Here is a 72089-nt window from a genome sequence, read left to right as displayed (position 1 = left end):
GAGAAAAGCAGCCAATGTTTTTGGACCTTGTCTTCAAAGATCATCCCGGACTTAGGGAATGATGGAGTCTCACTAAGGGCCCTAAAATTCTGGTGAGTTACCTGATATTCATTAAAAATACACAATTTGCACTCCTTGTTATATATGCAACATACATTTTTTTTCTATTACCTTTCAGGCAGGCAGTATGGAGACCATGTTTTCTCAGGGAGTTTTCCTGAGGATCCTTATTGGAATAAGCAAGAAACACTGGTGCGTTCCTTATTATGACTTTCCCCCATGCAATTTCTCTTTCTTGCTTACAGTGTAACTTTCAATGCAGGATAAAATATGTTTGGGGTAGAGACCGTGCTACTTTGTTTCTCTGCATATTCAGCACTTTCCTGTGGTACATGCTATTCACTGTTCAATATTTGTTCAGAAATTATGCATATTTTCTTATGTGTTGAATAGTGAAGATCTTCATTTAACTGACCCTATCCTCAAAAGTCCCTCAAAAGTCCCCTTCTGTAACAGAAATAAAATTCACATAATTATGATGGCATATGCATGCAAGAATTTCAATTTATAGGTCTCTTTGGTTCATTTCCTATAATTCTGTCACCATGAGTGAATCATTCTGAGTGAGGAAGACAGAATCATTCTTGGTGAAAATGCAAGGACAACAGAACCAACTGAATGAAACAGGTTTACCTTAGGCAGAGGTTTGGCTGGTCTGCAGTGGATTCCTCCAACAAAATCGATATTTGGTAGGGTTGGGCTGGGCGAGGAAATTCCAAATCCTAATAGGTGCAAATAAGCCAGATATCTGCTTTGGCCATTGTCTCTGACAATGTAGTGGGTTGTTCTGAGCAAGAAAAAAGATTAAAGCTATAGGGCAATGGCAAGTTTTCAGGCACATGCAAATATGACTGGTGTCAGAAAGAACTTTTAGTAATAAAGAGAGTAGTTTGATAAAGCTACTATTTATGCATGGAAAATATGTACATATAAATCTATTATATATAATATACACAATTCTTATATTTAAACACACACACACTCACACACATATGAAATTTTGGAGCAGACACGATCTGTAATCTTTTCCCATTTATAAGCTTAAATATCATCAGAATCAGCTATCCAGTATAGAGGTAAATATGTATTTTTAAAATCTAAATTTGAAAAAGTAAGAAACACATATGTAGAGAAATATTTGAGTTGTATAATCCATTAAACATACCATATCAATAAAAGAACTACCCTGCATTCTTCCATCTTGTTTTTACAATTCATAGGAAACAACCTGTTTACTTTTTTTCTGTTAGTGAACTAAAAGGAGTTTGATTATGGTTCTATTCTTTGTATCTACTACTGCTTTGGGTTCATGTTAGGAGATTGCAAATATTTATTATAAAAATATATTTTGAAAGAAGTTCAGGAAACAGTTAAGATTAGGAAATAAAATTTTTGTTTACTCTTAATTTTTATTTATTTATTTTTTTAATTGAAAAATTGTCTAAAATACAAGAATAATTTGCATTTCTGTGCTTTACATTATAGGCCTTAAAGAGAATGAATTGTAAATTCTTAGTGAAGGAATGTGGAAGTGCTAAAAGCCACAATTATAATCCTCCTGATCTGAGATGGAAACATTGTCTCCCAACTGAAAAGGAGTTCTTTAGGTAAAATGACAAAATAGTTTCTAAAAGAAGAATCAATTAAAGAAAAACAATTTTCTCAGTGCTACATGGATAGTTGTACTAGTACATGTGTAACTTCTTAATCTTTGTTTCTATGCTCATGAAGACATTTAGTGAAGTTTAAAGATAATTAAATTGAATAGTGCAATGGTAAAATGTATACCATTGCCTAAAGGAATTCTCAGAGCTCTATGTGGTGGGTGTAATTGCCAATGTTTTCTGACCTTTTATTGTACATTTTTCTATAATACTTTGATTTTAACAGATAATTTTTTTTATTTTATGACACTCCTAAAAATGTCCTCAGTCTTTATATTCTTGTAATGTCACCTTCAAAAAGCCCTAGGAAAGTTAGAATTTTATAGTACAAGTGATTCACCTACTATCTCACTGTAAAACTGATTCCATCTCTTCTCATTAAATGATTCAAACCAAAAATCAAAATAAAGTATGTATAGCATATTTTTTACCCACTCAATGAATGTCATTTAATCTCTTAATCCTGAAATATAACAGGCACATAGGAAGGAGGAAAGAGAATTCCCCCTCTATATTTTTCCAATGTGTGACCAGGAGAAGCGGAGGGAGAGTATACACAAATGGTTTGTGATGAATTTCAGCCAGCAGCTCACCACAGGGACAAATGGCATCTGAAAGAATGACATCAAACTTTGATTCTTATAATTTTTCCATAAGTTTCTTGTTCAAAACTGCATCTCTACATATAGTCTCTACATAATCAGAAAATTGACTCATAACTTCTTGAAATATTGAATGTTTCCAAAATGTCACTTTTGGCATCTCATAAACCATTACACTGATTGATATAGTATTAAGATTTTGTAAATCTTCTCTTGACAATGATGCAGGATAGCTCCCAAATTTAATTGAAGATGATTTGTCTCCATCCACAAAAATGGAAATGGAAGGTCTCAAAACAGTCACCTCATGCCCCCTCTGTGTGAGCTCCTCCAGTATTGTCTTTATATTGATTCAATGGCTGTATTCCATTGCCCACACCAGCACCTTTCCACAACTTCCAGAACCAAAGTGACTACTCCGCTATAGCAGCAGCAGAACCGCAGTCATTTTCATAGACATCCTGGTGAAATGCAAGGCTTCCTTTCACAATTAATTCCTTCTGTTCTTGCTAATATCAAGAAAAAAATCATTAGTTGGTTAAAATGCAACTTATACACATCAAAGTAAATACATGAGTGACATTTGGGAATATCTGGATGCCAAGTAGAGAAATTAAAGGTTAGGTATCTTCATGTTTGGGTATGTGTAATGATTTTTTCTTGATTATAAATTCTTTCCTGAAGTTATGAATTGATGATACTGTATTTTCAATATACCTATCTTATGTTAAAGAATTTTAGAATAGTGTGAAGAATTGTTGCAAGTGAGGCACTTGTTTATTTGGATTGTTTTGCTGGAACTAAAGTAAATATATAGTGTTATCAATATTTTTAGGTATCATAATTTGACATTTTTTTCCCAAGTAAAATATTTGATTGCATATAACTCACATAGTATAAAACTCACCGTTTTTTTTTTTTTTAGAACTTGGAACTACTTTATTGTGCCATTTTCTTTTCTTTTTTTTTATTGTTGGTCGTTCAAAACATTACATAGTTCTTAATACATCATATTTCACAGTTTGATTCAAGTGGGTTATGAACTCCCAATTTTACCCCGTATACAGATTGCTGTATCACATCAGTTACCCTTCCATTGATTGACAAATTGCCTTTCTAGTGTCTGATGCATTCTGCTGTCTGTCCTATTCTCTACTATCCCCCCTCCCCTCCCCTCCCCTCCCCTTTTCTCTCTCTACCCCTTCTACTGTAAATCATTTCTTCTATTTGTATTATCTTGTCTTACCCCTCCTTTCCTCTTATATGTCATTTTGTATAACCCTGAGGATCTCCTTCCATTTCCATGCGGTTTCCCTTCTCACTCCCTTTCCCTCCCACCTCTCATCCCTGTTTAATGTAAATCTTCTTCTCAAACTTTCGTCCCTACCCTGTCCTTGTTTACTCCCCTTATATCAAAGGGGTCATTTGGTATTTATTTTTTAAAGATTGACTAGCTTCGCTTAGCATAATCTGCTCTAATGCCATCCATTTCCCTCCAAATTCTATGATTTTGTCATTTCTTAATGCAGAGTAATACTCCATTGTGTATAAATGCCACATTTTTTTTATCCATTCATCTATTGAAGGGCATCTAGGCTGATTCCACAATCTTGCTATCGTGAATTGTGCTGCTATGAACATCGATGTAGCAGTGTCCCTGTAGCATGCTCTAATTAGGTCTTTGGGGAATAGACCGAGAAGGGGAATAGCTGGGTCAAATGGTGGTTCCATTCCCAGCTTTCCAAGAAATCTCCATACTGCTTTCCAAATTGGCTGCACCAATTTGCAGTCCCACCAGCAATGAACAAGAGTGCCCTTTTCCCCACATCCTCTTCAGCACTTATTGTTGTTTGACTTTCTAATGGCTGCCAATCTTACTGGGGTGAGATGGTATCTTAGGGTAGTTTTGATTTGCATTTCTCTGACTGCTAGCGATGGTGAGCATTTTTTCATGTACTTATTGATTGATTGTATGTCCTCCTCTGAGAAGTGTCTGTTCAGGTCCTTGGCCCATTTATTGATTGGGTTATTTGTTATCTTATTGTCTAATTTTTTGAGTTCTTTGTATATTCTGGTTATTAGGGCTCTATCTGAAGTGTGTGGAGTAAAGATTTGTTCCCAGGATGTAGGCTCCCTGTTTATCTCTCTTATTGTTTCTTTTGCTGAGAAAAAACTTTTTAGTTTGAGTAAGTCCCATTTGTTGATTCTAGTTGTTAACTTTTGCGCTATGGGTGTCCTATTGAGGAATTTGGAGCCCGATCCCACAGTATGTACATCATACCCTACTTTTTCTTCTATCAGATGCCGTGTCTCTGGTTTAATGTCAAGCTCCTTGATCCATTTTGAGTTAACTTTTGTGCATGGCGAGAGATAGGGATTCAGCTTCATTTTGATGCAAATGGATTTCCAGTTTTCCCAGCACCATTTGTTGAAGATGCTATCCTTCCTCCATTGCATGCTTTTAGACCCTTTATCAAATATAAGATAGTTGTAGTTTTGTGGGTTGGTTACTGTGTCCTCTATTCTGTACCATTGGTCCACCCACCTGTTTTGGTACCAGTACCATGCTGTTTTAGTTACTATTGCTCTGTAGTATAGTTTGAAGTCTGGTATCGCTATACCGCCTGATTCACACTTCCTGCTTAGCATTGTTTTTGCTATTCTGGGTCTTTTATTATTCCATATGAATTTCATGATTCTTTTATCTATTTCTACAAGAAATGCTGCTGGGATTTTGATTGGCATTGCATTAAACTTATAGAGAACTTTTGGTAATATCGCCATCTTGATGATGTTGGTTCTGCCTATCCATGAGCAGGGTATATTTTTCCATCTTCTAAGATCTTCTTCTATATCTTTCTTTAGGGTTCTGTAATTTTCCTTGTATAAATCTTTCACCTCTTTTGTTAGGTTGATTCCCAAGTATTTTATTTTTTGGGGGGATATTGTGAATGGAGTAGTTGTCCTCATTTCTGTTTCAGAGGATTTGTCGCTGATATACAGGAATGCCTTTGATTTATGCGTGTTGATCTTATATCCTGCCACTTTGCTGAATTCATTTATGAGTTCTAATAGCTTCTTTGTAGACCCTTTTGGGTCTGCTAGGTATAGAATCATATCATCTGCAAATAGTGATAATTTAAGTTCTTCTTTTCCTATTTTTATGCCTTTAATTTCTTTCGTCTGTCTAATTGCTCTGGCCAGTGTTTCGAGGACTATGTTGAACAGAAGTGGTGAGAGAGGGCATCCCTGTCTTGTACCAGATCTTAGAGGGAATGCCTTCAATTTTTCTCCATTCAGAATGATGCTGGCCTGTGGCTTATCATAGATTGCTTTTACAATGTTGAGGTATGATCCAGTTATCCCTAATTTTTCTAGAGTTTTGAACATAAAGGGATGTTGTACTTTGTCAAATGCTTTTTCTGCATCTATCGAGATGATCATATGGTACTTATTTTTAAGTCTATTGATGTCTATTGTTTTGCTCTTCTTTTTCTAGGATTTTGAGATCAAGTATGAGATCATTTATTTGTTGGTTTTTTCTTTTTTTGAGGAATGAACTCCAAGCAATGAATTTTCCTCTTAGAACTGCTTTCAATGTGTCCCATAGATTCCGGTGTGTCTGTGTATTCATTTAACTCTAGGAATTTTTTTAATTTCCTCCTTGATGTCTTCTAAAACCCATTGATCATTCAGCAACCTATTGTTCATTCTCCAGGTGATGCTTGATTTTTCCATCCTTCTTTTATCATTGATTTTCAGTTTCATTCCATTATGATCAGATAAGATGCATGGTATTATCTCTACCTCTTTGTATTGTCTAAGAGTTGCCCTGTGACATAATATATGGTCTATTTTTGAGAAGGTTCCATGTGCTGCTGAGAAAAAAGTGTAGCTACTTGATGTTGGGTGGTATAGTCTATATATGTCAATTAAGTCTAGGTTGTTAATTGTGTTATTGAGTTCTATAGTTTCCTTATTTAACTTTTGTTTGGAAGATCTGTCCAGTGGTGAGAGAGGTGAGTTGAAGTCTCCCATGATTATTGTATGGTGGTCTATTAGACTCTTGAACTTGAGAAGAGTTTGCTTGATGAACACAGCTGCATCATTATTTGGGGCATATATATTTATGATTGTTATCTCTTGTTGGTGTATGGTTCCCTTGAGCAGTATGAAGTGTCCTTCTATATCCCTTTTGATTAGCTTTGGCTTGAAATCTATTTTATTAGATATGAGTATGGACACTCCTGCTTGTTTCCGAGGTCCATATGAGTGATATGATTTTTCCCAACCTTTCACCTTCAGTCTATGAATATCTTTTCCTATCAAATGCGTCTCCTGTAGACAGCATATTGTTGGGTCTTGTTTTGTGATCCATTCTACTAGCCTGTGTCTCTTAATTGGTGAGTTTAAGCCATTAACATTTAGGGTTATTATTGAGATATGGTTTGTTCTTCTATCCATATTTGTTTATTGATGTTACTAAACCTGATTTGTTATCCTCTTTTACCACTTTCCCCCCTTTACTGTCCTACCTCCCATTGTTGGTTTTCAATGTTATTTTCCATTTCCTCTTCCTGTAATATTTTGCCAAGGATTTTTTGAAGAGATGGTTTTCTAGCTGCGAATTCTTTTAACTTTTGTTTATCGTGGAAGGTTTTAATTTCATCTTCTAACCTGAAGCTTAATTTCACCGGATACAAGATTCTTGGTTGGAGCCCATTGTCTTTCAGTGTTTGAAATATGTTATTCCAGGATCTTCTAGCTTTCAGAGTCTGTGTTGAGAGATCAGCTGTTATCCTGATTGGTTTACCCCTAAATGTAATCTGCTTTCTTTCTCTTGCAGCTTTTAAAATTCTCTCCTTATTCTGTATGTTGGACATCTTCATTATAATGTGTCTAGGTGTGGATCTCTTATGATTTTGCACATTCGGCGTCCTGTAGGCTTCTAGGATTTGGGATTCTGTCTCATTCTTCAAGTCTGGGAAGTTTTCTCCTATTATTTCACTGAATAGACTGTTTATTCCTTTGGAATGGAGCTCTGTGCCTTCCTGTATCCCAATGACTCTTAAATTTGGTCTTTTGATATTGTCCCATAATTCTTGGATGTTCTGCTCATGGTTTCTTAGCAGACTTGCTGAGCTGTCTATGTTCTTTTCCAGTTGAAATACTTTGTCTTCATTGTCTGATGTTCTATCTTCTAAGTGATCTACTCTGCTGGTAGTATTCTCAATTGAGTTTTTAAGTTGGTTTATTGTTTCCTGCATTTCTAGAATTTCTATTTGTTTGTTTTTTATTACCTCTATCTCCCTGTGAAATTGATCTTTTACTTCCTGGATTTGTTTGTCAATGTGATCTTTCATTGTCTGATTTTGCTGTCTCATGTCTTCCTTGAGACTCCAGATCATCTGAAGCATATATATCCTGAACTCTTTATCTGATATTCCATCTGTTGCAGCTATTACCTCTTCTAAAGTTGAGTTGACCTGCATTGCTTGTGGTCCTTTCTTTCCTTGTCTTTTCATACTGCTCGCATTTCTTTCTGCTTGGTGCAACTGTTGTGTTTTTGAAATTTACCCCCTATTTATTTATGTTGCTCTTGTATAGTTGAAAAGTCTCCCTTGCAGGTGCGGGCGGCGGCTATGCCCCTAATCCAATTGGGGTGACGTGTCTACCACGCTGGCGTCTCTCTGGGCGTGTTCCGGGAGTGGAAGGCGGCTCTGCTCTGTCCCTATTCCAATTGGGGTGTCGTGACTACCATGCTGGCAGGTTGCTGGGCCTGTTCCGGGCGTGGGCGGTGGGCTTGGCTGGCGGGATTCCACCTAATGGCAGTCCCTAACTTCCCTGCTTGCTAATTAATGGCTTCTCTGAGGCGCCACGCCTTCTGTAGCTTCAGGGCAGGTCGCGCGAATCAGTTGGCCTGGATCTCCGGGGTCCTGCTGCTGGCTGTTTTGATGTTGCAAGCTGTTGGAGAGTGCTGGTGTATCCTTCAGCTTTCCCAGATGGTGGCCGCTGACTGCCTGGATGGAGTGTCCGCTGTGGGGGATGGGATGGGAGTGTACCGCTTCCTTCCCCTTCTGAGATCCCAGCTCGGCCCAAGGGTCCGTGTGGGCTTGGCTGGCGGGATTCCACCTAATGGCAGTCCCTAACCTCCCTGCTTGCTAATTAATGGCTTCACTGAGGCGCCACGCCTTCTGTAGCCGCAGTGCAGGCCGCGCGAATCAGTTGGCCTGGATCTCCCGGGTCCTGCTGCAGGCTGTTGGGATCCCTGGCACTCTATCACTTTGATTTTTTCTGCTTGCCCCTCCCCCAGTGCTGGCTAGCCAGGTTTCGTTTTGGCCGCTTCTGGGAGTAGGGGTTGGAGGTCAGGTGTCTCTAGTTTCCCCCTAGTCTTTATGGAGGCTCAGCTTGATACTCCCTCTCCCGGCAAGCCTAGGAGAGATTTTATGCGAATTCCCGCTGTCTGGGGGGTGAGCTGAATGACACCAACCTGTTTTGATGTTGCACTCTGAAGGAGAGTGGCTGTGTATCCTTCAGCTTTACCGGATGTTGGCCGCTGACTGCCTCGGTGGAGTGTCCGCTGTGGGGGATGGGACTGTACCGCTTCCTTCCTCTTCTGAGATCCCAGCTCGGCCCAAGGGTCCGTGTGGGCTTGGCTGGTGGGATTCCACCTAATGGCAGTCCCTAACCTCCCTGCTTGCTAATTAATGGCTTCACTGAGGCGCCACGCCTTCTGTAGCCGCAGTGCAGGCCGCGCGAATCAGTTGGCCTGGATCTCCCGGGTCCTGCTGCAGGCTGTTGGGATCCCTGGCACTCTATCACTTTGATTTTTTTCTGCTTGCCCCTCCCCCAGCGCTGCCTAGCCAGGTTTCCTTTTGGCTGCTACTGGGAGGAGGGGTTGGAGGTCAGGTGTCTCTAGTTTCCCCCTAGTCTTTATGGAGGCTCAGCTTGATACTCCCTCTCCCGGCAAGCCTAGGAGAGATTTTATGCGAATTCCCGCTGTCTGGGGGGTGAGCTGAATGACACCAACCTGTTTTGATGTTGCACTCTGAAGGAGAGTGGCTGTGTATCCTTCAGCTTTACCGGATGGTGGCCGCTGACTGCCTCGGTGGAGTGTCCGCTCAAAACTCACCGTTTTTAAGTATACATTTCACCTTTTCATTCTCAGGGTAGAATCTCAGAATTGTAAACCTCAGTTAACATTCAATGTTGAAGAATTTTAGCAATTCAAACCCTCCCAGTACTTCTAACCTTTTCATATCCCTCATTCCTAGGTAATCCCTAATCAATTTCCTCTCTTTATAAATATGTTTATTCAGGGGGCATTTCAAATAATTGTTATATAACGTATGGATTTTAGTGATTGATTTCAACATTGTCAGATAGTTGTCATGAATTTTGGTGATTAATTTCAATACTTACAATGGTGTCTTCAAGGTAGATCAATCCATGTTCCAACATGTGTCAGGACTTCATTCCTTTTCCTGTTGTGACAGGGCATGAGCTATGGCACTGAGCTGAGGCAACCATGGAAGTCCTGATTTTTGTGATTATGCCAGAAAGATTTTATACATGTCTCTTAGAGAAGCAGACACAAGTTTATGAAAGTGACAGGAAAAGTGAAATGGGGACACTCTCAAGGGAGTGAGTCATCCTCTCAGGAGAAGGACATCATGCTCTTCCTGCCCTCCAGTTTTTTCAAGGTTCCGAGCTAATTTTTCTGAAGGGCCTTCCCAGGTCTGCCTTTGATTTTTGAAGTACAGCTGGATGACATCAGACTTTAAACTTTCTACTCTGCATGGTAAATTCCAGGGCAATTCTAGGTAATATTGAACCATGCTGACCTGTTTAATTGCAGCCTTTTCATAAATAGATATTAAGGTTTTAGGTAATTATCCTTATCTCCCTAAGTTTTATAACCAAGTCTTTGTAGAGGTCATAAAATTTCACCTCTCCAGGGTAAATTGTATTCTTATTTGCATTTGGGGCTTGCATTTCTCTGGCAGATACCAGCTTTTTTTGTTGAGGAATATAACAAACTCTATGGATTTAAACTAGGCATGGTTGCATTTAATTATTTTTTTAATAAAAAAGAAAACATGTTCGAGTCAGCTCAGTTGTCTCACTTTATAAAATTATTACCTTAACTTCATGTGCCTGGTGTTAACATTTGTGTGTTTTCTATCAAAGGCAAATCACAATTTATGGTGTAAAATATATCACATTTGTTTGTTCATTCCTAAGTTTTTGCACACTAGTTTTTTCCCAAACTTTGGCTATTGCAAATGATCTTATTGATTAATGTTTATAATAGTTTTGTTTGGATATGTTTTCATTTCTATTTGGTATGTAAGTTTAAGTAAAATTTCTGCATCTTATGAAATTTCTGATTATACTTTGAGGATCTGGATGACATTTAACATTAGTGACTAAAGCAATTTCCACTCTAATCAGCATTGTGAGACTATTTTAATATTTCACATCATTCCCATCACTTTATTACTATTTTTATTATAACTACGTTATTGATGTTATAGTGAGATATCTCAATACAGTTTTCTTTGGAATTTCCTTTTAATACTTGTAATATTATTTTTCCAGGTGTCCATTGGACATTTGCATGTTTTTCTTGGAGTTATGTCGATTAAGTCCATTTTTTATCTAATGTTTTGTACATTTGTATTACACCTAAGAACCTATTACCATATTCAAGGTCATAAATATTTAAATAATTGTGCTATTCAGCTTATATACTGCAAGTCCTTTTGTGTAAATTTCTGAACTATTATAGTTAATATTTATACATGGTATAGGATGAGGGAGCGATTCTTTTTTTTTCATGTATGGATCATCAGTTTTCCCAGGTATATTTATTTCATAAGAAGACTATTTTTTTTTCTATTGCTTGTTTTGTCAATCTTACAAAAAAAATCAGTGAATTGTTTAACATTCAGGGTTATTATTGACTAAAAAGAGACCTTGTGAACACAATGCTAAATCATCTTTCTCCAAGCCAAAGGGAAATCTCAGAAGAAATCAAATCTGCCCACACCATGATCTTGGATTTAGCCTCCAAAAATATCCAAGATAGTGAACTAGAGGGAGTCTGCATTCTTTGTCACTTACTAAGTCAGGATTCAAGCAGAAGAAATACTATTTCTCAGAAAGAAAGCTATTGCTGCTCACCAATCCACTGCTGTTTATGCCCCATTCATCCACCGTAATTGCCTGGGACCTACCAGCATATTGACTGCCTCTTGAGCATAGATTGCTCACTAACTATTGCCTATCATTCACCATTTGTCTATTTGCCTGCCTCTTGCCTGCCAATCATCTGCTGCCTCACATTTACCTTCCAATTGTCCACCATTAGACTTCAGACTGCCCACAGACTGCAGGTGGATGGCCAGGTACCTGTAGCCCACTGCTGTCTGGAAATCCATTGCCACAGTACTCACAGGATTGGTTACTTGCAGCTGCTACCATCTTGACACATCAACCAGGGCCAGCAGGATTGCTGCCACCAACATGCTGTCTTGGGGCATGGCTGCCTCAGTTTGGGGACCCTGGCCTGGAGATATATTCTTGGGGTACCTGCAGGTCTGGTTGTACATGAGGTCTTTTTCTGGGTATACTAGTGGCTGCCATTTGGCTGACTCTTTGCAGAGTTATTCCTTTGTGTGCATCCCTGGTGGTCTGTCTGCAAGTTAAAATGGCAGTGATATCTTGGAACTGTAGCAAGGCAGTGCCTGGGGAAGGTGAAATACAGATTTATCAGTTTGCAACTGGGTTTGCATGGGCCAGTATGGGTTTAGCAATCCTGTTGTAAGCCACAGACTAGGGACAGTTCCCCAGAGAAACACAGATGGAGAAACTGGAGAAAATGGGGCTCTCACCAGCTCAGTGATCCCTGAAGTATGTGGGGGAAGGAAGGCACTGGCTAAAATGGGTGGAGACTAATTTATCACTTAAATTGAAGCAATACATATTATTAAACTACTGACATCCTTTTATAATGTAACAATAACAGATAATCAATTGCAGTCCAATTGTCAAGAATGGCTTGATGGTATTGTTTTTGTTCTTCATTAAGCATATTAATGGTTATACAGGTATGATTAATACTTTTCACCATAGTACAGGCCAGTTTCATAGTGGTTTTGTATGGCCTGACAGCTAGTCCAGGGATACCCACTAAGGAAAATGTCAAAGCATTAAATTATACCTTAGAGAGAAGGTTTACTGAATCATCACATGCTGCAGTCTGGCTGGGCACAAATCACGAGCCACTGAAGCAGGAACAAACTTTATTTCTGAACTCCACCAGCACACTCCACGCATGCTCCCCGGGAATTCTCCCGAACGCCACCCACGAGGCTCCTCCAGCAACCACCAACTGAAAATCCCTCCTCTGGCACTTCCCCAACCAAAGGGAACTCTCCGGGAATCCCCTCGAGAACTCCACAGTAGTGCAAGAACTCCAAAGTAGCAGGCTGAGGCGGATAGCAGGGGTCAAATATACACAGCTCAACATAACCATCATCATCCCAACAGCCTGCTGGTGTCACCTCTCAACCACTTTGTACTGAAAAAAATGCCATGCATCATTCAGACTCGGCTATGGCTCTCAGCAATCACAGTTTTCATCAAGGGGAATAGACCTTTTATGAATATGTTATGTAGGATGGTGGCTTATTAACTCCTACAAGGATAGTAAAAACACAGCTGGTCTGCTAAGACAACAATGGGTACCATGCAACATTCTTGCAGATATGTAACAAAAATAGTATGTTCCACAAGAAAAGTACCATCCTGGTGGTAAAGGGACATGACCATTTTCATATATAATGGGCTCCAACTTTGTACAATTAAATTAGGGTTGTCCCAAAGAAACACATTTATGCATATAGCCTTGAAGCTCAGCACAAGTGTCAGTTGCATTTATAGCAATGGTGGGAGTAAGTAACATCATAGCATTAGAAGGCTTAACATTTTGAGGATTTACCCAATTAAAAGAATCTTTATAGGATATTGGTTTTTGAACACCTCTGTTGTATCACATAGTCATATTCACAATTTCATGTGCAGGATAGCACACAGGAAGAAGACAAGAGCCCAGCACACTTCCCATAGCAATATCCTGGAGAATGCAAATCTCAGATGCGTTAATAGTTTCAGCCAAACAAGTCCAGATACTACAATGGATTCTAGAAGTTAATGGATTTGATCATACTAAATTTCTCACAACTGGGGTACAATAGCAGAAGAACATTATCATAAGGATCAAAACATTTACAGAGTTTTGTGTAAGTTTAGCAAACAAAGCAGTAACCAAATTTTCTGGATTATATTCCAATTCCATTTGAGCCAGCAGCTGTTGAGCTTAAGCCATTAATGATTTTATATCCTCGCCAAAGTCACAAGAGGTCTGGTAACTAGGAGCCCTCTTTTAGTGTTTCTTCTCTTTTGAGGAGGGTGGTTTTCTTTTTGTTTGATGGAGTCCTAGATCAGGTTGTGAAGTCCCTGATGCCAACTCATAATTGACAGGTCTCACACACTGACCTGGAAACCCAGTAGGACCTGTTGGGATAAGCACAGCAGCATATCCTTTTCCTCATGTGATCAAAGGTACAGGGTCCTGCCACCCCGGATCTGGTGGAATTCTGTATTTTTCATAAATTTTTGGCAATCATTCTTTAGGAATGAAGTGTCTATCCAAGGCAAATGACAAATTGTGAGTATTATCTTCATACTGCATTTTGAGTCTGTTTACTGTAAATAAAACAATATTTAAAGCATTATTAATATGAGAGAGGCTGGGTCCCATTTTTTGTTTTTGTTTTAAAAAGGCACGTTCTAAGAGTGTGATGCTCTCGTTCAACCAAAGCTTGTCCAGTAGAATTATGAGGGATCCCATGATTAAAAGTTATATTCCATTGATTATAAAATTTTGCAAAAGCACGATATATATATGAAGGCCATTATCCATTTTTAAATGAATAGGCTTGCCCATGGTGGCAAAGCAAAGCAGCAAATGAGAAATGCACCAGATACCTTTTCAGACCTATGGCTACTAGTCCAAATGAACCCAGAATGGGTATCAATGGAAACAAAAAGAAAGGAGTAAGAATGAAAAGGAGGAAAATAGGTAAAATCCATTTACCAAAGAGCAGTGGAATATAGGGCCCATGGATTCACAAATTTCCACATAGGGGGCCTGTAAGGGCACACAGTCAGAATAATTGTTGACTATAGCATGAGCCTGTTGAAAAGAGATGGAAAACTTCTTCATTAATAAGTGAGCATTTTGATGAAAAAATCCACATTTCACAGCATCTGAAAACAAAGGATAAAGGGATTTCACCACTTCATCTACGTGGGCATTACCCTCTGTCAAAGGTCCAGGAATCTTGGTGTAGCTGTGTATGTGAGTGAGGAAGATAGGAGACATATGATGCTGCAAAAGAGTTTGAAGAGTTAAAAAAAGAAACAGTAAATTGGAATCTAAATGAGGAGACAATACAGCCATGGAAATATGAGGCACAAGCTTAGCTATATATTGAGAATCTGTAATAATGTTTAAAGTAGTAGAAAATAATCCCAGTGCCAGGATATTAGCAGCTAACTCAGCTTGCTGTGAAGAAATTTGAGGTAGGGTATAATATCCAGTCCAAGTAATCAAAACAGACACTACTCCTCTTTGTTTAGCTCCATCTGTATACACACCATTATTCCATCTACAAGAGGAACAGCCAAAATTAAGGAAGAAGGGGAATGTGTAACCTGGCATAACAAAGATAATCATCCATCATGAGGCACGTGAAAATCAATAGGTACTAAAAATTCTGTTAATATTGCTTAATAATAAGATGGAAACTGTAAATATTGAAGATGAAGAGTTTTTCCATAAGTGAGTTATAAAACATGAATGTCTGTGCCTGTCAGAGATAAAATTTTAGTACAAGCATCAGCAATTAATTGAGCATACATGTCAGCAAAAGACAATATAATATGGCCTGAAAAATGAGGAGAATATAACCATTCTATTTTGTACAATTTTCTATTATAAATGGCAATTACTGCTGCAAAGGCATAAGGTTTTCCAACAAAACTATCAATGATAATGACACATTAGATAAAGGGAGTCAATTCACCATCACTGTTGATAACTTTTTATTAATTTTTTGTAAAGCCTGTTTTAAAGAAGGGGTCAAATAAAAGAAGGAGGAAGGCTCTTGTCGTTTCTTTAATAGCTGGAAAAAGAGAGAGAGCATATAAGTAGTTAAGAAAATATAAGGATGTGTCCAATTCAAATGTCCTAAAAATTGTTGCAGATGAACCAAAGAAAATTTAGAAGGAAGGATTAAACCTGGGATGTGAGGAACTGAATATTTCTGGAGTAATGTATTTCCCATGTAGCTGGTAGGAAGTTGGCACTGTGTTTTCTCTGCAGCAACATAGATTCCTGATTGTAGCAGCACTTCCTGTAAGTTTTGCAGAATTGCATCTGTGAGTTCTCATCCTGCAAGCAATATATCAATCATATAATGATAAACAAGTAAATCTGGGAACAGTTGGTTAAAAGGAAATAAGGCTTTATTAGCAAAATAATGTTGGCATGTTTAGCATCCCTTGTGGGAGGATGTTCCAATGAAATCCGTTAGTAGGCTTGTGGTGAGTAAAGGTGGGGACAGTAAAGGCAATTTTTTCCCCCAATCATCAGAGAAGAGGGGAATAGTAAAAAAAAATCTTTTATGTCAGTAACATAAAGAGAAAAATCCTAAGAAACTAAATTTGGATTAGGCAACCCGCATTGAAATGGGCCCATAGGTTGTATACACTTATTAATTTCTCTTAAATCTCATAGTGATTTCAATTTTACTGGTTTCTTTTTTATAATGAAAAAAGTTATATTCTAAGGGATAGTAGAAGGTTCAACATGTCCCAATCATAGTTGTTCTTGAATAAGGGCCTCTGCAGCTCCCACCTTTTCCGTAAACAATGGCCACTATTCTATCCAGACAGAGGCAGTAACTTTCCACTTTAATGGTAAGGCAGTCAGATCTGCAGAGGCCCCTACAAAAAAAGGCAAGTCCACAGACATTTGAAGCTTACATAAAACATCTTTTCCCTACATAGGAAAGGTATTGCTATAACGTATGGCTGAACATGAGTGATAATTTGTTGTGGATTGGAAGGGGCAGAGCATAGTAACTACAGAGACTCTTAGACACCTGCTCTTTGGTGCTCACTATTCTTCAGACTGAAGTAGCCCTCTGAAGTGGCCATGCAGAAGGCCAAATTAACAGAGGCATGACGAAGACATCAGCACCTGTGTCTAACAGCCCTGTAACAGGCTGTTCATTCAGACAGAGTAAATTTAGGTCTACTCTCAGTGACTGGCAAGCATGCTCCAATAACAGTAGAGCCAAACCCTGCATCTCCCTTTTCACTTAAGGTTCTTGAGCTGAAACATGGGAAACCACAATCAATTGTGCAATGGAAGATCCCTTGGGAAGATGTAAACGCATATGGACCACACCTGGATATATACTCTACCGCTATAATCAGAATCAATCATCCCAGGGATGACTAATATCCCCCTTTTTGTACTTTGAGGATAAGGTAAAATTAATCCAAAAATATCTTCAGGTAAAAGTTCTTAAAATTGAGTACCAGCTTACATATTTCCCCAGGAAGTCTCACTTGGATGTCTTCAGTAGTAATCAAATCTATTCCAGCACTCCCTCTAGTGGCAGGAAAGGATTTGTGAAATGAGGTTGAGAGGGCTTTGCACTGGAAACATCTGGGTCATGGAATCCTGAAGGGGCTGGAGAGACCAATTCCCCCTCTTTTTGTCCTGGGAAAGGGGGCAACCCAAAATGGGGTTTCCCGATATATCAGTCTGAGACTGACACTGATTTGCCCAATGAAATCCTTTCTCACATTTAGAACACTTCTGATTAGGGCATATCTGAGACCCCTATTTTTACCTTACACTCTTTTTGAAGATGACCAGGTTTTTAACAATTATGACATAATTTATCAGTGGGTTTCAAGGCAATGACAAGCAAGGCTGCCTTATGAGTTTCAGTTCCTACATTCTGAAAGGCTTTTATCACATCTGATAAAGTAGTATCATCTTATGATAAAAGGATTTCATTACGTCTTTGCAATCTTAATTAGCATTTTCATAAGTCAGCTGTTTGGTTAAAATATTAGTAGCCTCCAAGCTATCAATTTGCCACTGTATTGCTTTAGTTAAGTGATTAACAAAATTTATGAAAGATTCCCCTGAAGCCTGCCTAATTACTACAAACACTTTAAAAGAATCCCGGTGTTAGGAATTCAATGCCATGCTTTGGACACAATTGTTCTCATCTGAGAAATGGCCAGGGGAAGTAATTGAGCGTGTTTTGCAAAGTATCCCATTGCCCTACTCCAAATAGATCATTGTAGTCAACATCTACATTAACCTGCACAGTTTCTTCAGCTTGGGCATGAGCCAAGTCAGAATATTCTTGCAAGAACACAGTATTCTGAGCAGAAGCAGTAACCATTTAAACTAATGTTTTCCAATCATTAGGAAGTTGGGTGTATCCCATTCCTAACCCTTCAATCATATTCAGAGTAAATTTACCATTCACACCACTTTTCAAAACGGTATGCTGCAACTCTTTAAAGACAGCAAAAGTTAACTGCTCATGCTCTGGCTGACTAACGAGATTCAACCCAATGGGACAGACAGCTAAACTATGAAACCCCCCTTCCTCTGCAGCTTGATGCAGTTAACTTGGATCTAGCCTGGAGCGGGGCAACTTCCACTTGCATGCCTGGGGACACAGGCAGTAAATCACTTGGAACAGCTTCAGGCAGGGTCTCAAAAGTTACATAGCTCTGGTTACCATGACTACCATTCTAACTAGTATTCCTTTTACCCCAAATGCTAGCTAACTGAGATAAGGTCCAAGTTAATATAAACACAGAGCCCCTTCTCTCTAAGGACTTCACCATAGAAACTAGATAGCACACCTACATAGTTATTTTAATAGTTTCAAGGGAAAACTGCTGGGCATTCCAAGCATGGAAAACAAGGTGCCAGTTACCCACCAAGAGTTTGCTCATTGGGGAACGCTTCCCTGTACATTTCCACAGTCAGAATACCTACATCAAATATCCATCAATCTTAACATGAAGAGAAAATCTGTGGCAATGACATATAATGGAATATTATACACCAATGGAATTAAAAAACTGCCACACAAAATATAGACACAAATGAGTATGTACAATACTATTCCCATATATAAACATGCAGAACTAACCTATGGTATTAGCAGTCAGAACAGTGTTACTTTGGGGAATAGACTAATAATATTAAAACAGTCCATAAAGATGGAGTTCTTCTGAACAGATGTGAAATCCAAAATCATGATCCAACTAGTATGTACAATAGCATCTTAAAGTTTCCAGCTCTTCTTTGGGATATATACATTTTTTTTGGTATATTTCACACTTAAATTTTTGTTTTAAAGTATATAGTTATTTTAAAATTCTAGGGATCCAGGTCAAATAAACACACAACACAGAGTAACTGCCTAGAGGAGCTATCCTTTCTGAGAGATAAAATTTAGACAAATGCATCCATTAAAAGGTAGAAGCAAACATTGGGAAATTTCAGGGAAGAATGCTGTAGGAGAGGAGAGGGAGCAGACTATTCAAGGTGCCAAGATGAGAACATGTTTGGCAGCTTCATGACAAAACTAAAAAACAAAATAATAAAAACAAAAAAACAACAATGAACCTGTAACAGAATATGCACATAAGAAGAAAGATAGGGGAGAACATTTCCAGTATGTGACCTTTTGTGGTCTAGTTATCTAAAGAATATATATGATGTTATTTTAAATGTGGTAAGGGGAAATTTCATAATCTGACATGACAACTAGGTGGACACTTTACAGAAGAGGGCAGCCAAAAGAGTGAAAACAGAGAGACTGGTTAAAAGTCATTTCACCCACTATGACACAATTTTTCTTCAAAGACTCCAAGATGATCATCTCAATTGCATTTAACTATCTTATTTATAGTGGTTAGAATGGATTATTATTATTTCCTCTGCTGCAAACGATTTATTTTTCCAATCAACCTTCCAGTTTTACTTTGGAAAATAGTTGTCCATAAGAAAATTCCAAATTAAAAGCTAAACTTTCTACTGTGATGTAAACCAAAACACACAAAGTCTATGGCTATTCTTTGCATATGTATGAGATACTAGAAACTGAACTCAGGGCTTAGTTTACTGTAGGCAAGTGTGGTCTACCACTGAGCTACATCCTCAACCCTTTTTGTTTTATTTTGAGACAAGGTCTTTCTAAGTTGCCTAGTCTTAGCTTTCAACTTGTTATTCTGCCTCAGACTCCTAAAGAGCTGGAGTACAGGCCAGTGCCACCTAACTGTGCTTTCTGTGACTATTCTATGGCACTTGTTTTAATTTAGTTTTATAAAAATTTCTAAAAAATTTTTCAGGGACTTAATATACTTATGCAAATTAACTTCCTTTAAATGTTCGTGTCTTATGATTTGTTCTTTAGGTATAAAGAGAATGTTGTGAAGCTATCAAGAATTCTCCATGATCAGCCAGTCAAGCCTCTGGATTGAACTGTCTTCTGGATTGAGTTTGTCATGCCCCCAAAAGCAGCTGAAAACCTCTGGGTTGCCGCCGATGACCTCTCCTGGTTCCAGCACTACTCTTTGGATGTGGTTGGGTTCCTGCTGGCCTGTGTGGCAACTGTGATATTCATCATCATTAAATGCTGACTGTTTTGCTGCCAGAAGTTTGCTAAAACAGGAAAGAAAAAAAGGGGGAGGCATAGTTGTAGATAGACCCAAAGCTGGGCTTCCTGACAAATTGGCCTCCTCCAATTCACTTTCACAAGAAAAGATTGTGAACCAGGCTCCTTCTTCTGGTGACAAAATAACTTTTCACAAAATACCTCATCAAGGTACAACTTATTTTTCAGAGATATACTACATGTTTAAGAGTGAGAAAATACAAGAAGGTTCAGAGGAGAAATGATTGGATTGTGAGAGTCTTAATCCAGATTAGTGAATTAATCCCCTGATAGGGATTAACTGAGTGGTAACTAAAGAGATAGGGTATGACTGGAAGAGGTGAAAATTAGGGGTGCAGCTTTGGGGTATATATATATTTGTATCTGGCAAGTGGAGGCTTCTGTCTGCTTCATAATCATCATGTGAGCCACTTCCTTCTGCCACTCTTCTGCCATGGTGTTCTGCCTCACCTCTAGCCATGAGGAATAGAGCCAGCCTTCTATAGACTAAGACCTCTAAAACTGTGAGCCCTCAAAAACACTTTTCCTTTTCTAAAATTGTTCTGGTTGAGTTTTTAGTCCCAGCAGTGAAGAAAAAAAAAAAAAAAACAGACTAAAACACTGGCACATAATGCTGAGCAGGTATTCAAAAAAACTGATTTGTATCACGCAATTCAGGCTTGACCAGTAATCCCAGCTCCTTAAAGGTTGGGATCGACATAGTCAGTGTGCTATTCAGAGGTTTATTTAGAGAAAGGAAGGTCAGGGCTCACCAACTCTGAGTTTAGGTCCTGCTGAGTTAGTTCTTCTTAGAGAAAGCTGGATGTGGCCCTGCCAAAGACTAAAGCTGGATAATGTAAAAGAAAACATGGAGATAGGATCCTGCCTCTAAAGTAGAACCTGTGCATGGTAAAATGTGACTCCACAAGGGCTCTTCTTCTAACCCATCAGATTTACACCTCCTTCTGTTAGACCAGGACGCAAGAAAAGACCACTGACTCCAATTAAAATCAAATTAAAGCAAGCTTATAACAAAAACTACATAGTATCAGCATAGAACAGACACATATATTATGGGTAAAAAATAGAAGACACAGAAAACCCCACATGTATACATTTGTCCGATCCTTGCCAAAGGTGACAAATACATACATTGCAGAAATGATTTATTTCCTTTTTCACAAATAATGATGAGGAACTGATTATCCATGTGTAGAAGAATGAGTCCCCTATCTCTCCCCCTATACAAAAATCAACCCCAAATGGATCAAATACCTAGGAATTAGACCAGAAACTATACAATTCCTTTAAGAAACTGAAGGGTCAACACTCTAGCACATAGGCAAAAGCAACAGCTTTCTTAATAGAGCCTCTAAAGGTCAGGAAATAATGCCAAGAGTTAACAAATGGGAATACACCAAATTAATTACATTCTGCACACACACACACACACACACACACACGTACCCCATTAGAATTCTGAAGCAGGTACCTACAGAATGGGAGAAAATATTTGCTAGCTATATTCTGACAGAGGATTGATTTCTAGAATATATAAAGAATTAAAAAAAAAACTTTATGCCAAACAACCAACCAAATTATTAAATTGGGAAATAAATTAGATAATTCCCAAAAGAAGAAATACAAATGGCCAACAACAACAACAACTATATATATATATATATATATATATATATATATATATATATATATATATATATATATATATTTTCCACATCTTTAAACTTCATGGAAATTTAAATCAAAATTACACTGAGATTTCATCTCATAATTGTCAGAATTGTAGTCACCAAAAATAAGAATAATAGATGCTAAAGAGATTGTAGAGAAAAGTGAACAATTTTACACTCTTTTTGGGATTGTAAACTAGTACCACAAATATGGATATCCAGTATGGCAGTTCCTCAAAAGGCTATGTATAGAACCATCATATGACCCAGGTATACCACTTCCCAGTATTTACCCTGAAGAACTAAATTAAAGTCATCTTATTACAGTGAAATTGCATATCCATGTTTATAGCAGCACAATTCACAATAGCCAAACTAAGGTGTCTGCCAAGGGATGAATGTATGAAGCAAATGTGATGTATATATTTATATGAGTTTTATTCAGACATAAAGAAAAATAAAATTATGTCATTTGCACAAGAATGGGTGGAACTTAAGGCCAATATGCTAAACACAATAGGTGAAACACAAGATCAAGGATTTCATATTTTCTCTCATATGTGGAAGTTAGAGGGGAAAAGGAAAGATGAAGGCAAATCTTACGAAAATCACTGGGTGATCAGGTGATGAACGGGACCAAAGTGTGGGAGATGGGGAGGGAGGAAAAAGTGCTAGGGAGTGTTATTGGCCAAATTATACTGTCATACTGTGTATTTGTGGGAATGTTCAAATATGTCACATTAAATCCTATCATTTATACAATTATAATCCATCAATAAAGAAGGAAATATATAAAAAATATGTTTTCATATTTAAATTGAGTTAATAACTTAAGACAGATAATGGTTCTTGTCAGGCTTGGATTGTAGTCTTCATACCCAAAAAGATAATTAACTGTTACACTTGGATGTGTCCTGCAAAGGCTCATGTGTGAGAAAATGTGTAATGGTTCAGAGGAGAAATGATTAGGCTCTGAATGCCTTAAGCCAATCAGTAAATTAATGACCTAATGGGATTAATTCAGTGTTAAGTAGGGGCAGGTGGATGTGTCTGTAGGATGCAGGTCTTTGGGTCATGGCTTTGGTGTATATATTTTGTTTTCTGATAATCTCTACCACACTCTCCTGAGATGATGTTCTGCCTTACCTCCAGCCTCTAGGAATTGAGTTAAACTTCTGTCAACTAAAACCTCTGAAACTGTGAGCCCTCAAATAAAATTTTTCCTCTTCTACAATCTTCTGATTGATCTTTTATTCACAGTGGTGAAAAAGCTTACTAAATAATAACTATTCCTCAATTTGAACCATTTCAATCATGAAAATTTTCTGTGATATTGGACTACTTGAGGGTTGATTTACCCATTTTACAACAATTTATATAATTTTTGTATTGCTTTCAGTGTTAAAGATTATTATACTAGACAACATGCTGAGTTCTGAAGGAAAAGTATGATGATTTTTTTTTCAGTCATTCCAAATGATTTAGATCCCATACTAGTGTTATGGGTATGATGAGACAATCAGCTACTGAAGAAAGAGAAAAACTAGACAAACTCTTCCTAATTACAAGTTATAGAACAGTAACATAATTGCAAACTGTCTACAAAAACTCATTACATTTCACAACATAACTGTAACAAATATAGGTAACATTGTGTTCTGTTTGAGGAGAGAGCAAAATTCAGCATTTTTTCCTGTTCCTGTTCTACATTACCACAACATAAATTTGTAGACCTAGTATCTACTTCTAAAGTATGATTATGAGAGTGGGCCACAAGGTGAATTCATTTTAAGGATTAAGAGGAAATAATAATGAGCTAATGACACCAAATATTTTCTTCCATAGCTTAACTGTAGAAAGCAGTTAGGAATCATTATGGTTCTAAAGCCAGAGACATTCTACTGCGAAGTGACTTAGCTGGAAGAAGGCAAACATTTTTCCAGATGCTCAGGAGAGAAGTGATGCTGAGGCTGGGTTTATACTAAAAGACAGCAGCAATATGGCCTCTCAGAACCAAAGGGAACTGTTAGACTTTTTACAGGATTGTAATTATTGAGTGATTCCTCAAAAAAAGTTAAATGTACACAATTCTCCAAAATAAAGCAGGCTGAGAATTTGAGAAATCATATTGATATTATGAGGAATTCTATAATCTCAAGAGGAAAAGATGCTTAACAATGAGTAAATAATCTAAATTTCCATTTTTCAATAAAGAGAAATGGGTAACAAGTATGTGCAAAGATCCTGCCCATCATTAATCCTGAAGAAAATGCAAATGAAAACAACCACAAGAAATAATCAAATATACATAACAAGGGCTATAGTCAAAAAGACAAAAAAAATGAAAAATGTTGGCAAGGGTGCAGAGTAAGAGGCATTATTACAGACCACTACCAGAATGTAAATTAAAACAACCACCCTGGAAAATAAGTTTCTTGAGAAACTAAAAATATATCTCTCCTGGAGCTCAACTTTTCCACAAATATAAATAAATATATTTATTTTATTAAATATAAATATAAATTTAAATTTATTTTATTAAATATAAATTAAAAAAATAAATAAAAAGACACCAGTAGTATATCAAAATGATACCTGTACCCCCATGTTATTACAGCTCTCCCAACATTAGCCAGGATATTAAATCAAGTGACATATTCGTTTTTAAATAACAAAAGTGAAATATATATGCAGTGAATTATTATTCAGCCATGAAAATGGAATGAAATCCTATGTTTGCAGGATTGAGAAAGGAACTGGTGAACATCATGTAAAATAATATAAACTGGAACATAAGAAAGAGAACTGTGTGTCTCCTTCATGTGTAAAATTAAGTTGATTTCATGGAAATAAGTTTAGCATTGTGCTAAGCAGAAGCTACATAGGTTAGGAGGGTTTGGGAATAGAGATGTTGGACAATAGGTACTAAACTGCAGTTAGTTAGCAGGAAGAAGTAGAGTTGTTCTGTGCCCAGCCAGGTGACTATAGGGTACAACTCTTCATGTATATCTAATAAAGATATAGAAAAGAGGAGTTTAAAAGTTGGTTACTATAGAAATTATAAGTATTTAAACAAAAGAAATGAAAATGAACTCGATTTGCCATTACATATATTATCCATATATCAAGTTTTCTACTCTGCATAATAATGGTTACAATATATAGAAAGATTAATAGTTTCAGAAATATGAGGTTTTGAAATATTATCTAATATTTCTTCAAATTCATTTACTTTTCCATGTTTTCTGTTGTATTAAAAATTTGTTTACATTTAGCTACACAGAATATATATATTTTAGCATCACATTGACTGAATAATAAGAAGTCATATAGTCACTGCATCAGTTTGATTTTCACTTTTTTTTTAAAGATAGAGGAGAGAGAGAGAGAGAGTGAGAATTTTTAATATTTATTTTTTTAGTTCTTGGCGGACACAACATCTTTGTTTGTATGTGCTGCTGAGGATCGAACCCGGGCCGCAAGCATGCCAGGCAAGCGCACTACCGCTTGAGCCACATCCCCAGCCCTGATTTTCACTTTTAAAAGTCCTGATTTAGTAAAAGCACATATCATGTTCTATAAATCATTTCATGTTTGAAAATTGGACTAAAAATAGGATAAAATCTATTTTCACTGTAAAGGGACTCTATCTATACATACATCTAAGTGGAAAAAAAATGTTATACTCACAAAGGATCTTTGATGACTGTATTCTATGCTTTGAGCAAATCAGTACTTGTCATTGTGTTAAAATCCAATCTAACAGTTGCTTCTTTGATCCTCATGTGATAAATATTATCAGGTTGATCCTCAAACAATGGAATGCCAACCATAGGGATGCCATGACAGACGGCCTCCTAGATGCCATTGGTTCCACCATGAGTTATAAAAGCCCTGGTTTTTGGATGACCTAGGATTAGAAGTAATTAAGACACTCTCCTAATTTTGGGTCATAAATAAGATAAGAAATGCACAACATAAGCCACTGGAGATGAATTATTTTCTAGATAGCAGAATATTATAACCATGAAACTGCACTGAAATTATGAAGGCTACATGGAAGTATGTGAATTGAGAATTGAAAGTGGAAGCAAGGTTGCCATGTAAATAAAAAGAAAGAGAACACTCTGGATAGTAGCAATATCATGTGTAGTTATAAAAGTGGAAGTATGAGAATGTGTACAATTAAAGAAACTGTGACACCTCAAAACAGAGTAGGAAGGAAGAGCATGAGAAGAAGATTACCACGAAATAAGGAAAAGAGGAGGGAGGAAAGGGAGAAGGGGAAATGCATGGAAGACAGAAGGAGACCCTCATGGATTCACAAAATACGTGTATGATGGTGTGAGGGGGAAGGGAAGGGAAAAAAGGAGAAATAAATGCCACATTTTTAAAATCCATTTATCTATTGAAGGGCAACTAGCTTGGTTCCACAATTTAGCTATTGTGAGTTCTGTTGCTATAAACATTGATGTGGCTGTGTCCCTGCAGTATGCTGTTTTTAAGTCTTTTGGGTATAGACAGAGGAGAGGGATAGCTGGGTCAAATGGTGGTTTCATTCCCAATTTTCTAAGAAATCTTCATACTGCTTTCCATATTGACTGCACCAATTTGCAGTCCCACCAGAAGTGTATGAGTGTACCTTTTTCCCCACATCCTCACCAACACTTATTGTTGTCTTCATAATAGCTGTCATTCTGACTGGAGTGAGATGAAATCTTAGAGTGGTTTTGATTTGCATTTCTCTAATTGCTAGTGATGCTGGACATTTTTCCTATGTTTGTCTATTGATAGTACATCATCTTCTGAGAAGTGTGTCTTCAGGTCCTTAGCCCATTTATTGATTGTTATGTCAGCTCTCTATTCACCTCACAGATTGTTTCTTTTGCTGAGAAGAAACCTTTTAGTTTGAGTCCATCCCATTTATTGATTCTTGATATTAATTCTTGTGCCCAGGGAGTCTTGTTAAGGAAGTTGGGGCCTAATCCCACATAATGGAGATTGGGGCCTCCTTTTTCTTCTATTAGATTCAGGGTCTCTGGTTGTATTCCTAAGTCCTTGATCCATTTTGAGTTGAGTTTTATGCATGGTGAGAAGTAGGGGTTTAATTTCATTTTCTTGCATATGGATTTTCAGTTTTCCCAGCACCATTTGTTGAAGAGGCTATATTTCCTCCAATGCATGTTCTTGACAATTTTGTCTAAAATAAGATAATTGTAGTTTTGTGGGTTAGTCTCTGTGTTCTCTATTCTGCACCATTTGTCTACCAGTCCCTTTTGGTGCCAATACCATGCTGTTTTGTTACTATTGCTCTGTAGTATAATTTAAGCTCTGGTATAGTGATGTCACGAGATTTATTCTTTCTGCTAAGGACTGCTTTAGCTATTCTGGGTCTCTTATTTTTCCAGATGAATTTCAGATTGCTGTTTCTATTTCTATGAGGAACGTCTTTGGAATTTTGATTGGAATTGCATTAAATCTGTATAGTGCTTTTGGAAGTAAGGTCATTTTGATAATATTAATTCTGCCTGTCCACGAGCAAGGCAGATCTTTCTATCTTCTAATGTCTTCTTTGATTTTTTTATTTCGAGTTATGTAATTTTTATTATATAGATCTTTCACCTCTTTCAGTAAGTTGATTCCCAAATATTTCATTTTTGTTTTTTGAGGCTATTGAGAATGGGATTGGTTTCCTCATTTCCCTTTCTGGGGATTTGTCAATGATATACCAAATGCCTTTGATATATGGGTGTTGACTTTATATCCTGTAACTTTTCCAAATTCATTTACTAGTTCTGGAAGTTTTCTGGTGGAACTTTTAGGGTTTTCCAGGTATAGAATTATATCATCAGCAAAATTGCCAATTTGAGTTCTTCTTTTCCTATATGTATCCATTTAATTTCTTTCATCTGTCTAATTGCTCTTGCCAATGTTTCAAGAACTACTTTATTGAAGTGGTGAAAGAGGGTATACCTGTCTTGTTCCAGTTTTTAGAGGGAATGCCTTTAATTTTTCTCCATTTAGAATGATGTTGGCCTGAAGCTTGGCATAGATAGCTTTTATGCTGTTGAGACATATTCCTGTTTTCCCTAATTTTTCTATTGTTTTGAACACAAAGGGGTGTTGTATTTTGTGAAATGCTTTTTTCTGCGTCTATTGAGACGATCATACGATTCTTATATTTGAGTCTATTGATGTGATGAATTACATTTTTGATTTCCATATGGTGAACCAACCTTGCATCCCTGGGATGAATCCTACTTGATGGTGGTGCACAATCTTCTTCATGTCTTTTTGTGTTCTATTTGCTAGAATTTTATTGAGAATTTTTGCGTCTATGTTCATTAGAGATATTAATCAGAAGTTTTCTTTCTTTAATGTGTCTTTGCCTGGTTTTTGAATCAGGGTGATATTGGCCTGATAGAATGAGTTTGGAAGTGCTGCTTCTTTTGTATTTTTTTGAAATAAATTGGAGAGTATTGGTATTAATTCTTCATTAAAAAGCTTGTAGAACTTGACTGTGTATCCGTTTGGTCCTGGGCTTTTCTTGGTGTCTACTATTTCATTATTTGAAATTGATCTGTTTAAATTGTGTATATCATCCTGATCCAATTTGGGCAAATTATATGACTCTAGAAAATTTGTGGATGCTTTCAATATCCTCTATTTTATTGGAGTACAGGTTTTAAAAATAATTTCTAATTATCTTCTTTATTTCTGTAGTGTCTGTTGTGATATTTCCTTTTCCATCATGTATATTAGTGACTTGAGTTTTCTCTCTCCTTCTCTTCATTACCATGGTTAAGGGTCTGTCAATTTTATTCATTTTTTTAAAGAACCAAATTTTTGTTCTCTCAAGTTTTTCAATTGTTTCCTTTGTTTCAATTTCATTGATTTTACTTGTGATTTTAATCATTTCCTGTCTTCTGCTGCTTTTGGTGTTGATTTGTTCTTCTTTTTCTAGGACTTTGAGATGTAGTGTTAAGTCATTTATTTTTGACTTTTCCTTCTTTTAAAGAGTAAACTGCATGCCATTAACTTTCCTCTAAGAACTGCTTTCATAGTGTCTCAAGGATTTCAGTATGTTGTATCCATGTTCTCCTTCACCTCTAAAAACTTTTTAATCTCCTCCTTGATGTCTTCTGTAACCCATTGTTTATTCAGTAGCATATTATTTAGTCTCCAGGTATGGGAGTGAATTTTATTTCTTTTCTTAGCATTGATTTCTAATTTTATTCCATATGGTCTGAAAGAATGCAGAGTAGAATCTCTTCTTTTTTACATTTACTAAGAGTTTTGTTTTGGCATAGCATATAGTCTATTTTAGAGAAGTATCCATGTGTTGCTGAGAAGAAAGTATATTCTCTTGTTGAAGGTTGGAGTATTCTAAATATGTCAGTTAATTCTAAGTTATTTACTGTATTATTGAGTTCTATAGCTTCTTTGTTCAATTTTTGTTTGGAAGATCTATCTAGTGTTGAAAGAGGTGTGTTGAAGTCACCCAAAATTATTATGTTGTGGTCTATTTGATTTTTGTACTTGAGAAGGGTTTGTTTGATGAACATAGCTGCTTCGTTGTTTGGGGCATATATAATTATAATTGTTAAGTCTTGTTGGTGTACGGTTCCCTTGAGCAGTATGTAGTGTCCTTCTTTATCCTTTTTGATTGACTTTAGTTTGAAGTCTACTTTATTTGGTATGAGGACGGAAACCCCTGCTTGCTTCTGCAGCCCATGTGAGTGGTATAATTTTTCTCAACCTTTCACCTTCAGTCTGTGAATGTCTTTTTCTATGAGATGAGTCTCTTGGAGGCAGCATATTGTTGGTTCTTTTTTTTTTAATTCAATCTGCTAGTCTAGGTCTTTTGATTATTGAGTTTAGGCCATTAACATTCAGGGTTATTATTGACACATGAATTGTATTCTCAGACATTTTTGTTTATTTTTGGTATTTAATGTCACTTGTTTTCTCTTCTGGGTTGATTTTCCTTTAGTGTAATCCCTCCCTCTGCTGATTTTCATCATTGTTTTTTATTTCCTCTTCTTGAAATACTTTGCTGAGGATGTTCTGTCATGCAGGCTTTCTAGTTGTAAATTCTTTTAACATTTGTTTATCATGGTAGGTTTTTATTTCATCATCAAATAAAATTTAGCTTTTCTGGATATAACATTCTTGGTTGGCATCCACTTTCTTTCCTAGTTTGGTATCCGTTATTCCACAATCTCCTGGCTTTGAGGGTCAGTGTTGAAAAATATGCTGAGATACAAATTGGTCTCCCCCTATATGTGATCTGATTCCTCTCTCTTTCAGCTTTTAAGATTTTATACTTATTCTGTATGCTAAGAGATTTCATTATAATGTGCCTTGGTGTAGATCTGTTGAAATTTTGTACATTTGGTGTCCAGTAAGCCTCTTGTATTTTGGTTTTCCAATTCATTTTTTATGCTTGGGAAATTTTCTGATATTATCTCATTGAAGATTTTGTACATTCATTTGATATGAAATTCTTTGACTTTCTCTATCCCAATAACTCTTAGATTTGGTCTTTTGATGCTATCCCATAATTCTTGGATATTCTGTTCATGGTTTCTAACTTTCTTCACTGTGTGGTCAACTTTATTTTCCAGATTGTAAACTTTGTCTTCATTATCTGATGTTCTTTCTTCCAAGTGATTTAGTCTGTTGATCATGGTTTCTATTGAGAGTTTTTATTGTATCCTTCATTCAAGGATTTCTGACTGATTTTTTTCCCTTAGGGTCTCTATCTCTTTCTCTTGAAGTAATCTTTTGCTACCTGTATTTGCTCTCTTATCTCATTGTTGGAGTGATCATTTTTTTTTTTTGCTTGCATTTGCTCATTTAGGTCATTCTTTAATTCACAAATCATTTTAATTATGAACTTTCTGAACTTCTTCTCAAACATTTCATCAACTTTGCTGTCCAGAGTTTCTGTTATTATAGTATTCTGGTTTGTTTTGGGCACTTTCTTCCCCTCTTTTTCCATGTTGTCTATGTTTCTTCCTTTCTTGCACTGTGGATCTGAGATATTAGAGTTTCTTCCGTATATTCTTGTAGTACCTGTGCAGATTGTCTGTACCTCACCTTGATGTTGGGCTTCTAGACCTTGCTGGTGTCCCTCAATGGATGCTATTGCATCCTGGATCTGGGACTTGTATAAGTTGGAGTGTGTAGATCTGGGGCACTGAGGTTGACTCATGGTAGTCTGCTGGTCAGAAAGAGTGGTCCTAAACGAGAGGCTAGGCTCTGTCAAGTGTCTGCCCCACTGGGAAGGGGTTGGGCTAGGCTTGCTGTAAGCCTGGTCCCTGCAGAAGTGGCTGTGTGTGGATCTGGGCCTTTGTGCTTGATCTCCCACTAGTCTGCTGGTTGGAAGGGACATTCTTGCCCCAAAGCCTAGGCTCTGGCAGTGTCTGCTCCCTGGGGGAGTGGTGAACTGTGCCTACTGAGATCCTGGATCCCACTGGGCTGATGTGTGTGGTCTGGGCTGGATCTCAACTCTTGTGGTAGTCTGCTGGTCAGAGGGGTCAGTCCTGCACCAAAGGCTAGGCTTTGATGAGTGTCTGCCCTGTAGGGAAAGGAGTGGACCTGGCCCACTATGGGTCTGGTCCCCACAGAGACTGGTGTGTGTAGCTCCACTTTTTTCCTTTTGAGTGGTGAGAAAATTTACTCGAAATATTTCCTGAGAATAAATTTTTGTAGTAGTGTTTGCTCTTGTGTGATCATGTTTCTCTAAGCCAGAGAGTACATGGTAAGGGCAGTTTCCTGTTTCTTTCCTGTCTCCTGTCTGAGATATTTTCAATCTTGAGAAAGGAGCAGAGCAAGTCACCAGGGCAGGTTGATTTTTCTTTTTCTCTAAGTCTGGTTGGTTTGTTAGTTATCCTGGCTTTCCTTCTCAGAATAGAACCAAGGACAGCTCCAGGAATAGGCCCTTTTTATCATTTAGGAGATGAATGGAGGCCAAGATTATGTAGGAAGATGGCAATCTGTGATGCATTTTGGCTTTTTAAGACCTGCTTATTGTCATTGTGTTGGTGCTCATTCAAACTTAACTTCATTGGTAACTACATTGTTCTCACAGGTCCTGCATGGAAAAAGAGGACAGGGCAGGGTAGAATTTGGTATTTTGGTATATCTGTCATAGTAATATAATATCATATTCACACTAAACCTATGAAATATATTTGTGCTTTAGCATAATGTTAATGGTGACTTTTTAACAGAAATAATCTCTCCACTATTTTAACAGTTGCTATATATATTTGGTTTTAAAAAAGGAATACTGAGGCAAATTATACATATCACAAGTGTGCAACTTTTGCAAGGAAATTTATTTTATAAGACCCTTTACAGAGTTCAATAGACTCTTTCCTTGGTTCTGTACCATTATCTAGCCTTCTGTAGAATCTGGGCAAGGGCTGATTTAATCATGTTGGCCCTTTCTTCCATCAAGTTTCCAACCATTGACCCCATTAAAAATACCACAACGCCATTCTCTCCTGAGCTCTGGACAAAATCTTCCATTTCCTGTGAAGGAAAGAATTTGCTCTATCACAAATCTAACAACAAAGCAAAGATTTATTCAAACACATAAGGAGAGAAAAAATATTTTCAGAACATACTAAATTAGTGGCTTTTCTAAAAATTAAGTTCATATATACATAACATAAATATATAATTTTAACCTTTTTTTGAGGTACATAGTTCAGTAATGCTACACATATTTATATCCTTATGACAACAATTCTAGAACACTATTACTTCACAACACCAAGAAATTATATAAAATGGACACAATTCTTTTTTTCTCATCCTGATCTTTTACTACTATACTTCTACTTTCTGTTTCTCTGAATTTGTGTAGTCTAGATACTTAATATATATATGAAAGATTTTTTTTTCCTTAAAAATGTTGTTGTTGTTGTTTTAAGTTGTAAATGGACACAATTCCTTTATTTATTTTTATGTGGTGCTGAGGATTGAACCCAGTGAATCACATGTGCAAGGAAAGTGCTCCACCACTGAGCCACAACCCTAGCCCCTTTACTGTATTTTTTTAAAAAATACCTTTATTCTATTTATTCATTTGTATGTGGTGCTGATGATCGAACCCAGGGCCTCACATGTGCTCGGCAAGAACTCTACTGCTGAGCTATAGCCCCAGCCCCTCTTTACTGGATTTTTTTTAACACTGTAGTGTAAGTAATTTCCATCTGGATTGTGGCACAGTTTCACTATTTCCTATGTATTATAGGTTAAGTAATGTCCCAGGAGTGTAAGTTATATAAGATATAAATATATTACAAATAGCCTATCTGTATATTTTTCTTGGACACTTAATTTGCTTCTAAGACTTCACTTTTGACAGTAGTGCTGCTGTGGTTATGTGTGTGCAAGTCCCTCTTCAAAACTTACAATCACCTAAATTGGCTTCCGTAAGACCTTTCTCTTTCTTTTCATCACCATTTCCTCCCTCCTCTTATTGTTTTTAAAACATTCATAGTTCCCCTAGTGTCTTCACTCCCTTTGATGTGCTTCCTTTCAAGATCCTAGTAGTTCTCTCACTCTGTGCCCTAAGCCACACTTTTCAGTTCCTGCTTCAGCCTCACTGTTCCTCTAGTCACTTGTTCTTCTGACCCAACTGAGAGCTCTCAAGCAACTCAGGATCCCCTAAGGCAACTACTAGAGATTTAACAGAAAATAAATATTACTGGAAATAAAATAATTTAATCTCACTTTAATAAAAATGGCAATTATCAAGAATACAAGCAACATTTAATGTTGACAGAGATGTGGGGTAACAGGTACATTACTGGTGGAACTGCAAGTTGGTGCAACCAATATGGAAAGCAGTATGGAGATTCCTCAGAAAAATTAGAATTCAACTGCCATTTAACCCAGCTATGCCTCTCCTTGGCATATACCCAAAGAACTTAAAATCAGCATACTACTGTGATAAAGCCATATCAGTGCAGCTCAATTCACAATAGCCAAACTATGGAACTAAGCTAGATGCCCTTCATTAGATGAATGGATAAAGAAAATATAGTATATATACACAGTGGAATGTGGTTTGCTGGCTAGTGTGTCTATCATCTTCTGTGCCTGGAATGTGTGTTTGTGGTAGTGTGTTGTCTTGGTTTCTGACTCATAGGAATTTGGCTGAGGATTTCAATAATATTTTTGCCTTTGTAAAAGTAAGAGGCATTGTAACTTGCTTCTGTCTCTTACTGTTACTCAACTCTAAAGGAAAATGAAATTATGGCATTTGCACATATATGGATGGAGCTAGAGAATATCATGCTAAGCGAAATAAACCAATCTAAAAAAACCAAAGGTGGATGTTTTCTCTGATATGTGGATGCTAATTCACATTACAGGGTGGATTGTAGAGAAAAATAGAGTTCCTATGGATTAGGAATAGAAAATTGAAGGGAAAGGAGGTAGTATGTGAGTTGGAAGGATAGTAGAATGAATCAAATATTATTACCCTGTGTACATGTGTGATTACATGACATCGGTGAATAAGAAGTTAAACTCCTTTTATGTATGATGTGTTAAAATGCATTTTAATAATTTTATTTTTCTTTATTTATTGAGAACAAATTTTATAAGAGAAGAAAGAATTAAAATTACTATATTGTCCATTCAGATATGCTTAGAAGACATTCTGAGTACCACAAGATATCTTTCTCCTCAGCCTATTCAGCCTCCATAAGAGAAACCCTCTATGTAAGGAGAAAAGAAAATGTTAAAATCCTTCTTCATAAGCATTAGTTAAAAAAAAAAAAAACTTTACTCTGTATTGTGCAGGTCATTTCAAATTGTTGTATTTTTATCAAAAATAGTTGAATCATTGAGTTTTGTATTAGAGTGTTACCTGATTCATGGCTCAAATTTTAGAATGCAGGCCATAGGGTCTGTGAAGTTATGTTATTCAGTTTGTTTATTTATGTAAGTATGTGTTATGTTGGGCTGGGGACTTGGCTCAAGCGGTAGCGCACTCTCCTGGCATGCGTGCGGCCCAGGTTCAATCCTCTGCACCACATACAAACAAAGATGTTGTATCCACTGAAAACTGAAAAAAAAATTAAAAAATCCTCTCTCTCTTTCTCTCTCCCTCTTGAAAAATTTAAAAAGTATGTGTTATGTTTATATGATATTTCATGAGTTCAAGATGGTGTTCATTATTAAATTTATAAAATTCCTGTACAGATTTCTATTCACATTGACTTAGAGTTAAATCAACATGTGTAGAAACTAGATCTAACCAAACATCTAGAATAAGGAGAAATAAAGAAACTCAAACAGGCTTCATGTTCACATGACTTGAATGAATCTTTGGTAAAAAAGATTGCATTGACAGTGGTTAATGAAAAAAAAAAACTATGTTTCGGAACAATCAGGATTAAGTATTTTATTAGCTTATATTTTCATTCTGTATGTATTAAACAGTCACATAGGGTTAACAAGGAAATACCTTGAGATGATACCTGATTTTGCTGGTGTCATATTGCATCTTCCCCAAAACAGTATTTGAAAATATTTGTCTTGATAACTTGATATATACTGTTATGTTGTATATATTAATCAGATACTAGCCCCTTTCAAACTAAAATTAATCACTGATACACTAATTAAAGGATGGAACCATGCATTTTTGTAATTTGGACATGGGGCTCTAATGTATTTGGTTTTGTTGATAAACACAAGATATTCTTGTGTGACAAAATAGTTATGAATTCTAGAGTTCCCTCCTATTTGCATTGATAAACAAGGCATTTCTTATCAGGTCCAGGAACCTTAAATTATCCTAGGGACTGCAAGTGAAGAGGAATTTACCAAAATCTAAGAGTATTAAAGGTAAAGTCTGATGCCTGATTTGACTTCCCAGCCTTAAGAGGAGATTAGAATTTTTATTTGATACTCCTTACAAAAAGATTCAGCAAGGCAAATTCACAAAGCACTATGCAGTCAATTTCCATTCCATTTGTACTGATGTAAATAATTCTATAAATCCAAAACAGTTGGAACACATTTTGTCAAGAATAACCTTACTCACTTTCTTAATAACATTAAGAGATTGTAGGTAGATTTTGTTACAATAGAATGTTATAGCACATCTTTTTGTGTTACTCTAACCTGTAAATTCTATTGGTTCATGTGTCCATCCTCGATGAAGTTTTAATTCTGGTTTCCTTCATTATGTGGCTACAACTCAACAAACAAAACTACCATATTTGCCCCCATCCATCCTCCTAAATTGGTCCATAGAGAACAATAAGAACAATATCCTGACTTCCCAGATACTTATCTGGCTCTTGGCTCTCTAAAGTATCCCCACCTTCAGAAGCTGAATGCTTCTATTTCTGTGGTTGTGATGTTGATGTCTATGCCATCACCAAGGACTCAAAATTGTGAATGACAAATTTCACTGCATAATCATTGCAGATCATATGTCAAATATTTATTTTTGTTGGAAGTCTGCAAATAAACCCTGGGCATGTCTGAGCCAACTTGAACAGCTCTTGCTTCTTGTTTTATCTTGAAGAAGCCTCTGAAGAAATAAATTGCTTTGGTATGTTCCATTAAAATAAAACATTTATGGTCTTTTCCCTTTGTTAGGATCAGACCCTTTAAGTATCTTTTACCTGTCAATGACCCATATTGAAAAAATATTTTTTCTGTATCTTTTGTATTTATTTCTTGATATTACTTTTCTAGCTTTTTATGTCCAGCCAGCCCACTCCTCTGAAGGTTAGAAATTCCTTCCCAGCACAGGCCAAGGGAGACAATTTTTTGTTAAAAGTGAAGTATAAAATTTATGTAAAGCTTTTTAGTTAAACTCTCCTGATGTTACTTAAAATAATTTATTACCAAAATGGTACAAGATTCTCATTCACAGAATACTTTCGATATACCACAATGCAGTGGTGATGATTTTGTGGTGAAGTATGGTGTATTCATTGCTCCTTTATTTCTCAACAAATATAAAGAAAAATTAGGATAAATTGAAGAAAATCCTTACATGTCTTTTTCTTTGCTCTAAAATTTCTTATTAGATCAATTTCATCAAAATATTGCAAATTGTACCACTTAATCATTCTTTATTGTTAAGAGTCATGTTTATTCCCTAATAGTTTATATATTTAGCTACATGTTTGACGAACATATTTCTGTACATATTATGACATGAAATCACATTGTAAAATTGAAGTCCCTGTAGAATATCCTGTGTATACCTGACTGTGACAGATTTTTTATATCACCTACTGGGTTTGGCAGGAAATTCACACAAGTGGGAGAGTTCCACCAGACCTTTCTCCAGTAGAGATTTGTTCACACTATTGAATAACTCATTTCAGTGTTTTGAAACTTCTGAAAAAAAAAATCATGCTTCCTGAAATTGTCGTGGAATTATCCTAACAGGTGGTTTCTGATCCTTTGCCTTATATGTTATATACAAGAATGATTGCACCTTGTTCAAAAGGTCCCTTATTCAAAATGAAATAGAGATCCAAAAGTTTTTTGAAATCTTGTCAATTTCCACACTTTTCTTATTGTTTCTGTTTTCAAGTCACTGCTTTCTGTTTTCATCTGTGAAATGATATTCACATTCTCAAAAACTACAAAGTATATTTCATTTTCTAACCACTGGTTAGGCTTTGTTTGAAAAAAAAATCTTAAGCAACAACATAAAATAACTTCATATTTGTTACAGGTCCCATATTGTCCTCAGCATTGTTTAAAATTATAATTTTAATTTTATTATATCTTCTTCATGATGAATGCATTAGTCCTGTGACTCACATGATACATCCAGATAGTTCATGTGTTCAGATGACTTTTAGTAATGTAGCCAATTTTATTTGCTATTTAATCTCACTGATCCTCTGCTTAAATACTTATTCATCCCTTTTATGGGAAATATGCCTTTTTTATTTATTTATTCATTCATTCATTTGTTTTAAATTTTGTGCATACTTATATGATTAACTGAAATATCCTAATAGTACAGATTAACCACTGAGAAGACTAGTCCTTCTCATTCTACAACCTTTAAAATTAAATTTTAAAATTTCATCATAAAAATTGGAATAGTATAATAAACAGAAATTATCTTACCAATAAACTACTTGTTGTTTAAAATTTCAATTTACTTAACTTATGTATGTTTTAAGGGCTAGAGATAGAGATTAGTGTTCCAGCATTGGCTTAGTAATTAAGAGGACCTGGGATCTATACTTAGATAACAAATACATATAAATTTGCATGTTTTTGTTTTCTGTTCTTACAACTAAGTGCATATATATGGCACATATTTATAGATATTTAGGCACATATTATATATGCCTTTTCATCCTCCAAGAAAATAACAATCTTATTTAATGTATATCCCTCATTTTCCAAATATATTTGCAAAATGGCTGAAAATAAAGTGGGGTCTTGTATAAAATGATTGTAATTGTATAACATGAAAAAAGTATATATTTTACATCATTCCTTCATGTTGTATATCTAAATGATTTCCAATGTTTTTATAAATAAATGCTATCAATATGATTACAGCATAACATTTTTGTCCGTATAATTTCCAAAGTGGTGAAGCAAATAGAGCAAGGCATTTTATTTTTGTGTGATACTTTGTAAAATTTTTACTTTCCCATAATAGTGGTACATGTTTTGGAGATTTGTATGATAATTCACCACATGTATATAAAGCTAAATGATCAAATCAAAGTAATTAACACCTGTATCATCTTAAGCATTTTTTCAATTGTTTTCTGCTGGGAACATTTCAAACCCTTTCTTCTAGCTATTTAAACCATTCAAAAATTTAGAAAATGTGCATTTTTATGAATTTTGCTATATTTTATAAATATATGGAAATTTCTGAGAATCTAATGGTGTGTGGTGACAAAGCACATTGGAGCTATAAGAATTCATAAAGGTCTGACAATCAGTGATGTGGATTTGAATCTTATTTATGAAACTTCATTACCACACCAGCCTTTCTTAAATACTATGATTAGCCTGCCAATCACCCTCTTTCTTGTCCTCTTTTATCTGTTATCTTAACTTTTTTATTGACACTGTCATTATCCCTTTATCTAAATGGAGAAATATTATACCCAAGTGTTTGGCAGTTCAGACTGTTTGCTTCACTGTTTGTGGAATGAGGGGTGATCATATTGGATTTTAAACTTTGATTTTTCTATTGACACTGTCATTATCCCTTTATGTAAATGGAGAAATATTTTACCCAAGTGTTTGGCAGTTCAGACTGTTTTTTTCAATATTTGTGGAATGAGGGGTGATCATATTGGATTTTAAACTTTGAATAAGATCACATTTTATGCTGCTACTGAAGATGTAGCCAAAAAGTCTCTTAAATAATCACATAATGAATTAGTAAAAAATGCTTGCTTTCCAACTGTGTTACAAAGGTGTGATATTCATTAAAATACATTAATTTTTTGCTTCATTTTAAGATATATAATTCTATAAAATTATAGATCTGTTCATAATTATAAACTCAGGGCAGCCTACAAATTCAAGTATTACAAATTAATAAGTATTCATTAAAAATCCACAATTTGCACTACATGTTACCTGTGCAATATGTATTTTTTCTAATCTTGTTGTTCAGCAGTTAATCTATGGAGACACATGATCTCTCAGGGAGTATTCTTGAGGCCCCCTATAGACTTGGGGTAGACAAGAAACACTTCTGGTCTTTCCTTATCATAACATGTCCCACACAATTTCTCTTTCTTGTGCACAGTCTACATTTCAATTCGGAATGGAAGGTGTTTGTGACAGAGACTGTACTATTTTGTTTCTTCGCATATTCAGCACTTTCCTATGGTACATGCTAGTCCCTTCTCAATATTCTTTGAGAGAATGACTGGTATTTTTTTATGTGTTGAATAATGAATTTCTACATTTAACTCACCCTGTCCTTGAGAGATCTTCTTCTTCTGAAACAAAGATAAAATTCACATATTTGTGACGATATAGATGTGAAAGATTTCAATATATAGGTCTCTTTGCTCCATTTTCTGTAATTCTGTAAATGTGATTAAGCATTCTTAATGAGGAAGAGAGAATCATTCCTGGTGAAAATGAAAGGATGACAGAAGCAACTAAATGGAAACAAGTTTACCTTAGGCAGAGGTTTGGCAGGTCTGCAGTGGAGTCCTCCAACAATATCTACATTTGGTAGGGTTGGGTGAGGAAATTCCAAATCCCAGTAGGTGTGAATAAGCCAAATATCTGCTTTGGCCATTGTCTCTGTCAATGTAGTTGGTCATCCTGAACAGAAAATAGAAGATTAAAACTATAGAACATTGGGAAGTTGTTGTGCAGATAGAAATATGCCTGGTGTTGGGAAGAACTTTCAATAATGAAGAAATGTATGTTTAAAAGTGTGTGTAGTTTTGCACCTCAGATGAAGCACTAATCTCTAGGAGATATAAAGAGCTCAAAAACCTGAAAACCAAAAAAAAAAAAAAACAAACAAACAAATAAATGTGCTAAGGAACTGAAGAGACACTTCACAGAAGAAGAAATACAATTGCTCAATAATGAAGAAATGTATCTTTAAAAGTATATGTAGTTTTGTGCCACGGATGAAGCACTAATCTCCAGGATATATAAAGAACCAAAAACCTGAACTAAAAAAACTAAAAAAAACCAAATAACCCAATCAATAAATGTGCCAAGGAACTGAACAGACACTTTACAGAAAAAGATATATAATTGATCAACAAACATATGAAAAAATGTTCATCATCTTTATCTATTAGAGAAATGCAAATCAAGACTACTCTAACATTTCATCTCACCCCAGTCATAATGGTGATTATCAAGAATATAAGCAACAATAAATGTTGTTGAGAATGTGGGGGAAAATGTACCCCATTTATTGCTGGTGAAACTACAAATTGGTGCAAACTTTATGAAAAGGAATATGATGATTCCTCAAAAATTTGGCATGAAACCACCATTTGACTCAGTTATCCCACTCCTTAGTTTATACCCAAAAGTCTTATAATCAGCATACTACAATGATGCAGTCACATCAATGTTCATAGCCACTCAACTCACAATAGCTAATTTATGGAACAAACAGATAAATGAATAAAGAAAATAATGTACATATATACATGGAATATTAATCAGTTTTTTTAAAGAGAGAGAGAGAGAGAGAGAGAGAGAGAGAGAATTTTAATATTTATTTTTTAGTTTTCAGCGGACACAACATCTTTGTTTGTATATGGTGCTGAGGATTGAACCCGGGCTCTCTCTCTCTCTCTCTTTAAAAAAAAAAAAGAATCTAATTTAACTAAAGGGAAACAATTTTCTTAGGCTACATGTAGCCTAAGAAAATTGCATATTGCATATTAATAGAAATATGAGTGTAAGCCCTCAATCTCTGTTTCTAGGTTCTTCAAGACAATAAAGATTAAAATTAGTTTTCAAAGATAAATAAAATGAGTAGTGCAATGCAGTAGAGTATGCAGTAGCCTAGAGAAGTCCTCTGGACTCTGTGTGGTGGGTATATGATTTTCTAGTGTGTTTTATACAGAAGTTTCTGACACTTCAATGATAGATGATTATATTTTATTACATGAAACTACTAACATTTTTTTCTGATTTTATATTGTTATAAGTTCACCTTTATAAAGGTCTAGAAAAGTTAGGACCTTATACTACAAGTCACTTACCTAGTATTTCATGTGAAACTAATTCCATCTCTTCCAATTAAATGATTCAAACCAAAAATCAAAATAATGCATGTACAGCATATATATATATATATATATATATATATATATATATATATATATATAACCAAATCATTGAATGTCATTTCATCACTTAATCCTGAAAATATAACAGGCACATAGGAAGAAGGAAAGAGAAGTCCCTCAATACACTTTTCCACTATGTAACCAGGAGAGAAGTGAAGAGTGTACACAAATGGTTTTTGAAGAATTTCAGCCAGCAGCTCACCACAGGGACAAACGGCATCTGAAAGAATGACATCAAACCTTGACTCTTGTAATTTTGCCTAGAGTTTCTTCTTCAAAACTGCATCTCTACATACATTCTCTACATAATCAGAAAATTGATTCAAAATTTCATGAAATATTGAATAATATTTCCAAAATGTTTTTTATTGCATCTCATTAATCAGTGCACTTAGTGATTGAGAAGAAAAAGTCTATATATCTTCTCTTTACAATGATGAAGGATAGCTCTCAAATTTAATTGCAGATGATTTGGCACTATCCACAAAAATGAAATCTGAAGGTTGCAAAACAGTCACCTCATGCCCCGTCTGTGGGAGCTCCTCCAGTATTGTCTTTATATTGATCCAATGGTTGTATTCCATTTCCCACAGTAGCACCTTTCCAAAACTTCCAGAACCAAAGTGACTACTCAGCAGTAACAGGAGCAGAACTGCAGTCATTTTCATAGACATCCTGGTGAAATGCAGGCTTCCTTTCACATTGAATTTCCTCTATTCTTGTTGCTATCTAAGAAAAAATATCATTATTTGTTTAAAAGGTAACTTGTACTCATGAAAGTAAATACACAAGTGAACATTAAGAATATCTGGATTCCAAGTTAAAAAATCAAAGGTTAGATGACTTCATGATTGTGTATTTTAATGACTCTTTAATGATATAAATGCATTCCTACAGTTAAGAATTTATGATCCTGCATGTATGATCACCTCTTTTATGTTCAGATTTTTAGAATATGGAAGGAACAATGGCAAGTGAGGTGATCTTGCTTATAGATTTCTTGACTGCAAGTAAACTAAATACACAGTTGAAACAATATTTCTTAGGTATCATTTAAAATATATTTGCAGTAAAGTAATTGTTTGCATATAATTCATATAGTATACAAACCACCATTTTAAGTGTATATATCAGTTGTTCAATCTCAGAAAAGAATCTCAGAATTGGAAACCTCAGTTAATATTCAATGTGGAAATGTTTTAAATCCAAACCCTCCTAGTACCTCTAATCATCCTATATGCCTCATTGCTAGGTAATATTTAATCAATTTAATCTCTCTCTATATAGGTTTATTATGGAGACACTTCAAGTAATTTTTATATAATATATGGGATTTAGTGATTAATTTCAACACTTTTAAATAATTGTTATGAGTTTTGGTGATTGATATCAATACTTACAGTTATGTCTTAAAGATTCATCAATGTTGTAGTATGTGTCAGGCCTTCATTCCTTTTCATGCTATGACAGGCCATTAGTTATGTCAGTGATCTAAGATAGCCATGGAAATCCTTTCTCATCCTGATTTTTGATCTTATAGAATGCAGGGTAGTATCTCTATTTTTTAAAATATTTTCTAAGAATTGCTTTGTGGCATAATATATGGTCAATTTTAGAGAAGGCCCTATGTGCTGCTGAGAAGAATGTGTACTCGCTTGTTGAAGGATGAAATATTCTATATATGTCAGTTAAGTCTAAGTTATCGATTGTATAATTGAGTACTATATTTTATTTGTTCAGCTTTTTTTTTTTTTGGAAGATCTATCCAGTGGTGAAAGAGGTGTGTTAAAATTACCCAAAATTATTGTGTTGTGGTCTGACTCTTGAACTTGAGAAGAGATTGTTTGATGAACATAGATGCTCCATTGTTTGGGACATATATATTTATAATTGTTAAGTCTTGTTGGTGTATGGTTCCTTGAGCAGTATGTAGTGTCCTTCTTTATCTCTTTTTATTAACTTGACCTTGGAGTCTTATTTATTTGATATGAGGTTGGAGCTGGCCAGCCAGTGACTGCTCCCCCTCAGGACCCATAAGTGTCTCTGCAAGAAACAGCCCCGAGCCTGAGAATTTTAGGATATTTAAAGGCAAAAACCACAAAAATCATATCTGGATTGACATAGCAGCAAGCAAGCATGTACAGAAGCTGAATTGGGCAGTTAGTGAGACAATGCAATGGGTATATTAGTATTTCCCATGAAATACTAACTCTTTACATTTTTTAATTGTAGATGGACACAAGACCTCTTTTTAAATTTATCTTGATGTGGTGCTGAGGCTCAAACCAAGTGCCTCACACATGCCAGATGAGTAGCATAGCAGTAAGAAAGCAGAACGGAAATGGATCAAAATGACCCTACTTCAGTACAAGTTAGAGATTGTTACTAATGTGTAGGCAATCAATCTCTGACTAAGTACATTGCCAAGAAAAGTGAAAACCAAAGAGAACAATTTTACATTGTGTATTTACTATATATTACTATTTTGTGTTGCCATGTATATTATGTTAGGTAACTATTAACAAGTACAGAAAGCAGGATTTCCCATGGGAGAAGCATTTCTTACTTGATATGGAGTCTCAGGGTAAAATGCAATCTATTTGGTCATTGCCCATATAGCCTGGCCCATAACAAGTGGTCCCACTTTATAAAATTATTACCTTATCCTCCTGTGTCCATTGTTAACATTTGTGTGTTCCCTATGAAAGGCAGATCACAATTCATGGCAAAATTGATAACGTTTTTTAATTCATTCCTAAGTTTTTTGCACACTAGTTTTTCCCAACTTTGGCTACTATGAATAATCTTAATAATTAATATTTATTTATTAGTTTTATTTGGATATTTTTATTTCTGTTTGGCATGTAAGTTAAAATAAAATTTCTAGGTTTTTGTAAGACTCTATTTAACATTTGAGGACCTGGATAACTCTTAACTCTATTTACTGAATCAATTTTCTAATCTAATAAGCATTGCTTGAGTATTTTAATATCTCAATCAATGCTAGCATTGTACTATTATTTTTATTATAACAACACCATTGATGATATAGTGTGATACCTCAATATGGTTTTGTTCTGAATTTCCTTTCCATAAATGTAATATTATTTTTACAGTTGTCCATTGACCATTGCATATTTTTCTTGGAATTATGTCTATTAAGTTTTTTATGTCTTTTAAGATATTTGTTGCTTTGGTGTTATTCTTATTAGTTAGTTCCTATCTGTTTTATATAGTCTTGATATAAATCCATTAATATTTATATGATTTGCAAATATTAGTAATTTTTCTCTTCATTTTATTCATAGTGTTCTTTCATGTAGAATATGTTTAAGTTTGATGAAGTGAAATTATTCCATTATAAATTTTTCATGCATTTGTACCCTAGCTAAGATTCTGTTACCATACTCAAGGTCATAAATATTTATACATTTTTGTTATTCACTTATATACTAAAACCTAGCTCATGTAAATTTCTGAACTATCTTAATTAATATTTATACATGGTATAGGTTGAAGAAGCAAATGTATTTTAAAATATTTTTTAGTTGTAGATGGAAACAATCTCTTTTTAAAAACATTTTTTAATTGTAGATGGACACAATACCTCTTTTTAAATTTATCTTGATGTGGTGCTGAGGCTCAAATCAAGTGCCTCACACATGCTAGATGAGTATGCTACCACTGAGCCTCAATCCCAGCCATGAAAAAAATATTTTTATGTATTTCTTTTTATATAGTGCTGAGGATTGAATCCCATGCCTCACATGTGGGATTCTAGTGCTACACCACTTAGCTACAGCCCCACCCTCACAAGTTGTATTTTATTTACACATGGATCATCAGTTTTTGCATCCACATTTATTCCATAATAAGACTATTCTTTCCCTTTGTTTGTTTTGTCAAACTTATAAAAATGAATTAATACATTAAAATTTAGTGATATCATTGAGATATGATGTATACTCTTATTTATTTTGGATTATTTCTAGTTTCAATTTGGCTTTGGTTCAATTTTGATTGGCTTTTATTTTGGTGTACTTCCTACTTTTGCTGGTTTTCACTTTTTAAATTTTATTCCCATTTTGTTGAGAATGTAGTTCAGGTTTTCTAGTTGTGAATTCTTTTAATTATTGCTTATATTGGAAGGTTTTATTTTATCTTCAAATCTAAAGATTAGTTTTTCTGGATATAAAATTTTTAGTTGACATCCATTTTCCTTCAGAGCTTGATATATGTTGACTGAGTACCTTCCAGCTTTGAGAATGTGGGTTGAGAAATCATCTAAGATCTGAATTGGTTTCCCCCTTTATGTAATCTGATCCTTTTCTCTTGTGTTCTTTAAAATGTAATCCTTATTCTGTATGCTAGGCATTTTTATTGTAATGCACCTTGTTGTGGGTCTGTTATAATTTCATATATTTAGGGTCCTGTAATCCTTCCAAACTCATTCTATTATTGCCAATATTACCCTAATCCCCAAACCAGGCAAAGACACATCAAAGAAAGAAACATTCAGACTAATATATCTAATAAATATAGATGCAAAAGTTCTCAATAAAAATCTCACAAATCATATACAAATCATATCAGAAGATTATGCACTAGGATCAAGTGGGATTCATCCCAGGGATGCAAGGTTGATTCAACATACAGAAATCAATATATATAATTCATCACATCAATAGACTCAAAGATAAGAATCATATGGTCATCTCAATAGATGCAGAAAAAGCATTTGAAATATACAGCACCTTTTCATGTTCAAAACACTAGAAAAACTATTGATAACAGGAACATATCTCAAAATAATAAACTCTACCTATGCTAAGCCTCAGGCCAACATCATTCTAAATGGAGAAAAATTAAATCCATTCTGTCTAAAAATTGGGACATGGATACCCTCTTTCACCACTTCTATTCAAGTTTTTGAAACACTGGCCAGAGCAATTAGACAGAAAAAAGAAATTAGATAGATATGTATAGAAAAAGAAGAATTTAAATTTGGTGATGATCTAATTCTAGACATAAAAGACCCAAAAAGCTCAACCAGAAAATTTCTAGAATTAGTAAATGAATTCAGAAAAGTGACAGGATATAAAATCAACACCCTTAAGTAAAAGGCATTTCTATATATCAGTTGCAAATCCTCTGAGAAGGAAATGAGGAAAACTATCCCATTCATAATAACCTCAAAAAAAAAAAAGATACTTGGGAACCAACTTAACAAAAGAGGTGAAAGATTTATACAAGGAAAATTACAGAACCCTCAACAGAGAAATCAAAGGAGAACTTAGAAGGAAGAAAGATCAAATTTTCTCTAAGATTTAATTTTCTCTTGGATAGGCAGAACTAATATTATCAAAATGACCATACTACAAAAAGCACTACACAGATTTAATGCAATTATGATCAAAATACCAATGGCATTCCTCATAGAAATAGAAAAAGGAATCATGAAATTCATCTGGAAAAATAAGAGACCCAGAATAGCTAAAGCAGTCCTTAGCAAGAAGAGTCAAGCAGGTGACATCACTATACCAGACCTTAAACTGTACTACAGAGCAATAGTAACAAAAACAGCATGGTATTGCCACCGAACAGACTGGTACACCAATAGTATAGAATAGAGGACACAGAGATCAACCCATGAAATTATAATTATCTTATATTAGATAAAAGTGCCAAAAACATGCATTGGAGAAAAGATAACCTCTTCAACAAATGGTGTCAGGAAAACTGGAAATCCATATGCAACAAAATAAAATTAAACTCCTATCACTCACCATTCACAAAACTCAACTCAAAATGTATCAAGGAACTATGAATTAAAACCCAGACCCTGCATCTAATATAAGAAAAAGTGGCCCTAATCTTCATCATGTGGGATTAGGCTCCAACTTCCTTAATGAGACTCCTATAGCACAAGAATTAAAACCAAGAATCAATAATTGGGATGGAATCAAACTAAGAATTTCTTCTCATCAAAAGAAAAAATCTGTAAGGTGAATAGACATCCTGGGAGCAAATCTTTACCCCTCATATATCAGATAGAGCACTAATCTCTAGGATATATAAAGAACTCAAAAAGCTAAGCACCTAAAAAACAAATAACCCAATCAAAAAATGGGCCAAGGACATGAACAGTCATTTTTCAGAAGAGGATATACAATCAATCAACAAATATAAAAATGGAAAAAATGCTCACATCTCTAGCAATCAGGGAAATACAAATCAGAACTACTCTACGTTATCATCTCACTCCAGTCAGGATGGCAGCTATTATGAAGACAACCAACAGTAAGTGTTGGCGAGGATGTGGGAAAAAAGGTACACTCATACATTGCTGGTGGGACTGTAAATTGGTACAGCCAATATGGAAAGCAGTATGGAGATTTCTTGGAAATCTGGGAATGAAACCACCATTTGACCCAACTATCCCTCTCCTTGGACTATACCCAAAGGACTTAAAAACAGCATACTACAGGGACACAGTCACATCAATGTTTAAAGCAACACAATTCACAATAGCTAAACTGTGGAGCCAACCTAGGTGCCCTTCAATGGATGAATGGATAAAAAATGTGTGAGATATATATATATATATATATATATATATATATATATATATATATATATATATTTAAGTTTTATTCAGCAATAAAAGAGAATAAAATCTTGGCATTTTCAGGTAAATGGATAGCATAGGAGAGATAATGCTAAGTGAAGTTAGCCAATCCCAAAAAGAGTAATGCCAAATGTTTTCTCTGATATAAGGAGGCTGATTCATAGTGGGATAAGGAGGGGGAGCATTGGAGGAATAGATGAATTCTTGATAGGGTAGAGGACTGGGAGAGAAAGGGAGTGGGCAGGGGATTAGCTAGGATGGTGGAATATGATAGACATCATTATCCAAAGTACATGTATGAAGACACAAATTGGTGTCTGCATACTTTATATGCAACCAAGATAAGAAATAATTTCAAAGAACAGCTGAAAGTATTTTCAAATTTGAAATTGAAATTTTTCAATCATTTTTTAATTGATGGATATTTTAAAACAGGAGAGTAATAATTTGCATTCCAGGGAATGAATTGCAAAACTGTAGTGAAAGGACTGTGGAAGTGTTAGAAATCACTATTAAGAGCCTCCTGATATGTAATGGAAACACTGTCATGCAACTGAGATGAAATTCATTAGGCAAAATGACAAGATGATTTCTAAATGAGAAATCTAATTGAACTAAAGGGAAACGATTTTCTTAGTGTTGCATGTATAGTTGTACTAGAAATATACATGTAAGTCCTCAGTCTCTGTGTCTATGCTCATCAAGACATTTAGTGAAGTTTAAATTTATTTTTCAAAGATGAATAATGCAAAGGTAAAATTTGTATGAAGTTGTCTAGAGAAGTCCTCAGAGGTCTATGTGTAGAGTATATGTGTTCCTTGTGTGTCTTATACAACTGATGGCCACAGGTTTCTAACACTTTAATGTACATTTTTCTGTAGTACTCTGAGTTTGATCACTGATTTTTTTCTTTTATTACATAACACTATTAAAAGTAATTTCCTCTGACTTTATATTCTTGTAAGATCACTTTCAAAAAGGCCCAGGAAAGTTAGGATTATATACTAAAAATAACTCTCCCAAGATCTCACTGTAAAACTGATTCCATTTTTTGTATTAAACAATTCAAGCCAAAAATCAAAACAAAACACATAAAGCATATTTTTTAACCTCTCAATGAATGTCATTTGATCACTTAATTCTGAAAATATCACAGGTACATAGGAAAGAGAAAAGAGAAGTCTCCAACTATACTTTTTAAAATGTGTAACCAGGAGAGAAGTGCAGACTGTACACAAATAGTTTCTGAACAATTGCAGCCAGAGGCTCACCACAGAGAAAAATGTCATCTGTAAAAACAACATCAAACCTTGATTCTTGTAGTTTTCTCGTAAGTTTCATGTTAATCCTATATCTCTTTATATATTCTCTACAAAATCAGAAAGTTGACTTGCATATTCTTGTAATGTTGACTAATATTTTCAAATTTTGTGTGGGGGGCAATTCATAAACCACTACATCAAGCAACTGAGTGCAAAGATTCTCTGCATCTTTTCTTGACAATAATGGATAGCTCTCAGATTTAATGGTAAATGAGTTATACCATCCACAAAACGAACTTTGAAGATTTCAAAACAGTCACCACATGCCTCCTCTGTGTGAACTCCTCCAGGATTCTCATTAAGTTGATTCAATGGCTGTATTCCATTTCCCACACCAGTACCTTTGTACAACTTGAAGAACCAAAGCGAGTACTCAGCTATAGCAGCAGAAGAAGTACAGTCATTTTTGTAGAAATCCCGGTAAAATGCAAGTCTTCTTTTCACATTGAATTCTCTCTGCTTCTGCTGATATACAAGAAGAAATCTTTACTTAGTTAAAATGTAACTTATACACATTAAATTAAATACAAAAGTGAACGGTTTAGATATCTGGATGCCAAGTAGAAAAATCAAAGGTTAGGTGACCTCATTTTTACATATGTGTAGTGATACTTTCATGATCATAAATGCTTTCCTGTAGTTAGGAATTGATGGTTTTGCATGTGCATTCATGTTAAGGGTTTTAGAGTGTGTGGAACAATGGCAAGTGAGGTGATTTGTGCTATAGAGTCCTTGACTGGAACTAAAGTAAACATATTGTTGAATCTACATTTCTTGGGTATCATGGTTTAACAGATTTTTTTCAGTAAAATCTTTGTTTTCATATAATTCAATAGGAAAATACTCACGATTTTAAGTATGCATTTCAATTGTTTAATCTCAGAGGAGAATCTCAGAATTGTAATCCTCAGTTAATATTCCATGCTGAAGCATTTTAGCAATTCAAATTCTCCCTATACCTGTAAACATTCCACATACCTCATTCCTAGTTAATCTCTAATCAATTTCCTCTCTCTAAAGATATGCTTATGCTGGGGACATTTAAATTAGTTGTTATATAATATATTGGTTTTGTGATTTATTTCAACACATTTAAATAATTGTTATGTGTTTTGGCGATTATGTAATTATGTCTTAAAGATTCATCCACGTTGTGGCATGTGTTTAAGAATTCATTCCTTTTTATTCTATGACAGGGCATGAGCTATGCCACTGAGCTGAGGCAGCCATAGAAGTCCTTTCTCATCCTATTGTTGCGGTAATGCCAGGGTGTTTTAGACGTGTTGCTAAGGTAGCAGGCAGAATTTAATTGAATGGACTGGAAAAGGGAAAAGAGGACACACTCAAGGGAGTGAGTGGTCCTTTCAAGAGAAAGAAGCATGCCCTTCCTGCCCTCCATTTTTTGGACATCCAGGGAATTTTCCAGAAGTGTCTGCCCAAGTCTACCTTAGACTTTTGAAAGTCAGCAGGATGATATCAGACTTTTAAACTTCCCAGGCAATTCTAGGTCACTTTGGACCATGTTGACCTGTTCTAAATACACCCTGTTCTTAAACAGATTTTCAGGTTACAGGTAACTATCCCTTATCTCCCTATGTTTTGTAATCAGGTCTTTTTTTATTTTAAAATTCTTTTTATGAGAGAGAGAGAGAGAGAGAGAGAGAGATATTTTTAACATTTATTTTTCAGTTTTCGGTGGACACAACATCTTTATTTTATTTGTATGTGGTGCTGAGGATCAAACCCAGCGCCTCGCAAATGCCAGGGAGTGCTTTACCGCTTGAGCCCCAGGTCTTTCTAAGGGTAAATAAAAGAACATTGTAACTCCCCATAGAGTAATTGGTACAATTATTGGCATTTTGGGCTTGCATTTCTCTGGCAGACAAGAGCATCTTTGCTGAGGAATGTAACATACTGCATTGATTTAAACCAGGCAGTGTTGTAATTATTTTTTTTTTTTTTAAGAAAGCATGTGGGAATCAGCCCATTGCCTTATTCCATAGAATTATTACCTTAACCTCATGTGCCTATTGTTAACATTTGTGTGTTTTTTATCAAAGCCAAAACACAATTCATGGAATAATGTATATTACATTTGTTTGTTCATTCCTAAATTTTTGCACACTAGTTTTTTCACAGCCTTTGGCTATTGTAAAGAATTGTATTAATATGTATGCAATAGTTTTATTTGGATATGTTTTCATTTTTATTTGGTATATAGGTCAAAGTAAAATTTTGGAGTCTTATGAAAATCTTATGTTTAACCTTTGAGAGTGTGGCTGACTGTAATCTAGTAACTGAACCAATTTCTATTCTAAGCAGCATTGCATGAGTATTTTAATATCTCACATCACTGCCAACATTTTATTATTATTTTTTATTATAACCATGTTATTGGTGGTGTAGGGAGATACTTCATTATGATTCTGTTCTAAATTTCCTTCTAATGCTTGCAATGTTATTTTCAGGTGTCCATTGGCCATTTGAATATTTTTCTTGGAATTATGTCTATTCAGATCATTTGGTCATTTTTTTTCTTTAGTGCTATTCTTATTTTTGAGTTGCTAACTTTATATATTCTGGATGCAAATCCATTATCAAATGCATTATTTGCAAATATTATTCATTTTACTATTCATTTCAGAGTGTCCTTTTATATTAGGCAGAAAGAGTGAAAGGAGGGAAAGGGATATGGAAGTAGAAAGGAGAGCAGAATGAATCAAACATTAGTAACCTATGTGCATATATGACTACATGACTGGTGTGATTCTACAGCATGTACAACCAGAAGAATGAGAAGTTATACTCAATTTATGTATGTTATATCAAAGCATATTCTATTGTCATGTATAACTAATTTGAAAAAAAATTTAAAAAAATAAAAAATAAATAAAAAGAGCATAGGCAGAAAAAAAGAATACAAGCAACAATAAATTTTGGCAAGGATATTGGGAAAGCATACACTAACATATTGCTGCTGGGACTGCACATTGATGCAACCATTATGGAAATCAGTATGGCATTTACTCAGAAAACTTGGAATGGAACCACCATTTGACTATCCCACTTCTTGTTTTATAACTATTTTATAACTAAGGAACTAAAACCAGCATACTACAGAGATGCCGCCACATAAATGTTTTTAGCACCTCAACTCACAATAGCCAAAATATGGAACCCACCTAGATGTCCTTCAACAAGTGAATGGTTAAGGCAAATGTGGTATGCATGCACAATGGAATATTACTCAAACTAATTGAAGAATGAAATTATGACATTTGCAGGTAAATGGATGTAGCTGAAGAATATCATGCTAATTTCAATAAACCAATACCAAACAAATAAAGGTACAATGTTTTCTTTGATATGTGGCTGCTAATTCACAATAAGGGAGGCTTGGAAAAAATAGAGGTACTTTGGAATAGGCAGAGGGGAAAAAAGGATTGGGAGGGGCATGGGGTTAAGAAAGATAGCATAATGAATTCAATATTATTACCATGTGTACACATATGATTACAAAAGCAGTATGATTCTACAAATTGTACAACCAGAAGACTGAGAAATTATAAACCATTTATGTATGATGTGTCAAAATGCATTCTACTGTCATGTATACCTAATTAGAACAAATTAAAAATCATTTAATCAAAATCTGTATGTTTTCCAGGTTCTATAACCTATTGTACATCCATACTTATTGTGCATGCATTCTGTACCTCTATTTTTACATTATGCTCACTTAATTTGTGTAGTTTCATAGTTCAAAAGTCTGACCAGAACATTTGTAAAGGAGGAAAACTTTATTTAAGTGCTCACACTTTCAGAAGTCTTAGTCCATAAAAGGCTGGCTCCATTCCTTGAGGCCTGAGGTGAGGTTAAACATCCTGGTGGCAGAGCTTGGTGAAGGGAAGAAGCTCACATCATAAAGAGAAAGCAGAGAGTCTCTACTTTACAGAAACAAATACATATCTAAATCCATGTCCCTACTCCCACTCCTCCAGCCAAACCATGCAACTTCACTTACTACTCAGTTAATCCCTACCAGGGGACAAATTTATTGATTGGTTTATGACTCTTATAACCCAATCATTTCTCTTCTGAAGCTTTTTATATTGTCTCACATGTAAGCTTTTGGGGGCTAGCACATATACAAACCATAATAGTACTTTATTCCTTTTTGTTGTATTTTCAATGGGATGGTTGCCTGAAATGCATTTGAAACTCTTCATTACAAATAGGGTAAAATATAACTCGTCTTTGTGTTATAATCCTGTATTCTGGAAACTTGCTGTTTTTCTTCTTTAAACAAGATTTTTCTCCAAAATTTTCTGAAGCATTTTATATGTAGGATTATGTTTTCTGCTAAATGGGGATTTCGTTTTTCTTTAAAATATGGCTTCCTTTTACTGCATGCTTTTGAAACCAATCTTGAAAAATCAGAATCACATTCTTGTTCCTCCATGTTAAAGATCAAAAACTTGAGAAATGGCAAGGAAAGGAGAAGTTTTCTTTAAAGAATAGGAGAGAGAGAGAGAGAGAGAGAGAAAGAGAGAGAGAGAGAGAGAGATATCCTGGGGAGGAGGGTCTGACAGAACTGGTGCCAGATGGAGTGAGGGTGTTCTGCCCATTTATAGATTTTAGGTTTCCTGTCTTCCCATGCCCCCTTTCCTTTTAACTTTCCCATATGTTGACCAAAAGGTGGTAATGACCAGAGGCAGGGATATTCATTAACTATTCCTTGCTGGGAGGAACAATTCCTCTGAGACCAGGTATTCTTGAGAACAGGTTGTTGCAAAGAGAAGGAAGTGTTCTGGAGATATCATCATTGTGTTTACTTTTGAATTAAAGCTCATCTGCCTGACCTAATCATACATTATCTACACTACCTACCCATTGTCCTTGTTTCATTCCCCCCACTCTGATTAATGAAACCCCTACTGGTTTAACAGGAAATTGACAATGACTGCCCTAGCTGCTTCAGGCTTTTCAGAGGCAACATGGGGCAAGCAGTTCAGGTTTCCCTTTTAGGAATGATTCAGGGAGATTGCTGGGTTCCTGTAAAAGTCTAATTTAGAAAGAGCAAGTTGTTAGCTAGGGGTGGTGGTGGGGGTGGAGTGGGTGCATGTCTGTAATCCCAGTGATTCAGAGAGGCAGAGGCAGGAGGTTTTTGAGTTCAAAGCCAGTCTCAGCAATTTAGCAAGGCGCTAAGCAACTCAGTGAGACCCTGTCTCTAATAAAATACAAAATATGGTTAGGGATGTGGCTCAGTGGTTGAGTGCCCTTGAGTTCAATCCCTGGTACCCAAAAACTAAGGAGGATGATGATGATGATGATGATGAGGAGGAGGAGGAGGAGGAGGAAGGAAGAAAAAGAAAAGAAAGAGTAGGTTGTAAAATCATCTGGGAGGTGCGTGCTTCTATGACAGAAACAAGAAGACATGAGTACCGGAATGAGATTTATACAAAAGAAATGTAGTAGCATCTGAAACATATCTATGAATATCATGATGATGATAGAAACCAGTAATTTTAGACCAAGAGGTACACAAGATAAGAAGTTTTTCCCCAGATGAGGCCAAGAAAGTCATAACTTTTATTTTGGAATGTTAATCTTTAATGATATGAGTTACATTGCCAGTGTTTTCCAGACTATAAACAAAATACTTAGTTTTTATAATGTCACAGATGCCCTCATAAAATGTAATATACTTGGAAAGACAATCAGTTAAGAAACTCACATAAACAAAGGTAAGACTATACTGAGGAGATAAGCAGGAATCTAGGAAGTTGTGATGGGAAAACAGCAACTACTTAGGAGCTTCAGGCATTTGAGAAAAAGTATAAAACAATCAGGAACCACAATTTCAGCTCCCAGGAAGGGGCAGGGAAAACTGACATGCAATCACCAGTTAATCTGGGAGAGAGAAAGCAAACAGATAATAGCCACAAACTAGTAATCCTAATTGCAGAGAAAACCTGGAGTTCTTAAAATTTTATATCGAATGCAAGAGTTAGATTTGAAAGTGATTTTTTTCTGCATAAAAACTAGCTATAAAGAAGTATTTAATATAGATTGAAAGGGTAAAGTTTCTAAGCTGCAAAGCCTGAGTTAAAATGTAGAGGACCAGGCATTGTAAACCTGCTTCTAAACTGCAAAGCCTGGGTTAAATTCCTGAGGCAGTTAAGACAATGCCCTACTGGCCATTTGGTTGTTTAATAACTTAGGACTCTGTGTAGCCTGGCATGTAGGCATTAAAGGCCCAGACCAATCAGTTTAAATGTAACCCCCTCCTTAGGAATGACCTATCACTCCAGCCAGCCCTGTTCCCGCCAATGAATGTACTAATCAAGTCTAAGAATTGTTGTTTGATTTTCCCGCGGTGTATGGTGATTTGTTAAAGGAGACCATGATGTATGCAAAGCCCCCCACACTCCCCCAAAAGTGTACTTAAGCATTGTTCAACCCCTGCTCTGGGCTCGGGGCTGCTTTCCCTTCCTGAGTGAGCCTGGAACCTCAGCGCGCTGAATCAGTATCCTCAATAAAAATCCCCTTATGCACAAATAATTGAAATGATTTCTCATATTTGCTCTATTGCCTAAAATGTGATATATTTTGGTGAAAGTTCTGTGTGCTGATGAGAAGCATATTATTCTGAAGCCACTGGATAAAATATTCTGTAAATGTCTGTTAATACCATTTGATCTTCAGTGTGATTTTTAACTCTGATAAAAAAATAAAATAAAATAAAATAAAATATTCAAAGACCTTAAAAAAAAAATCCCCTTATGCTTATTGCATGAAGCCAGTCTCTTGTGGTCTCTTCCTCTGACCTTTCGCTAGTCCCTTACAATATCTTATCATCTCTTATGCTGTTATACCCAGGAGCCATCTTTAAAAGGGCACAATTGTTCTGAACTAACTACTCCTTGGATCAGAAAACAAGAAGCATTACTAATACTGGGTCCCTGGGGACACCTGCTGTATGACAGGATGGGAGGCAGTTACAAGAGACAGTCTTGGTAAAGGGGAGGATCTTTTACAAATGTCCTGAGAATTTAATGAATGGGGAACATGGTCTGTGTAAAGCACTATGGTTGGTGTCTCCCTCTACCTGTTAAGCAATGAAAAACTCATATGAGAGGACCAGGTCCTAATGGACTCTGACCAGTATTGGCATATCACTAGGTTACCAGAGATGTTTTATCCTTGAATGAAGAATTCAGTGGTCTCCTAGCTTTGCCCAGAATGTAGGTCTATGCCACAGTTTGGTAATTTGCAATAGTCCCAGTTACATTGCTTGAGTGTCTGCCTAGCACACAGCCTGCTGAAATTCATCAGGACTAATGGTAGTTCTGGGTATTCATTCTGGAAATGAAACTCCACAGCAGACATATATTTTACTCTTTCATTTCTCAGTCTTTTATCTACTTTTTTTAAAAAAAATTAAAATTTAGCTTTTTCTACAATATTTCTGCCCTTTCCCTTATTTGCATTGTGACATGTTTTCATTCTCACTGCATTAATAATGTATTTATAAATCTGTTTTTTGTTTGTTTGTTTTTTGTTTTGTTTTGTTTTGTGATTGTTACTCTGATTTGTTTTCTTCTTTCTGGCTGGAGCTTGGGTTCATTCCCAGCCAAATGAGGGCATTGGATTTAGACCTTGCTGTGAAATTGCACACAGCCATATCAAGAAAAATTTATTCCAGCCATATCCTAGTCCTGCTGTAACACTAACAGGTAATTCTACTTATGGAACAGGGGAGATAAAAAGCCTCTAGTTCATGACCCAGCCCCAAATACTGGAGATTAAGGAGGGCTCAACATTACAACTTGGACATTCACCACTATAGCAACTTAAAAGGACATAAAGGGAGAAATAGGCTCCAATACAAGGGTAGTGGGCACCTTCATAGCCTTTCTTTCTTCAATAACCCCACAAAAAAGCAAATAAAAATCTTCAGAATTAATTCACACTATTGACCAATTGAACTTCACAGACAGCTATAGAGTATTATATCCATTAGCTGTAGAATACACATTCTTTGTAACATATAGTCAAATGTTTCCCTAAACTGGTATAATTTAGGTCATAAAGAATGCAAATTATTGAATGAATTGTTCAATAATTTGAAACTTTTTTCTAATTTATCAGACCTTAATGGAATCAAAGTAAAAATCAAGAGCAAGAGAAAATGAGAGAGAGAGAGAGAGAGAGAGAGAGAGAGAGAGAGAGAGAGAGAGAAAATGCATGGAGATTGCACAACACAGTATTGTACAACTGTGGATCATTAAGGAATCAAGGGTGTATTTAAAACAATATATCAATTTAAATGCAAAGAGAAACACAATGTAACAGAAAATGTGAAAAAAGAGCAAAAACTATTCTATATCAGCTATGAAAGCCTAGGTTAAAAAAATAGTTCTGAAAAAAAAAACTAATTAGATGCATTTTAAGATCTTAGAACTATGAAAACAAGCCAAACAGTATACAAGTGGAAAAATGAATCAAAAAGATGAGAGCTAAATTATTTGATAAAGAGATCAAAGAAAGAGAAAGAGCGACAGAATCCACTTATACAGTTGAGTATTGGGTCCTAATAGATCTAGTTTCTTGCCATTAAATTCACATAAAACCTGTTAGAGTAAAGCAGACCTCTCATTCCTTGAGACAATTTTAAAAATAGCATATTAATATTTGGAAGAGATTAAGAAATTTTATAGCTGAATGCTACTCATATGACAGATAATGAAATGAGATATGAAAACAAGAAATAATAAAGAATAATAATGTGAACAACTGAAATAGTAATTAAATAGAGTGTTTTATGTAAGAATATTTATATTTAGCAATGTTTGTTATGCTATGTTTAATTGTTTTATCAATGTGAAATATAAATATATATAAATATTGATAGTTATTATAATTTTAGGACAATAAGCTACATAAACATTTCTAATGACCTCCCACATTTGTTATTCCTCACAAATCTGAATTTTATAGTAGTAAAATTTTTAACTGAATATTTCACTTTTGTCCTTTTGAGTGCTATTTGACAAAGTTTACTCAGATTTCCTTTCTTAAAATAAATTATTATATTGTTTTCCCTGTGGAATCACATTTTTTTCTAAGCCACAGAGTCCATGGTAAGGGCAGCTTTCTATCTCCAACCTAACTCAGTGATCTTCAATCTTGAGAAAATAGCATGGCCAGTCACTAGGGCAGGTTGATTCTTCTTTTTCTCCAAGTCTTGTTGGTTTGGCAGTTACCCAGCCTTTCCATCTTTGAATGGCAAATAGACAACACCAGGAATAGATCTCTTTCATCATTTAGGAGATGAATGGAATAGGTAGTTAGTGTAGTTAGGTAAATATATGAATAAAATGGAGGCCATTATTGAGAATGGAATCCAGGAAACCAGGGTAGCACTTGGGGGAATTGAAAATGTTCCCAAGGCCCAGAGCCATGGAGATGCTAATCCAAAAACCCTTCCTGCCCAGATCACTCTTTCAGCCCACCTGTCCCCACCCTTTGGTCCTTCCCACCTACATTCCATCACTGCAAGATAACTGAGAACAAAGAACAGGAATGTGACAGGAATGTGGGAAAGCTGAAAGAAGACCTTAGCTATAAAAGAAGGAAGACCTAGCCCTTCCACTGATTCCACCTCTTGGGTCTTCTTCTTCCTCCAGGGAGAAGTCTTTTCTACTGTCCTTTAATAAAGCTTCTACTATGGACTCTAACCTTGCCTAGGTCTGCTTCTCTGGTGTTTTACTTCAGCATTCTGGGAAGCAAGGACTCCTCACTGGTAAATAGTCATAACAATATGTGGGATGACATTTCTCTGTTTAATACTTACTTGTCATCACTATGCTAGTGCTTATTAAAATGTAACTTCATATGTACACTGTCCTCAGGTGTCCTGCATGGTATAAGAGGACATAGCAGGGCATAATTTGGGAATTCCCTGTGTATATGGCCAATAAAATATCAATTTCACACTGAACCTGTTAAATATATTTCTCTCTTAGCACAGTGTTAATGCCAATTTTTTAAATCACAAATAAATTCTGCATTATTTTAGCAGCATTCATGTTTATCTGGTAGTGAAAGCGAATGCTGAGACAAATTAAAGATATCATAAGAATTTCCCTTTTGCAAGGAAATTTCTGTTATCAGACCCTATAGACAGTTCAATAGACTCTTTCCATAGTTCTGTACCATTAGGTCATCTTATCTAACCTTTGTGGAATCAAGTAAAGTCTCATGCAATCACGTTGGCTTTTTCTTTGGTCATGTTTCCAACCATTGGCCCCAGTGAAAACACCACAACTGAATCTCTCCTAGCTCTAGACAGAGTCTTCTATTACCTATGAAGGAGAGAATTTGCACCATCACAAATCCAAGAGCAGAGCAAAGACTAATGATTGGTTTAAACACTTAAGGAAAGAAAAAATAAATATTTTCAGGACATACTGTTACCGCTGTTGACCGGTGACGAGTTCTTGCTCCCCGATGTTGAAGAATAACACCAAAGAAGCACACCGAGGCAAGGTCAGAGTAGAAATTAGAAATTTATTAAAGGACAGAAGAAAAGACTTCTCCTGGAGGAAGAAGGGGACCCAGAAGGTGGAATCCGTGGAAGTGCAGTTGTTTCCCCTTTTTATAGTTTTGGTGATGGAATGTAGGTTGGAAGGCCCCAGGGGTGGGACACAGGTGGGCCAAAGAAGTGGTCTGAGCAGGAAGGACTTCATTATCACTCCTTTGTGATGGGCTATCTTCAAATCTGCTGGGGGCTATTCATTAATACTTCTTCCAGGTGGACTTTGGCCTAGGGCCTCTTCAGGACTTCATTAACATTCCATGAATTGTCCTCTGTGTTTTCCCTGAGTCATTCCCAGCATGGCCTCCATTTTAGATTTCACTCAGTATTAGACCCGATTTACCTAACTACACTGAATACCTAACTTTAAATCTGGCTTCATTACTAGAATAGTGATTCTTTTGTAAATTAAAGTCAAATCACATAACATAAATATACAATTTTAAATTTTGTGAGGTACATAGTTCAGTAATGCTACATATATTTACATCCTAATGTCAACAATTCCAGAGCACTACTACTTTGCAAAACCAAGAAATTATATAAATTGGACACAATTCCCTTTTCTCCAGGCTCTGTCTATCATATTTCTACTTTCTTTTTTTCTAAGTTTTGGTCATCTAGATACTGAATATATATGGAATGTTTTGTCTTTTTAATGGATTTTTTAACAGTGTAATATATTTAAATTTCATCTCCATTTAGGCACTATGCTACCATTTCCTAAGATTCATAGGTAAGCAAAGTCCCAGGAACATAAGTTATAGAAGATATATGTATATGACAAACAGCCTATCTATAAATCCATATTAGATACTTAGGTTTTATCTAACACTTTACTACTGAGACTAAGGTCATATGTGTGCAAGTTTCTCTTCAAAACCTATGATCACCCACACTGGCTTCCCTAAAACCTCTTCCTTTCCATCACTACTTCCTCTTCTTGCTCTTTTTCTACCTTCCTAGTTCCCTTCAGCTCCTTCACACCCTTTTATTTGTTGCCTTTTGAGGTCATACTAGTTCTTTCACTCTGTGCCCCTGGCCACCTTTTATAATTCCCTCTTCAGCTTCCAGGTTCTTCCAGGCACTATTCCTTTGACTCAACTGAGAGCATTTAAGAGACTGAGGATCCCCTAGAGGCAACTACTTGAGTTTGAATGGGAAAAAAGGCTAATTAGAAAGAAAAAAAAATATGTTATCCACTAGAGGGCCAAAGATCTCTCTCCTCAGCCTAACAACATTCACCCTCCATAAGATAGACTCCAGAAAATAAAACATTAAAAGCCTTCTTCACAAATATGAGTTCAAAATCTTACTGCATATTGAATAGGTCATTTCATCTTGTTACATTTTCATCAAAAACACAGTTTGGATGAAATATTATATGATGATTGTATTAGTCCAGGTACTTTAGAGAAACAAAATCAACAGGAAGTATAATTATATGAAGGGGACATATTAGGTTAGCTTACATGACCAGAAGCTGGATAGTACAGAATTATAGTTTGCAGGCTGAAAAGCTGGAAGAGCAAGTAGCTGTGCAGTCCAAAAAGCTGAAGCTCCAGAATACAAGGAATCAATGGTGCTACCCTAGCCCAAGACTGAAGGCCTCTGGAGAACCACTGGCAGATAGTGCTTTGGAAGAGTGAAGAAGTGAGAGTCTTATATCCTCAGATGATTGCAGGAGCAATCAAGAGCCCATTCAAGAAGAATCAAGCTTGAATCTGCTGCTGCTTCCTGGTTCTTCTAACTTTTATTCTATCCAACCCATCATCCTATTAGATGGTGCTGCCCATACTTAGGAAAGGTTTCCATTTTAGTTGGCTCTTCCACATGCCAATCATTCCTAGGCACACCCCGACACACACATTAGCCTATTTATCCTCAGTGTCTTTTAATCCAATCAAATTGACAATTCAAATTTACCATTATAGGAGTAAAGCATGAAGTTTTGTATATACTGTTGCCTAATCCCTGGCTGAAATTTTAGAATGAAAGCCATAGGATCTGTGAAGGTGTCTGTTCATGTTTATGTAGTGTATTTATTTATACATAATACATAATAGTATGTGTAACGTATGTGTGATATTTCCTAAGCTAAAGTGCCCTTCTTATAAAATTTATGAAATTCATGAGATTTCTATTCACATTAACTTAGAGTTAAATCAGCATATGTAGATATTAGATTTAACCAAACATCTAAAAATAAAGAGGAAAAAAGAAATCCAAACATATTTCATATTCACATGATTTCAATAAAATATTTGGTAAAAAAGATCAGTTTGACATTGGTTTAATAAACAAAGTTGTGTTTCTTAACAATCAGTATTAAGCATGTTACAAGGTTAAATTTTTGTTCTGTGTGTATTAACTGGCTACATAGGGTTAACAAGATGAATCTTGAGATGATACCTAGTTTTGCTGATGTCATAGTATTTCTTCCTCAAAACAGTTTTTAAAAATCTTCATTTCAACTTGATAACATGATATGTACCATTACCTTCTATATGATAATTACATATGTAGCCATTTAAACTAAAATTACCCACTGAAACACTAATTAAAGAAGGTAACTATGCATTTATGCAATTTTGACATGAGTTTAACTTAATGTATTTGGTTTTGTTAATAAACCAAGATATTATTTTATGACAAGAGAGCCATGAGGATTCTCTCCTACCTGCATTTATTCACAAGGTATTTCTCACCATGTCCATGAACCTAAAAATATCTTGGGGACTGCAAAAAAAGAGAAATTTACCCAAATCTAACATGATTAAAGGTGAATTCTGACAATTGACTTGATTTCCCAGCCTTAAGGGGAGATTAGAATTTTCATCTTATACTCCTAGCAAAAAGAATCAACAACGCAAACTTACAAAGTCCTATGTAGTCAATTCCCATTCTTTATGTACTGATGCAAATAATCCTATAAATCCAAAGAAGTGAGACACATTTTGTCAAGAATAACATTATTTAGATTATCACTGATTTTAAATGAGCTTAAGGATTGTAGGTACATTTTATTAAAATGGAATGTTATAGCACATCATTTTGTGATGATTTTACATGTAAATTTAACAGTTTCATGTGTCCACCCTCAATGAATTTTAAATTCTACTTCTTTTCCATATGTGACTATAACTGCCAAATAAAACTGTTCATATTTGCTCTAGGCCTCTTGACTTTGTCCATAGAGAACTATATCCTGACTTTTCACATACTTATTGGGCTCTCTAAAGATATCACAACTACTTAAGTTGAATGGTTTCATGTTTTGCTCTTAGAAATAACTGTGACTGTGACTGTGACATTGATATCTAATCCATCACCAAAAACTCAAATTGTACACCAGAAAATTTGTCAGATGGCCATTCCCATCCTCACTCCATCAATTAATGGTGATTTGGACTGAAGACTAGAGATCTCAATTGACTTCCCTCACAAATGAGACACCAAACAACCGATGATTAAACTTTTTGTTTTGTTTTAATGGAAATTTTTTCATTAAATATCTCACTGTTAACATCATTCTGCAAATATTATATGCTACCAGTCTCAACCTAGGACAGAGCTGGTTGAGAAATCAACAGAGAGTGATGAGATGAGTAAATCAATTTAGATTGTTCAGAAAAAGAAATTATTTTTCCCTCATTGACTACAAGGAGGATTGATGTAGATTCTGTCCTTGAAAAAGTCTGGTCAGAATCTTTTGATCTCTTTTCTCTTCTAGATCCTGACTGTTTAAATCTTGGGTATTTTTTTGGAATGTCTACTTTTAGCTAGAATCCTGAAAAATAAATCTAACAAGAATTCTAAACCTTTTCTCTCTGTAACTGTGGATATGGAATCATTTTCCTTACCTTCTACCATTCTGCACATGTCGCCTGAGCAGTGTTCTGTGTTCAGTGGAAACTTGTTATGAGACTTTTAAAACATAAGAAATAAAATCAAGAATCAGTAAATGGAAAAAAAATAAAAAAAAGAAAGAATCAGTAAATGGGACAATATAAAACTAAAAAGTGTCTTCACTGCAAAGGAAACAAAAACATGAACAGAGAGCCTATGGAAAGAGGAAAAATCTTTGCCACTTGTACCTGAGATAGAGTATTAGTCTCCAGGACATAGAAATAACTCAAAAAATGGAACACTAAAAACACAACTAACCCAATCAATAAATTGGCAAAGGAACCGAACAGAATGTTCATACAAAAAAAATATGATCAGTCAACAAGTATATGAAAAAATATTCAACATCACTAGCAATTAGATAATTGCAAATTAAAACTAGAGTGAGATTTCATCTCACTCCAGTCAGAATGGCAATTATCAAGAATGCAAGTAGTAAGAAATGTTGGCAAGGATGTGGGCAGGAAAGTACACTCATACATTGGTGGAACTGCAAATTGGTACAACCAATATGTAAAGCAGTATGGAGCTCAGAAAACTTGGAATGGAATCACCATTTGACCTAGTTTTTCCACTTTTCAGCATATACTCAAAGGACCTAAAATCAGCATGCTATATTTGTGAAAACACATCAATGTTTATAATACCTCAATTCACAATAGCTAATTATGAAACCAACCTATGTGCCCTTCATCAGATGAATGGATAAAGAAAATGTGGTACATATACACAATGGAATATTACACAGTCATAAAGAAGAATGGAATTATGTCATTTTCTGGTAAATGGATGCAACTGGAGACTATTATGCTAAGTGAAATAAGCCAATCCCTCCAAAGCAAAGACACAATATTCTCTGTGATATGAAGTTGCAACTTACAGTTGGTGGGGTTACAGATGGGGGGTGAAGAGGTGAGGTTTATTGGATTGGACAGGGTGATCTTGGGGAAAAAGAGTGGGGAGGGAAATGGGAAAATAGTAGAATGAATCAGACATATCTTTCCTATGTGCTCCATGTTCAACCACAAGAATGGAAAATTATACTCTATGTATGCATTATATGTCAAAATAGATTCTACTGTCATGTATAACTAAAAAGAATAAATAAAAAAAAATTAAAAAGCAGAACATAGTTACTTTGTTTTCCCAAGAATCTCCTTGACCTCCAATGTTTGTTCTTACTAATATTTTTTCAGTGGGTCTCCACCATGCATATTGATTATAAATTCTTTCTGTTGGTGTTTTCAGAGACAAGCACAATGCCTCTCCTCTCTTGCAAAACCCCATCACAGTGATTCTTAGAACTACTGAAATGATCCTGAAATTTTTCTTCCTTACTGCCTTTAAACTTGATAAGATTGTCATGAAAACTTTTTATGTAAGTGTAGTGAGGTGGATATTTAGGATACCTTGTATGTAGGTGATATTGTCAAGAAATGATATGATAGTTTCTACTCATCTGTTATAAATTATTAATATATATTCTTGTATGATAGTTTCTACTCATCTGTTATTAAATTATTAATATATATTCTTGTATTATAGTATGCTATAGGATCTTATTCCATCTTTATTTGTACTTGCTTATACTTTTGCTAAATCACTTGTGTTTATTTCAAGGAATTTATCTGGAAATTTTTAAAAAGCCAAATTTCACTGAATACTCTTTGCATATCTTCTGGTTTGTTTTTTGTATTTTTGTGATTTTGGTTTTTGTATTTTTTTTCAAAAAAAAGGACCATTATGTGAAGCCTTTTTAAAAATTGTGCTGGTTTTATTTAAAAAACATTTATTACTAACCTGTTTTTGTGCAAGATTCTGTTGTACACAATAATATGATGGTGAGGATTATATGATGCAATATGGTCATTTCTTGGTCCTTTCTTTCTGTATAAGTAAATTTAGGTACAATTCAGATGAATTTTAACTTACCTTTCTCTGTTCTCTAAAATTTCCTATAATTTAAATTTAATAATAATATAATAAATTCCATCTTAAAACCTTCTATACTTGGAAGTTTAAGAATCACTGGAGTTTAGGTTTCTGGCATTACGATTTAGAATTTCTAATAAATAGTTACAGGTCTACTGATTCTCTATACAAATTTGTGGCTAAATGTTTGATGAACATATTTCTTTACTTGTTTAGTTATGGCATGTTTGCCTTGAATTCACATTGTAAAACTGAGATTTCAGTAGACTGTGCTGCGTAGAACTGGCCATGACAAATTCTTGTTATCACCTTACTGTGTCTGCCAGGAAAAACTTGCACACTGGTGGGAGCTCCACCAGGCTTTTCTCCAGTAGAGATCTAGGCTCACAGTTCATTAACTCACTTTAATCTTTAGAAAAGTCTTGAAGAAAAAGAATATGCTTCCTGGAGTTGTCTTAGAATTATCCTAACAGGTGTTTTCTGATTCTTCCTATATTTATATTCTATACAAGAATAATTCTGCTTGTTCCATAAAGTCTCCCTCCAAAATATGAAATGGAGATCCAAAAATTATTGGAAATTTGTCAAAATTATTTTCTTATGCTTCTTATTGTTTTTGTTTTCAATTTATTGTTTTCTGTTTTCATCTGTGAAATAATGTCTACATACTCCCAAACCAAGTAGTATATTTTGCTTACTAACTATTGGTTAAACTTTGTGTGGAAAAAAAGATTTAAAGGAAAAGTTTAAAATAATTTACTATTTGACTTATAGGCCCTATATTATCTGTAGAGCATTGTCCAAAATTATAATTTTAGCTTGATAGTATCTGCTCTTGATGAATGCAGTATTCCTGTGACTCATACAGTACATCAGATATTCTATGTATTCAGAAGACCTTTAGTACTGTAGGCAATTTTATTCACTATTTAATCTCACTGATGCTCTGCTTAAGTCCTCCTACATCCAGGTTGTGGAAAATATTTTCTTATTATGTAATTAATTTATTTATTTAATTTGTGTATTACTTACATGATTAAGTAACAAATATTTCTATTATCGATTAACCACTGATAATGACAAGACATCCTCATTCTGTAACAATGTTGTAAGATTTAAAAGTTTATTATAAATATTGAAATATTATGAAAAAGGAAATTAGTTACTAATAATCTCCTTATTTTTCAAAATTTAAATTGATTTAATTAATTTTTAAGGGCTGGAGATACAGCTCAGTGTCTCAACATTTGCTTAATATGCATGAGGACCTGGGTTCCATCCTAAATAACAAAAATATATAAATATAAGAGTTTTTGTTCTGTTTTGTTTTCTATTCATACAACTAGGTGCATATATAAGGCACATATTTAGAGAACTCTAAACCTATTATATAGACTTTTTCATCCTCCTAGAAAATAATAATATTACTTACCATTTTCCCTCATTTTCCAAATATATTTGCATAATGGCCAACAGTGGAGTTCAGTATTCTTTGAAAAAATGATTGTAATAACATGAAAGAAGTATAAGCTTTAACAGCACTCTTCCATATTATGTATGTAATTATCTTTCAGTGTTTGTCTTATCAATAACTACTATAACTACACTTATCAATAACGACTATAAATATTATATACACCTTAATTGTTTGCCTCTACATAATTTATCAATTTATTTGTAAGGTAAATGGCAAAAATGCACTTTTATTTTTCTCCTTTACTGCAATTTGTAAAATTTTGATTTTCTCATAATAGTTATATATTTGAGGAGATTTATGTGTTAGTACAATACATGTATATAATGTGTAATGATAATGTGTGTGTCACCTCAGGCATTTATGAATTCTTCATGTTGGGAACTTTCCAAAACCTTACATCTAGCTATTATAAAATATACCATAAATAAGATAATCTGTATTTTTCAGATTTTTGCTATATTTTCCAAATATCTGATTCCTGTAAATTACAGAGATTTCTGGGAATCTAATGGCAAATGGCAAGGAAGCTCTTCAGAGCAATTAGAATTCACATAGATCCCACAATCACCAATGTGGATGTGTATCTTGTTTCCAAAACTTCACTACCATAATAGCCTTTTTTATTAGTCATGTTTAGTCTGCTAATCATTCTTTTTCTTTTCTTCTTTTACCTGTATTCTTAACTTTTCTATTGACACTGTCATTATCTCTTATTGTTAATTGAGAAATCATTTAGCCAAGGGTTGGACTTTGCAGAATATTCATTTCTCTGCTTGTATAATGGAGATTGAACATATTTGGTTCTAAAGTTTGAATAAAATCAGATTTTCTGTTTACTAAGACAGGTTTACTTTGGGCAAAAGTATCCTTTGGAAGATCAAGTAATGATGTAGTAGAAAATGCTTGCTTTCAAATTATGTCATGAAAATGTGATATTCATTAAATATAAAATATACATCAATTCTTTGATTCTTTTAAAGAATATGCTTATAGATCTGTTTATAATTATAAACTCAGGACAGCCTACTAACACAAGTGGTACAAATTAATAGGTACTCATTAAAAACATGCAATTTGTATTCCTTGCTATGTGTGCAACATACATTTTTTTCTGTTCTTTCTTTCAGGCAGCTGTGGTATGGAGAGTCTGTCCTTTCAGGGAGTTTTCCTGAGAACACCTATACCATTGGGGTTGACAAGAAACACTTCTGGTCTTTCCTTGTTGTAACAATTTTCACACAATTTCTCTTTCTTGCTCACAGTCTTTCAATGCAGAATGAAAGGGTGTTTGGGACAGAGACTGTGGTACATTCTTTTTCTGCATATTCAGCATTTTCCTGTGGTACATGTTAGTCCCTTCTCAATATTCTTTCAGAGAATGACTGGTATTTTCTTACATGTTGAGTAAAGAAGATCTTCATTTAATTGACCCTATCCTCAAAAATGTCCCATCAAAAGTCCCTATTCTTCTGTAACAAAAATGAAATTCACATACTTGTGAAGTCCAATAAGTGAGAGAGAAAGCACATAATTTGTAAAAGATCACCTTGAAGCTTTTAACGAGGAATCATATCATGGTGTGAAGTGCTTCCTAAGTATTTTCTCTGTTTTTCCTCTTCTTTTTTACCCTCTACTGTATTTTCCACTCAGTACCCAGGCTGGGATTATTAAAACATACACATCTGATTATGAAGCTATCCTGCTCAAAATGTTCATGTGACTTCTCATCATAAGTAGAATAAAATCCAAGTCTATTCTTGTACTAGTGGATTCTAATGGGTTAGATACTGGCCATGATTTCTGATATTATACTTCCTCACTCATTCTGTGTAGGTAGATGTGTTTTTTAAATTTTATTTTTATTGACTTTTTTTTTTAGTTATATGTAGCCTTAGGATACATTTTTTTTTGGGGGGGGGGAGAGAGTGAGAGAGACAGAGAGAGAGAATTTTAATATTTATTTTTTAGTTTTCGGCGGACACAATATCTTTGTTTGTATGTGGTGCTGAGGATCGAACCCGGGCCACACGCATGCCAGGCGAGCGCGCTACCGCTTGAGCCACATCCCCAGCCCCAAGGATACATTTTAATGTAATCACAAAAGCAAGGAATATAATTTGCTCTATCTCAGCCCCTAGCACTCCTCTCTTCCCATACCCTCCCCCCCTTGCTTCACTCTCTCTTCTATACTGATCTTTCTGCAATTTATGTATACTTTTTTTAATTAGTGTTTTTTGCATATAATTGATATTGGGATTCACTTGATATATCCACAAATGTACACATGAACTTTAGCCAGACTTCTTCCATTCTTCTTCTCTTTTCCTGTTCCTGCTTATTTCTCCTCAATCTGCTTTGTTTGCTCTATTGATTTTCCTCTATTTTGATAAAATTCTCTCTTCTGTTTTCATTTTTTCTCCTCAGTTGCACCCCGTTATTTTGGATTAATTTGCACATATAAGAGAAAACTTTTGACCTTTGACTTTTTAAGCCAGGCTTATTTCATTTGGCATAATAGTCTCCAGTTCTATGTATCTACCTGAGAGTGACATAATTTCATCTTTTAGGACCAATACTCCATTATGTGTATACACTACAATTTCTTTATCCATTCATCTATTAAAGGGCACCTACATTGGTTTCATAGCTTGGCTACAGTGAACTGTGCTACTATCAACATCAATGTAGTTGAATTCCTGTAGTATACTGATTTTAGATCTTTTGAGTATATACTGAGAAGTGGGATAAATAAATCAGATTTTGGGTCCATTCCTAGTTTTTAGTGGTTTTGAGCACATGTGTGTTCTCTCTGTTCTCCAGTGTCACCAAATGTGTTCTCCCCCTGGCACCTTCATACTTTTAATCTCGTCTGGCTTTTCCTTGAGTATCCTTTAATGAAACACCATAAGTCTTGCTTATATCTCATGGCTAAGGTCTTGGCCATCAAGTCACTCCTCAGAGGCACTTTTCTTGGTCATATTAGCATAGTAGCCCTAGGGATTTCTTCTATTATTTTATGTTGTTTTAAATGTATTTCCTAATAATATAAAATACATTGCATTTTCTATAATAAGCCTCAATAATACAAGAAAAACACACTATATCCTAACTCATCACCAGGAAATATCACAATTAACTTGCAGGGATGGTGAAGTAAGGACACCAATGTGCCCACCAATTGGATCATGATATAGGATTTGCAGGTCATATGTTCTGCCTCTTCGAAGATCTTTAAGAATCCATTAGAAGACTTAAATCTGATAATGAAATACAAACTCAGAAAAGTAACAATATACAAATCGCCACACAAAACAAAGTAGCTTTTTAAATATATAAATAGCAAACTCAGTGGGAAAGAAATCAGAAAAATATTTTTTTGACAATTCCTTCAAAGAAAAATAACTAGGAATAAATGTAATAAAGGAAGTGTAATTTTTCTACAATGAAATTTATAGAATATTTAAGAAAGAAGATACTGGAAGATGGAAAGTCATGAATCAGCAGAAAGAATACTGTTGAAATAGCCATCTGGCTGAAACCAATCTACAGATTTAATAAAATCCATGTCAAAATACCAATGAAATTCTTCACAGAAATACAATAAAAATCATAAAATTTATATGGAAGCCCAAAAGACCTCAAATATCCAAAGCAATTCTGAACAAAAGGAGAAATGCTGGAATTAACAGAATTCTGATTTTAAAATGGACTCCAGAGCCATAGTAACACAAATAACATAGTGTGGGATAAAAAGAGACACAGACCAATGAAATATAATTAGGGCTCAAGAAATAAAACTGTATAATTGTAGCCATTTGATTCTTGAGAAAGTTGCCAAAAATACACATTGGAGAAAACAGATCCTTTTTTAAATATGGTGCTGGTAAACCTGGATAGCCATATGTAGAAGATTGCACCTTGATCCCTAATTCTGACCCTGTACAAGAATGAACACAAAATGGAATTAAACATTTCAGTAGTAAGTGAAATAAGTAAAAAATCAGAAATTCAACATATTGCGTGTTTTCCTTCATATGTGGAATCTGGCAGGTTAGGTGACATAAAAGTAACAAGAAGACTATTATACAAGAAGAAAGGGATTCAGGGAGAAGGAGTAGAGATTGTTAGGGTAATAAAAAGTCTTTTAGGACATAATGTAAAACTGATATATTAATATTTAAGTCTGATGTTTTAATCTGTATTCTCTTTTTCCATTCTTTCTTTACTTCTCTCAGAGTATTTATTGTGCTACTATGTTTTTCTTGGAAATGTATTTGTGAACTTGTCCTTTAAGTGATACCTTCCTTAAACAATAATACTATCATTAGGAGAAATGAGAGTTGAGTTGAAGACAGTCATTCTACCTAGAAACTACATACTCCATATAATTTCCTTTTGCAGTATGGAAAAAGGTTAATTATTGAAGTTTTGTTTTATCAAATATCATGAAGAAAATTTTATTGTGCTTCTAAGATTATCACAAAGTTAAAAAAATCAACCATATGGAATGTTAGAAAGATATTTGCAAATGATAT

At 35.1% G+C, this 72089-nt stretch overlaps 2 pseudogenes; both read right to left on the bottom strand.

Moving 5' to 3' along the window:
• LOC144257194 (UDP-glucuronosyltransferase 2B17-like) overlaps positions 1 to 2786 on the bottom strand; it is a 12510-nt pseudogene extending 9724 nt beyond the window's left edge.
• Positions 2787 to 32252: 29466 nt separating this feature from the next.
• LOC144257193 (UDP-glucuronosyltransferase 2B17-like) lies at positions 32253 to 42357 on the bottom strand (annotated as a pseudogene).
• Positions 42358 to 72089: the final 29732 nt, after the last annotated feature.

This window comes from Urocitellus parryii, chromosome 10 (assembly GCF_045843805.1).
Source record: "Urocitellus parryii isolate mUroPar1 chromosome 10, mUroPar1.hap1, whole genome shotgun sequence".
In the NCBI taxonomy this organism is placed as follows: domain Eukaryota; kingdom Metazoa; phylum Chordata; class Mammalia; order Rodentia; family Sciuridae; genus Urocitellus; species Urocitellus parryii.
This window is presented reverse-complemented; position numbering and strand designations above follow the sequence as displayed.